This window comes from Triticum urartu, chromosome 5, assembly GCF_003073215.2.
Source record: "Triticum urartu cultivar G1812 chromosome 5, Tu2.1, whole genome shotgun sequence".
In the NCBI taxonomy this organism is placed as follows: domain Eukaryota; kingdom Viridiplantae; phylum Streptophyta; class Magnoliopsida; order Poales; family Poaceae; genus Triticum; species Triticum urartu.
Genome location: NC_053026.1, coordinates 577,546,923 through 577,619,011, shown reverse-complemented (window position 1 = coordinate 577,619,011; position 72,089 = coordinate 577,546,923). Strand labels below are relative to the sequence as shown.

The following is a 72,089-nucleotide window of genomic DNA, read 5'->3' as shown; positions in this document are numbered from 1 at the left end:
AACCATTATTCTCTGATTTAAATGAATAACCGTCTCGCATCAAACAAGATCCAGATATAATGTTCATGCTCAACGCTGGCACCAAATAACAATTATTTAGGTCTAATACTAATCCTGAAGGTAGATGTAGAGGTATCGTGCCGACCGCGATCACATCGACTTTGGAACCATTTCCCACGCGCATCGTCACCTCGTCCTTAGCCAATCTTCGCTTAATCCGTAGCCCCTGTTTCGAGTTGCAAATATTAGCAACAGAACGAGTATCAAATACCCAGGTGCTACTGCGAGCATTAGTAAGGTACACATCAATAACATGTATATCACATATACCTTTGTTCACCTTGCCATCCTTCTTATCCGCCGAATACTTGGGGCAGTTCCGTTCCAGTGTCCAGTCTGCTTGCAGTAGAAGCACTCAGTCTCAGGCTTAGGTCCAGACTTGGGTTTCTTCTCCTGAGCAGCAACTTGCTTGCTGTTCTTCTTGAAGTTCCCCTTCTTGTTCCCTTTGCCCTTTTTCTTGAAACTGGTGGTCTTATTGACCATCAACACTTAATGCTCCTTCTTGATTTCTACCTCCGCTGCCTTTAGCATTGCGAAGAGCTCGGGAATTGACTTATCCATCCCTTGCATATTATAGTTCATCACAAAGCTCTTATAGCTTTGTGGCAGTGATTGAAGAACTCTGTCAATGACACTATCAACCGGAAGATTAACTCCCAGCTAAGTCAAGTGATTATGGTACCCAGACATTCTGAGTATATGTTCACTGACAGAACTATTCTCCTCCATCTTGCAGCTGTAGAACTTATTGGAGACTTCATATCTCTCAATACGGGCATTTTCTTGAAATATTAAATTCAACTCCTGGAACATCTCATATGCTCCATGACGTTCAAAACGTCGTTGAAGTCCTAGTTCTAAGCCGTAAAGCATGGCACACTGAACTATCGAGTAGTCATCAACACGTGTCTGCCAGGCATTCACAATGTCTGCAGTTGCTGGTGCAGGTGGTACACCTAGCTGTGCTTCCAGGACGTAATTCTTCTGAGCAGCAATGAGGATAATCCTCAAGTTACGGACCCATTCTGTGTAATTGCTACCATCATCTTTCAACTTTGCTTTCTCAAGGAACGCATTAAAATTCAACGGAACAACAGCACGGGCCATCTATCTACAATCAACATAGACAAGCAAGATACTATCAGGTACTAAGTTCATGATAAATTTAAGTTCAATTAATCATATTATTTAAGAACTCCCACTTAGATAGACATCCCTCTAATCCTCTAAGTGATCACGTGATCCATATCAACTAAACCATGTCCGATCATCATGTGAGATGGAGTAGTTTCAATGGTGAACATCACTATGTTTATCATATCTACTATATGATTCACGCTCGACCTTTCGGTCTCCATGTTCCGAGGCCATATCTGTTATATGCTAGGCTCATCAAGTTTAACCTGAGTATTCCGCGTGTGCAACTGTTTTGCACCCGTTGTATTTGAACGTAGAGCCTATCACACCCAATCATCACGTGGTGTCTCAGCACAAAGAACTTTCGCAATGGTGCATACTCAGGGAGAACACTTATACTTTGATAATTTAGTGCGGGATCATCTTATAATGCTACCGCCAATCAAAGCAAGATAAGATGCATAAAAGATAAACATCACATGCAATCAATATAAGTGATATGATATGGCCATCATCATCTTGTGCTTGTGATCTCCATCTTCGAAGCACCGTCATGATCACCATCGTCACCGGCATGACACCTTTGATCTCCATCGTAGCATCGTTGTCGTCTCGCCAATCTTATTCTTCCACGACTATCGCTGCCGCTTAGTGACAAAGTAAAGCATTACAGGGCGATTGCATTGCATACAATAAAGCGACAACCATATGGCTCCTGCCAGTTGCCGATAACTTGGTTACAAAACATGATCATCTCATACAATAAAATTTATCATCATGTATTGACCATATCACATCACAACATGCCATGCAAAAACAAGTTAGACGTCCTCTACTTTTTTGTTGCAAATTTTACGTGGCTGCTATGGGCTTAGCAAGAACCGTTCTCACCTACGCATCAAAACCACAACGATAGTTTGTCAAGTTGGTGTTGTTTTAACTTTCTCAAGGACCGGGCGTAGCCACACTCGGTTCAACTAAAGTTGGAGAAACTGACACCCGCCAGCCACCTGTGTGCAAAGCACGTCGGTAGAACCAGTCTCGCGTAAGCGTACGTGTAATGTCGGTCCAGGTCGCTTCATCCAACAATACCGCCGAACCAAAGTATGACATGTTGGTAAGCAGTATGACTTATATCGCCCACAACTCACTTGTGTTCTACTCGTGCATATGACATCTACGCATAAAACCTGGCTCGGATGCCACTGTTGGGGAATGTAGTAATTTCAAAATTTTCCTACGCACACGCAAGATCATGGTGATGCATAGCAACGAGAGGGGAGAGTGTTGTCCACGTACCCTTGTAGACCGAAAGCGGAAGCCTTAGCACAACGCGGTTGATGTAGTCGTACATCTTCACGATCCAACCGATCAAGTACCGAACGTACGTCACCTCCGAGTTCAGCACACGTTCAGCCCGATGACGTCCCTCGAACTCCGATCCAGCCGAGTGTTGAGGGAGAGTTTCGTCAGCACGACGGCATGGTGACGATGATGATGTTCTACCGACGCAGGGCTTCGCCTAAGCACCGCTACAGTATTATCGAGGTGGACTATGATGGAGGGGGGCACCGCACACAGCTAAAAGATCAAACGATCAATTGTTGTGTCTATGGGGTGCCCCCTACCCCTGTATATAAAGGAGCAAGGGGGGTGCGGCCGGCCTAGAGAGGGGTGTGCCAGGAGGAGTCCTACTCCCCCCCCCTTTTCCTTGTTGGACTAGGAGAGAGAGGGGAAAGAGGTGGAGGAGAAGAAGGAAGGGGGGCGCCGCCCCCTTCTCCTTGTCCTATTCGGACTAGGGGGAGGGGCGCGGCCCATGCCCTGACCGCCTCTCCTCTCTTTCCACCAAGGCCCACTGAAAGTGCAACTATCCCTGGGTGGTTTTGGTAATTCCTAACAACATATAGCTCATTGAGCTAACATTATTCCAAGATTAATATTTCAGGAAAAGCTCAATGAATGGCATGGCATGGATGAGGAAAGTGGATCCCTCAAAATTCTAAGGACAAAAAGTTTGGCTCAAGCTTGAAGCTCAAGACTCTACATTTTATATTTTAGTGATCCAAGATCACATTGAGTCCATAGGAAAAGCCAATACTATCAAGGAGGGATGAGGTGTTGCTTAATGGCTTGCTTGCTCAAAATGCTTAGTGATATGCTCCAAAATCCTCAACTACCTTCCCACATCCACATATGACCTAAACCAAAAGTCAAACTCGGCCCCACCGGTTCTTTCTATCCGGCGCCACCGAGTTTCAAATGTCATAGCCACTGCCACAAACCCTAGGCAAATCGGTCTCACCGATAGGGATCTCGGTCTCACCGAGATGGGATTGTAATCTCTCTGTTTCCCTTCGTAACATTTCAGTCTTACCGAGATGAGCGATCGGTCCCGCCGAGATTGCAATGTAAACTCTCTGTTTCCCTTTTGTAACACTTCGGTCTCACCGAGATGAGCGAATCGATCCCACCGAGTTTACCTGACCAACTCTCTGGTCAGCTTATTACCAAAATCGGTCCCACCGAGTTTGTGTAATCGGTCACACCGAGATTACGTTATGCCCTAACCCTAACCATATCGGTCCTACCGAGTTGCATCTCAGTCCCACCGAAAATCCTAATGGTCACTAAGTTTGCTGAATCGGTCCGACTGAGTTTAACCATTCGGTCCCACCGAGTTTGGCAAATTGTGTGTAACGGTTAGATTTTGTGTGGAGGCTATATATATCCCTCCACCCACTCTTCATTTGTGGAGAGAGCCATCAGAACATACCTACACTTCCAATACATATTTTCTGAGAGAGAACCACCTACACTTGTGTTGAGGTCAAGATATTCCATTCCAACCATATGAATCTTGATATCTAGCCTTCCCAAGTTGCTTTCCACTCAAATCTTCTTTCCACCAAATCCAAATCCTGTGAGAGAGAGTTGAGTGTTGGGGAGACTATCATTTGAAGCACAAGAGCAAGGAGTTCATCATCAACACACCATTTGTTACTTCTTGGAGAGTGGTGTCTCCTAGATTGGCTAGGTGTCACTTGGGAGCCTCCGACAAGATTGTGGAGTTGAACCAAGGAGTTTGTAAGGGCAAGGAGATCGCCTACTTCATGAAGATCTACCGCTAGTGAGGCAAGTCCTTCGTGGGAGACGGCCTTGATGGAATAGACAAGGTTGCTTCTTCATGGACCCTTCGTGGGTGGAGCCCTCCGTGGACACGCGCAACCGTTACCCTCCGTGGGTTGAAGTCTCCATCAACGTGGATGTACGATAGCACCACCTATAGGAACCACGACAAAAACATCCGTGTCTCCAATTGCGTTTGAATCCTCCAAACCCTTCCCTTTACATTCTTGCAAGTTGCATGCTTTACTTTCCGCTGCTCATATAGTCTTTTGCATGCTTGCTTGAATTGTGTGGAGATTGCTTGACTTGTGCTAAGATAGCTAAAATCTACCAAGAACTAAAATTGGGAAAAGGCTAGATTTTTATTTGGTCAAGTAGTCTAATCACCCCCCCCTCTAGACATACTTTCGATCCTACAAGTGGTATCAGAGCTTTGGTCTCCATTTGCTTTGATTTCCATAGCTTTTGGCGGTCATAGCCTTGGTTTCACAACCTAGGAGAGTATGGCGTCTAGCGAGGGAAATTATCACCGTAGAGGTCCTTACTTTGATGGCACTAATTTTGCTAGTTGGAAGCATAAGATGAAAATGCATATTCTTGGACATAACCCCGCCGTTTGGGCTATTGTGTTTATTGGCTTGCAAGGTGAATTCTTTGATGGGAAAGAACCGAACCGTGAAGCCACCGCGGAAGAGTTGAAAATGCTGCAATACAACGCTCAAGCTTGTGATATCCTCTTCAACGGATTGTGCCCCGAAGAATTCAACAAAATCAGCCGTCTTGAGAATGCAAAGGAAATTTGGGATACTTTGATTGATATGCACGAAGGTACCGACTTCGTCAAGGAATCCAAATTGGATGTGCTTCAAAGTCAACTTGACAAGTTCAAAATGAAGGATGGTGAAGGTGTTGCTGAAATGTACTCTAGGCTTGCTCTTATCACAAATGAGATTGCTGGCTTAGGGAGTGAAGAGATGACCGATAGATTCATCATCAAGAAGATCCTAAGAGCCTTGGATAGAAAATATGATAGCGTGTGCACATTGATCCAAATGATGCCAAATTACAAAGATCTCAAGCCAACGGAAGTCATCGGAAGAATTGTTGCTCATGAGATGTCACTCAAGGATAAAGAGGAACTTCACAACAAATCAAGTGGTGCTTACAAAGCCTCATGTGAAGCCCCCACATCATCGAGTGAGAAACAAACCTTCAATGAAGAATTGAACTTAATGGTGAAGAACTTCAACAAGTTCTACAAGAGTAGAAGCAAAGAGAGAAGCTCCAAGTCAAGGTCCTACAATGACAAAAGATCTTCTAGTCGAGAGCGAAACTGCTACAATTGTGGGAGGCCCGGACACTATTCCAATGAGTGTACGGCCCCCTACAAGAGAAGAGAAGATTCTCCCAAGAGAAGAAGTAGAAGAGAAGAATCACTATCTAGAGAAAGAAGGAGTAGAGATGATCATTATGAACGAAGACCCTCACGGAGAAGCAAGGATTCGGAAAGAAAGGACAAGTCGTCAAGGAGCTACACAAAATGAAGACATCAAGCTCATGTTGGTGAATGGGTATCCGGCTCCGACTCCGACAACCACTCCGAGAGAAGCTATCACTCCGACTCCGAATATACTCAAGATGAAGGTGTTGCCGGTCTAGCACTTGTGACAACCAACTCCTACGACATATTTGACTCACCAAATGAAGGAGTTGGAACATGCTTCATGGCTAAAGGCCCAAAGGTATCACACCCCGAGTATGTTGATTTCAATAGTGATGAAGATGACTTGTTAGGTGATGATGATTTACTTGTTGACAACTCTAGTGATGAATACTGTGATGAAACGTCAATTAATCATGCTAATCAAGATAAAACGAATGACAATGATAAGGAGAATATTGAGTCTCTAACTAAAGAACTAAACACTCTTAAGTTAGCTCATGAAACTATCTTAGGAGATCATCGAGAACTTTTAAGGACTCATGAGAAATTACGCTTTGAAAAGCTCAACCTTGAGCAAGAGCATGAGTTCTTAAAAGCAATCAATGATGATCTTCGTAAGAAAAGTTGTTCTTACATTGCCAAGCGTTTACTCTTATCCACTTACATGCCTCAAGTCAAGTCTAGTAACAAGAACAATAAAGATTCTTCCTCTAGTAGTAACAATAATCATGCTAAATCCAATATTGTTGCTTCTAGTAGTTCTCTTGATTCCACTAATGATTCTCTTAGCCAAGTTACACTTGAGCAAGAAAATAGCTTATTGAAGGGAATTATAGAGAAAGGTGTTTACAAGAGCCTTGCCGGAAGTAAGAAATTCGAGGAAACTGTGCGCAAGCAAGGAAGGCACCGGAAGAATCAAGGTGTTGGTTTTGAAAGAAAGTTCAATGCCAATGGAGTTGAGTGGAAAGAAGATCAATACCCCAAGACGAAGTTTGTTCCTGAACAAGAGAAGTATGATCCTACTTCTTTCAAAGGGACACAAGCTCAAGATGATCTTCCACCACAAGACCACAAGAAAAAAGGCAAGGACAAGCTTCAAGAGGAAATTGATGCATTTGAAGAAGCTCCTAAGGCCTTGGTCAAGTGGGTTCCCAAGACTACTTCAAGTTCCACTTCATCAAGTACAACTACAACACCGAGGATTCCCATCAAGATGGTGTGGATCCCGAAGAAGAAGAACTAGAGAGTTCTTGAGGTGACTCCGCCAACATACTTCACTCTTATCATCTTGGCAAGAACAAGTGCAATCAACTTCCACATCTTGCACTAGTTCAAGGAGTCACAAACCCTCTTGTTGGTAAGACAAGGGACAAGGTAACCTAAAAGCTTTCATAGACATCATCTTGTGTGTGCATCACTTTATGTCTATGGATATCCTTGTTTGTTCCTTGTGGGACTAACCCGTGTAGGTATTGAAAGTGCAACTCACTCCAATGGATAGCTTCAAATGATCTACATCAACATTGAGCATCCACATCTTCAACATCTACATGAAGTCATCATCGACAAAACCCAAGGTTAGTTCATCCCTCTTAGGGGGGATCTCACATCTAGGGGGAGCTTTACTCTAAGAATTGAGCTAAAGCAACTCTAATGGTGTGAACACAACAATGCTTTATGTAAAAGTGGTAACCCCACTTGTTCTTAAACGATGAGTATGACCTATGATCAAATGTTCTCATTTGACTCCTAAGTCAATATACTCATATATAGATGACCTAGTCATCGCAAATTGTTTGATAGATGCTAGAATTGGTTGTGCATGCCTTGCCACATATTTCAATTGCCATTTTATTGTGTGAGCATGTTGATTGCATATTTTACTCATTCGAGGACATCCACTTGTTGTTTTGATTGATTGGTTTTCTTTTCTTTTGCCAAGTGGATGGACAAGAATGCCTAAGAACCCTCTCTAGCTATCTATGCTTTTCTCGTCTCAAACTCTATTCATGCTACATCACAAAATTTGATCAAGTCAGATTCGAACCACTCTGTGTGAGGATCACTCGGAATCCCCGATTCATCATAGACTTAAACTTCCAAAACTTCTTTGTGCGTTTCGGTCTGACCGATTCATCCATTTCGGTCATACTGAGATCACTAAGTCGATCTAGGTTTTCAATCTCGGTGCAACCAATTTGAACCTTTCGGTCACACCGAGTTTCAGTAACTGATTGCAGTTATGAATCTCGGTGCCACCAAGTTGTTCCACTCGGTCACACCGATAGGGTCGGGCTATATATACCCACGGGTCAAATTTTGGAAAACTTTCCGAACCTCCTCGACCCGCGCTTATGAAGGAAATATGCCCTAGAGGCAATAATAACTTTATTATTTATTTCCTTATATCATGATAAAAGTTCATTATTCATGCTAGGATTGTATTAACCGGAAACATAATACATGTGTGAATACATAGACAAACAGAGTGTCACTAGTATGCCTCTACTTGACTAGCTCGTTAATCAAAGATGGTTATGTTTCCTAACCATGGACAAAGAGTTGTCATTTGATTAACGGGATCACATCATTAGTTGAATGATTTGATTGACATGACCCATTCCATTAGCTTAGCACCCGATCATTTAGTATATTGCTATTGCTTTCTTCATGACTTATACATGTTCCTATGACTATGAGATTATGCAACTCCCGTTTGCCAGAGGAACACTTTGTGTGCTACCAAACGTCACAACGTAACTGGGTGATTATAAAGGAGCTCTACAGGTGTCTCCAAAGGTACATGTTGGGTTGGCATATTTCGAGATTAGGATTTGTCAATCCGATCATCGGAGAGGTATCTCTGGGCCCTCTCGATAATGCACATCACTTAAGCCTTGCAAGCATTGCAACTAATGAGTTAGTTGCGGGATGATGTATTACAGAACGAGTAAAGAGACTTGTCGGTGACGAGATTGAACTAGGTATTGGATACCGACGATCGAATCTCGGGAAAGTAACATACCGATGACAAAGGGAACAACGTATGTTGTTATGCGGTCTGACTGATAAAGATCTTCGTAGAATATGTGGGAGCCAATATGAGCATCCAGGTTCCGCTATTGGTTATTGACCGGAGACGTGTCTTGGTCATGTCTACATTGTTCTCGAACCCGTAGGGTCCACACGCTTAAGGTTTCGATGACAGTTATATTATGAGTTTATGAGTTTTGATGTACCGAAGGAGTTCAGAGTCCCGGATGAGATCAGGGACATGACGAGGAGTCTCGAAATGGTCGAGACGTAAAGATCGATATATTGGACGACTATATTCGGACTTCGGAAAGGTTCCGAGTGATTCGGGTATTTTTCGGAGTACCGGAGAGTTACGGGAATACGGGGGGAGAAGAATTGGGCCTTATTGGGCCATACGGGAAAGAGAGAGGGGCTGCCTAGGGCAGGCCACGCCCCCCCCCCCCAAGGCCTAGTCCGAATTGGACTAGGGGGAGGGGCCGCGCCCCCTCCTTCCTTCCCTTCTCCCTTCCCCTTCCTTGTCTCCTACTCCTACTACATGGAAGGACTCCTAGTTGGACTAGGAAAGGGGGAATCCTACTCCCGGTGGGAGTAGGACTCCCCTAGGGCGCGCCATGGAGAGGGCCGGCCCTCCCCTCCTCCACTCCTTTATATACGGGGGCAGAGGGCACCCCATAGACACACAAGTTGATCTTCGTGATCGTTCCTTAGCCGTGTGCGGTGCCCCCCTCCATGATATTACACCTCGGTCATATTGTAGCGGTGCTTAGGTGAAGCCCTGCGACAGTAGAACATCAAGATCGTCACCACGCCATCGTGCTGACGGAACTCCTCCCCGAAACTTTGCTGGATCGGAGCCCGGGGAGCGTCATCGAGCTGAACGTGTGCAGAACTCGGAAGTGCCGTCCGTTCGGTGCTTGGATCAGTCGGATCGGGAAGACGTACGACTACTTCCTCTACATTGTGTCAACGCTTGCACTTCGATCTACGAGGGTACGTAGACAACACTCTCCCATCTCGTTGCTATGCATCACCATGATCTTGCGTGTGCATAGGAAAAATTTTGAAATTACTACGTTCCCCAACAGTGGTATCAGAGCCAGGTTTTTATGGCTTGATGTTATATGCATGAGTAGAACACAAGTGAGTTGTGGGCGATATAAGTCATACTGCTTACCAGCATGTCATACTTTGGTTCGGCGGTATTGTTGGATGAAGCGGCCCGGACCGACATTACGCGTACGCTTACGCGAGACTGGTTCTACCGTCGTGCTTTGCACACACGTGGCTGGCGGGTGTCAGTTTCTCCAAATTTAGTTGAACCGAGTGTGGCTACGCCCGGTCCTTGCGAAGGTTAAAACAGCACCAACTTGACAAACTATCGTTGTGGTTTTGATGCGTAGGTAAGATTGGTTCTTGCTTAAGCCCGTAGCAGCCACGTAAAACTTGCAACAACAAAGTAGAGGACGTCTAACTTGTTTTTGCAGGGCATGTTGTGATGTGATATGGTCAAAACGTGATGAGATATAAGTTGTTGTGTGAGATGATCATGTTTTGTTGAAGTTATCGGCAACTGGCAAAAGCCTTATGGTTGTCTCTTTATTGCATAAGATGCAAGCGCCAAATAATTGCTTTACTTTATCGCTATGCGATAGCAATAGTTTCAAGAGCAATAGTTGGCGAGACGACCATGTGACGACATATTGATATAGATCAAGATGATGGAGATCATGGTGTCATGCCGGTGAAGATGGAAATCATGACGATGCTTTGGAGATGGAGATCAAAGGCACAAGATGATGATGGCCATATCATGTCACATATTTTGATTGCATGTGATGTTTATCTTTTATGCATCTTATCTTGCTTTAATTGACGGTAGCATTATAAGATGATTCCTCACTAAATTTCAAGATAAAAGTGTTCTCCCTAAGTATGCACCGTTGCCAAAGTTTGTCGTGCCCAGACACCACGTGATGATCGGGTGTGATAAGCTCTACGTCCATCTACAACGGGTGCAAGCCAGTTTTGCACACGCAGAATACTCAGGTTAAACTTGACGAGCCTAGCATATGCAGATATGGCCTCGAAACACTGAGACCGAAAGGTCGAGCGTGAATCATATAGTAGATATGATCAACATAGTGATGTTCACCATTGAAAGCTACTCCATTTCACGTGATGATCGGTTATGGTTTAGTTGATTTGGATCACGTGATCACTTAGAGGATTAGAGGGATGTCTATCTAAGTGGGAGTTCTTAAGTAATATGATTAATTGAACTTAAATTTATCATGAACTTAGTCCTGGTAGTATTTTGCAAATTATGTTGTAGATCAATAGCTCGCGTTGTTGCTTCCCTATGTTTATTTTGATATGTTCCTAGAGAAAATTGTGTTGAAATATGTTAGTAGCAATGATGCGGATTGGATCCGTGATCTAAGGTTTATCCTCATTGCTGCACAGAGGAATTATGTCCTTGATGCACCGCTAGGTGACAGACCTATTGCAGGAGCAGATGCTGACGTTATGAACGTTTGGCTAGCTAAATATGATGACTACTTGATAGTTTAGTGCACCATGCTTAACGGCTTAGAATCGGGACTTCAAAGACGTTTTGAACGTCATGGACCATATGAGATGTTCCAGGAGTTGAAGTTAATATTTCAAGCAAATACCCGAGTTGAGAGATATGAAGTCTCCAACAAGTTCTATAGCTAAAAGATGGAGGAGAATCGCTCAACTAGTGAGCATGTGCTCAGATTGTCTGGGTACTACAATCGCTTGAATCAAGTGGGAGTTAATCTTCCAGATAAGATAGTGATTGACAGAATTCTCTAGTCACCATCACCAAGTTAGTAGAACTTTGTGATGAACTATAGTATGCAAGGGATGACGAAAACGAATCCCGAGCTTTTCATGATGATGAAATCGATGAAGGTAGAAATCAAGAAAGAACATCAAGTGTTGATGGTTGACAAGATCACTAGTTTCAAGAAAAGGGCAAAGGGAAAAAGGGGAACTTCAAGAAAAACAGCAAGCAAGTTGCTGCTCATGTGAAGAAGTCCAAGTCTGGTCCTAAGCCTGAGACTAAAGTGCTTCTACTGCAAAGGGACTGGTCACTGGAAGCGGAACTACCCCAAGTGATTGGCGGATAAGAAGGATGGCAAAGTGAACAAAAGTATATTTGATATACATGTTATTGATGTGTACTTTACTAGTGCTTATAGCAACCCCTCAGTATTTGATACTGGATCAGTTGCTAAGAGTAGTAACTCGAAACAGGAGTTGCAGAATAAACAGAGACTAGTTAAGGGTGAAGCGACGATGTGTGTTGGAAGTAGTTCCAAGATTGATATGATCATCATCGCACACTCCCCTATACTTTCGGGATTAGTGTTGAACCTAAATAGGTGTTATTTGGTTTTTGCGTTGAGCATGAATATGATTTGATCATGTTTATTGCAATACGGTTATTCATTAAAGTCAGAGAATAATTGTTGTTCTGTTTACATGAATAAAACCTTCGATGGTCATACACCCAATGAAACAAGTTCGTTAAATCTCGATCGTAGTGATACACATATTCATAATATTGAAACCAAAAGCTGCAAAGTTAATAATGATAGTGCAACTTATTTGTGGCACTGCCGTTTAAGTCATATTGGTGTAAAGCGCATGAAGAAACTCCATGCTGATGGGCTTTTGGAATCACTTGATTATGAATCACTTGATGCTTGCGAACCATGCCTTATGGGAAAGATGACTAAAACTCCGTTCTCAGGAACAATGAAGCAAGCAACAGATTTGTTGGAAATCATACATACTGATGTATGTGGTCCGATGAATATTAAGGCTTGCAGCAGGTATCATTATTTTCTGACCTTCACAGATGATTTGAGAAAATATGGGGATATCTACTTGATGAAACATAAGTCTGAAAAATTTGAACAGTTCAAAGAATTTCAGAGTGAAGTGGAAAATCATCGTGACAAGAAAATAAAAGTTTCTACAATATGATCGCAGAGGTAAAATATTTGAGTTACGAGTTTGGCCTTCAATTAAAACAATGTGAAATAGTCTCACTACTCACGCCACCTGGAACACCATAGTGTAATGGTGTGTCCGAACATCATAACCGTACTTTATTAGATATAGTGCGATCTATGATGTCTCTTACCGATCTACCACTATCGTTTTGGGGTTATGCATTAGAGATAGCTGCATTCACGTTAAATAGGGCACCATCTAAATCCATTGAGACGACACCGTGTGAACTATGGTTTGACAAGAAACCTAAGTTGTCGTTTCTTAAAAGTTTGAGGTTGCAATGCTTATGTGAAAAAGTTTCAACCTGATAAGCTCAAACCCAAATCGGAGAAGTGCGTCTTCATAGGATACCCAAAGGAAACTGTTGGGTACACCTTCTATCATAGATCCGAAGGCAAGACATTCGTTGCTAAGAATGGATCCTTTCCAGAGAAGGAGTTTCTCTCGAAATAAGTGAGTGGGAGGAAAGTAGAAAACTTGATAAGGTAATTGTACCTTCTCCCTTATTGGAAAGTAGTTCATCACAAAAATCTGTTCTTGTGACTACTACACCAATTAGTGAGGAAGCTAATGATGATGATCATGTAACTTCAGATCAAGTTACTACCGAATCTCATAGGTAAACCAGAGTGAGATCCGCACCAGAGTGGTATGGTAATCCTGTTCTGGAAGTCATGTTACTAGACCATGACGAACTTGCGAACTATGAGGAAGCGATGATGAGCCCAGATTCCGCGAAATGGTTTGAGGCCATGAAATCTGAGATATGATCCATGTATGAGAACAAAGTTTGGACTTTGGTTGACTTGCCCGATGATCAGCAAGCAATTGAGAATAAATGGATCTTCAAGAGGAAGACGGACGCTGATAGTAGTGTTACTATCTACAAAGCTAGAATTGTCGCAAAAGGTTTTCGACAAGTTCAAGGTGTTGACTACGATGAGAGTTTCTCACTCGTATCTATGCTAGAGTCTGTCCGAATCATGTTAGTAATTGCCGCATTTTATGAAATCTGGCAAATGGATAAACAAAACTGCATTCCTTAATGGATTTATTAAAGAAGAGTTGTATATGATGCAACCAGAAGGTTTTGTCAATCCGAAAGGTGCTAACAAAATGTGCAAGCTCTAGCGATCCATCTGTGGACTGGTGCAAGCATCTCGGAGTTGGAATATACGCTTTGATGAGTTGATCAAAGCATATAGTTTTATACAGACTTGCGGTGAAGCCTGTATTTAAAAGAAAGTGAGTGGGAGCAGTACAGCATTTCTGATAAGTATATGTGAATGACATATTGTTGATCGGAAATAATATAGAATTATTCTGTAAAGCATAAAGGAGTGTTTGAAAGGAGTTTTTCAAAGAAAGACTTCGGTGAAGCTGCTTACATATTGAGCTTCAAGATCTATAGAGATAGATCAAGACGCTTGATAAGTTTTTTCAATGAGTACATACCTTGACAAGATTTTGAAGTAGTTCAAAATGGAGCAGTCAAAGAAAGAGTTCTTGCCTGTATTACAAGGTGTGAAGTTGAGTAAGACTCAAAGCCCGACCACGGCAGAAGATAGAAAGAGAATGAAAGTCATTCCCTATGCCTTGGCCATAGGTTCTATAAAGTATGTCATGTTGTGTACCAGATCTATTGTATACCCTGCACTGATTTGGCAAGGGAGTACAATAGTGATCTAGGAGTAGATCACTGGACAGCGGTCAGAATTATCCTTAGTGAAATAAGGATATGTTTCTCGATTATGGACGTGACAAAAAGGTTCGTCGTAAAGGGTTACGTCGATGCAAGTTTTTGACACTGATCCAGATGATTCTAAGTCTCAATCTGGATACATATTGAAAGTGGGAGCAATTAGCTAGAGTAGCTCCGTGCAGAGCATTGTAGACATAGAATTTTGCAAAATACATACGGATCTGAATATGGCAGGCCCGTTGACTAAATTTCTCTCACAAGCAAAACATGATCACTCTTTGGGTGTTAATCACATAGCGATGTGAACTAGATTATTGAATCTAGTAAACCCTTTGGGTGTTAGTCACATGGAGATGTGAACCAATCACATAAAGATGTGAACTATTGGTGTTAATCACATAGCGATGTGAACTAGATTATTGACTCTAGTGCAAGTGGGAGACTGAAGGAAATATGCCCTAGAGGCAATAATAAAGTTATTATTTATTTCATTATATCATGATAAAAGTTTATTATTCATGCTAGAATTGTATTAACCGGAAACATAATACATGTGTGAATACATAGACAAACAGAGTGTCACTAGTATGCCTCTACTTGACTAGCTCGTTAATCAAAGATGGTTATGTTTCCTAACCATGGACAAAGAGTTGTCATTTGATTAACGGGATCACATCATTAGTTGAATGATCTGATTGACATGACCCATTCCATTAGCTTAGCACCCGATCGTTTAGTATGTTGCTATTGCTTTCTTCATGACTTATACATGTTCCTACGACTATGAGATTATGCAACTCCCGTTTGCCGGAGGAACACTTTGTGTGCTTCCAAACGCCACAACATAACTGGGTGATTATAAAGGATCTCTACAGGTGTCTCCAAAGGTACATGTTGGGTTGGCGTATTTCGAGATTAGGATTTGTCACTCCGATCGTCGGAGAGGTATCTCTGGGCCCTCTCAGTAATGCACATCACTTAAGCCTTGCAAGCATTGCAACTAATGAGTTAGTTGCGGGATGATGTATTACGGAACGAGTAAAGAGACTTGCTGGTGACGAGATTGAACTAGGTATTGGATACCGACGATCGAATCTCTGGCAAGTAACATACCGATGACAAAGGGAACAACGTATGTTGTTATGCGGTCTGACCGATAAAGATCTTCGTAGAATATGTAGGAGCCAATATGAGCATCCAGGTTCCGCTATTGGTTATTGACCGGAGACGTGTCTCGGTCATGTCTACATTGTTCTCGAACCCGTAGGGTCCGCACGCTTAAGGTTTCGATGACAGTTATATTATGAGTTTATGAGTTTTGATGTACCGAAGGAGTTCAGAGTCCCGGATGAGATCGGGGACATGACGAGGAGTCTCGAAATGGTTGAGACGTAAAGATCGATATATTGGACGACTATATTCGGACTTCGGAAAGGTTCCGAGTGATTCGGGTATTTTTCGGAGTACCGGAGAGTTACGGGAATACGGGGGGAGAAGTATTGGGCCTTATTGGGCCATACGGGAAAGAGAGAGGGGCTGCCTAGGGCAGGCCGCCCCCCCCCCCCCCAAGGCCTAGTCCGAATTGGACTAGGGGGAGGGGTTGCGCCCCCTCCTTCCTTCCCTTCTCCCTTCCCCTTCCTTGTCTCCTACTCCTACTACATGGAAGGACTCCTAGTTGGACTAGGAAAGGGGGAATCCTACTCCCGGTGGGAGTAGGACTCCCCTAGGGCGCGCCATAGAGAGGGCCGGCCCTCCCCTCCTCCACTCCTTTATATACGGGGGCAGAGGGCACCCCATAGACACACAAGTTGATCTTCGTGATCGTTCCCTAGCCGTGTGCGGTGCCCCCCTCCATGATATTACACCTCGGTCATATTGTAGCGGTGCTTAGGTGAAGCCCTGCGACAGTAGAACATCAAGATCGTCACCACGCCGTCGTGCTGACGGAACTCCTCCCCGAAGCTTTGCTGGAACGGAGCCCAGGGAGCGTCATCGAGCTGAACGTGTGCAGAACTCGGAGGTGCCGTCCGTTCGGTGCTTGGATCGGTCGGATCAGGAAGACGTACGACTACTTCCTCTACATTGTGTCAATGCTTCCGCTTCGGTCTACGAGGGTACGTAGACAACACTCTCCCATCTCGTTGCTATGCATCACCATGATCTTGCGTGTGCGTAGGAAAAATTTTGAAATTACTACGTTCCCCAACAGCTTAGACCGCTCTGCCTCCAGGGTCTCCGGATCGTCTTCCTCGTCGCCAGCCGCCTCCTGCCGCTGGTCTCCGCCGCCGTCAACGGGAATCATCCCCGCCGTTGCCGCCGTAGCGAGTTCATCGCCGAACTAGGGTATGAACTCGATCACTGTGCTATCCCTATCTGATTCCTAGCACATTGTGTTCGCCATGTATCTTGCCACGATTGAGATCATTCTTATCCAGTCAAAACACTCCATAGTTTAGACGTGAATTGAAAATTTAGGGTTAGGTTTCCGCCGAATCCATCTCGGACCCACCGAGTTGTGGAACTCGGTACCACCGATTCGGCTCAGGCCATTGAACATGTAATTTTCGGTCTGACCGAGAATTGCAAATCGGTGTGACCGAGTTCAGGAATTTGTGAAACCCTAGCAGTCTCGATGCCACCGAATTGTGACTCAGTCTGACCGAGTTCACTAGTTTAGGTTCCAACAGCTGCTTCGGTATCACCGAGTTTACAAATCGGTTGATCCGAAATGCTTTCTGTGGAAAACTAAAACTAAGTTTTTGACTCATTCTTTTGCAAAAACCTCTGCATTTTGTGATGCTCATCCACTTTATCTCATCTATATCTATTCACAGGGTCTGCTGTCAGTGTTTGCAATATGTCTGATCAGAGTGACAGCCAAAACAGGTCAGAGGAGCAGGTTCACCTGAGTGAGGGCACTAGTCCCTCTAGCAGTTCAGATGATGGTAGCAGGAGCACCCCAAGCAACTTACCCAAAGCTGCCACCAGAACAAGGAAGAAGAAAACTTCAGAGTCTGAGGATGAAGATTATGTGGCAGTAGATGATGAGGCCATTTCAAAGAAGAAAGTGCTCAAGAAGGAGTACAGCTCAGCTGCAGTTAAGCCAGGGATGAAGATCAAAAGGCCAGCAGGAAGACAACCCATGTCAAAAGCCAGAGCCACCACTCAAGCATCTTTGGAATCCAAACCCAAAGAGCCTGCTGCAGAAGGAAAGAAAAGGAAGGAAAGGGTCAAGAAGACCATGGGCAGAGTGATTGGAAAGGCTTCCATGATGGAAGAAGAAGAAGAATAGGTTGCTGCACCAGCACCCAAGGCACAAAAGCTGATGGGTGATGCTATAAAGTCAGGGGCTGCAACATCAAAGCCCAAAGAAGCACCCAAAGCAGCCTCCAAGCCCAAGAGTGCACCTAAGAGGAATACCAGGAGTATACTAGCTGCTGAGAAGAACAAGGCCCCAGTGCCTGAAGTTGCTGCTGATGAAGATGATGAAGGACAAGTCCTGAGGAAGCTCAAACCCAAGATTCCAGACTACAATGATGCTCATCCTGTGGCTGAGAACATGAAGATCAGGAGAGACTCAGGGTTGAGGCTATGGAGAGAGTCAGATCCATATGCCACCAGGAGAAGGACTGCTGTTGATTACAGGTTCCACACAAAGGAACAGCAGGATTTCTATGAGACAATCTTGTTACACAAGAAGCCTATAATGTGTGATATGAGGTGGGTCGACTGGGCCTACATGAAGGAGAATGAAGAACACTATCCTGGAGTGTATGACAGCTTCAGTGCGTGTGGAGTTGCAGACTTTGTTGGGCAGATGCTCACAAACTGGAACGATGAGCTCATTATGCAATTTTACTCCACAGCACATTTCTATCTAGATGGCAGAATAGTTTGGATGTCTGAAGGAACGAGATACCAATCAACTATTGAGGAATGGGCCAATCTGATCAATGCCCCAAAGGAAAGTGAAGATGACTTGGATGTTTATGCCAAGAAAAAGATGGATCACAATTCTATGTCACAGATGCACAAGGAGATCCCAGACAAAGCTCTTGAGACTTTCAAGTTTGGGTCAGTCCATTTTCTTCTGTCAGGACTGCCAACGATCAACTGGATCCTAAGGCACACTCTTTTGCCCAAGTCAGGTGACCACAACATGATCAGAGGGCATGCAATTAATTTGCTACACATATTTGATGTGCCATAGAAATTCAAGGTCATGAGTCTCATGGTTGAGACTATCAAGAGGACAGCAACAGACCAAAAGAGAAGTTGTGGATATGCCCCACAAATTCAGGAGTTGATTAACTCAAAGATGGGCACAGGAAAATATCTGTTGGATAAGGAACACTTTGTTCTCTATCCTGACTTTGAGGACAACCAAGTGGTTATGGATGAAGATGAACCATCCTCAGTACAAGCACAAGCCAAGAAGGAGAAGGTAAAAGCTGAAAAGGCTGCAAGGATGCCAACTACTGAAGAAGCATCTCAGTATCTCCTGAAAAGCAAGCAAGATCAGCTTGGCTACCTGATTGCATCCACTCTGAGGATTGAGAAGGGACTGGCCACCCTGACTCAAAACCAGGAGAGCTTGGAAAGAATCGTGGAGCAAAAATTCTATGACTTGGATGTGAAGGTAACTGAAATTCAGTCTGTTGTGGAGCAACTTCAAGATGATATGCAGGAGAGGAAGGGCAAGACAACCACTGATGCATTTGCCAGAGTGCCTAGAGCTCAGAGGTCTGCTGCAGTGCCTGTTCCAGACACCAGAGCCACGTCATCTGCACCAGCTACAGCTTCAGTGCCACCAGCTCCAGCACCTACTCCATCAGCTCCAGCTACTTCGACTGAAGCCTTCGTTCTTGGAGTTATCCGGACACCACCACCTGAAGACCAAGCTTGAGAGACGTTTTAGTGCTATACATTTTCTATGAACTTTTTGGTAACTTGTTGCCAAAGGGGGAGAAACATGTATAGATCATAGGCTTCGAGAGAGAGCGTTGCTTTTTATTCTCTCTTGCTTTGGTGGTTGAACTTTGTTTGTCTTTTGATTGCTTGAGATACTATGCTATTATCTGTGAGACATTGATGATCATGTGGTTGATCATAAGCTACACTTATGCTTGTTAGATGATATTATCTTACTTATCCTTATATGATCATTCACTTTGCTTGGTGATGAGTGCATGTATTCAATCTTTATTATTTTGAGCGCTCCACCAAGATGTATGTGACATGGAAGAGTAACCCATGATTCTAACTCATTGTGCATTTGCAGTCCAAAGCAAATCTTAAGATATGCACAAATTTAGGGGGAGCTCTTGCTTTTCACATACTTCTCAAAGCGACAATATCTTTCACTCTTATTATCATTTGTCGAAGCTTTGATCTCTATGTTGTCATCAATTACCAAAAAGGGGAAGATTAAAAGTGCAACTATCCCTGGGTGGTTTTGGTAATTCCTAACAACATATAGCTCATTGAGCTAACATTATTCCAAGATTAATATTTCAGGAAAAGCTCAATGAATGGCATGGCATGGATGAGGAAAGTGGATCCCTCAAAATTCTAAGGACAAAAAGTTTGGCTCAAGCTTGAAGCTTAAGACTCTACATTTTATATTTTAGTGATCCAAGATCACACTGAGTCTATAGAAAAATCCAATACTATCAAGGAGGGATGAGGTGTTGCTTAATGGCTTGCTTGCTCAAAATGCTTAGTGATATGCTCCAAAATCCTCAACTACCTTCCCACATCCACATATGACCTAAACCAAAAGTCAAACTCGGCCCCACCGATTCTTTCTATCCGGCGCCACCGAGTTTCAAATGTCATAGCCACTGCCACAAACCCTAGGCAAATCGGTCTCACCGATAGGGATCTCGGTCTCACCGAGATGGGATTGTAATCTCTCTGTTTCCCTTCGTAACGTTTCAGTCTTACCGAGATGAGCGATCGGTCCCGCCGAGATTGCAATGTAAACTCTCTCTTTCCCTTTTGTAACACTTCGGTCTCATCGAGATGAGCGAATCGGTCCCACCGAGTTTACATGACCAACTCTCTGGTTAGCTTATTATCAAAATCGGTCCCATCGAGTTTGTGTAATCAGTCACACCGAGATTACGTTATGCCCTAACCCTAACCATATCGGTCCTAACGAGTTGCATCTCAGTCCCACCGAAAGTCCTAACGGTCACTAAGTTTGTTGAATCGGTCCGACCGAGTTTAACCATTCGGTCGCACCGAGTTTGGCAAATTATGTGTAACAGTTAGATTTTGTGTGGAGGCTATATATATCCTTCCACCCACTCTTCATTTGTGGATAGAGCCATCAGAACATACCTACACTTCCAATACACATTTTCTGATAGAGAACCACCTACACTTGTGTTGAGGTCAAGATATTCCATTCCAACCATATGAATCTTGATCTCTAGCCTTCCCCAAGTTGCTTTCCACTCAAATCTTCTTTACACCAAATCCAAATCCTGTGAGAGAGAGTTGAGTGTTGGGGAGACTATCATTTGAAACACAAGAGCAAGGAGTTCATCATCAACACACCATTTGTTACTTCTTGGAGAGTGGTGTCTCCTAGATTGGCTAGGTGTCACTTGGGAGTCTCCGACAAGATTGTGGAGTTGAACCAAGGAGTTTGTAAGGGCAAGGAGATCGCCTACTTCGTGAAGATCTACCGCTAGTGAGGCAAGTCCTTCGTGGGCGACGGCCGTGATGGAATAGACAAGGTTGCTTCTTCATGGACCCTTCGTGGGTGGAGCCCTCCGTGGACTCGCGCAACCATTACCCTACGTGGGTTGAAGTCTCCATCAACGTGGATGTACGATAGCACCACCTATCGGAACCACGACAAAAACATCCGTGTCTCCAATTGCGTTTGAATCCTCCAAACCCTTCCCTTTACATTCTTGCAAGTTGCATGCTTTACTTTCCGCTGCTCATATACTCTTTTGCATGCTTGCTTGAATTGTGTGGAGATTGCTTGACTTGTGCTAAGATAGCTAAAATCTGCCAAGAACTAAAATTGGGAAAAGGCTAGATTTTTATTTGGTCAAGTAGTCTAATCACCCCCCCCCCCTCTAGACATACTTTCGATCCTACACCCACTAAGGCCCATTAAGTCCCCGGGGGGTTCCGGTAACCTCCCGGTACTCCGGTAAAATTCCAATTTCACCCGGAACACTTCCGATATCCAAACATAGGCTTCCAATATATCAATCTTCATGTCTCGACCATTTCGAGACTCCTCGTTATGTCCGTGATCACATCCGGGACTCCGAACAACCTTCGGTACATCAAAACATATAAACTCATAATATAACTGTCGTCGAAACGTTAAGCGTGCGAACCCTACGGGTTCGAGAACTATGTAGACATGACCGAGACATGTCTCCAGTCAATAACCAATAGCGGAACCTGGATGTTCATATTGGCTCCCACATATTCTACGAAGATCTTTATCGGTCAGACCGCATAATAACATACGTTGTTCCCTTTGTCATCGGTATGTTACTTGCCCGAGATTCGATCGTCGGTATCTCAATACGTAGTTCAATCTCGTTACCGGCAAGTCTCTTTACTCGTTCTGTAATACATCATCCCGCAACTAACTCATTAGTTGCAATGCTTGCAAGGCTTAGGTGATGTGCATTATCGAGAGGGCCCAGAGATACCTCTCCGACAATCGGAGTGACAAATCCTAATCTCGAAATACGCCAACCGAACAAGTACCTTCGGAGACACCTGTAGAGCACCTTTATAATCACCCAGTTACGTTGTGACGTTTGGTAGCACACAAAGTGTTCCTCCGGTAAACGGGAGTTGCATAATATCATAGTCATAGGAACATGTATAAGTCATGAAGAAAGCAATAGCAACATACTAAACGATCGGGTGCTAAGCTAACAGAATGGGTCAAGTCAATCACATCATTATCCTAATGGTGTGATCCCGTTAATCAAATGACAACCCATGTCAATGGTTAGGAAACTTAACCATCTTTGATCAACGAGTTAGTAAAGTAGAGGCATACTAGTGACACTATGTTTGTCTATGTATTCACACATGTATTATGTTTCCTGTTAGTACAATTCTAGCATGAATAATAAACATTTATCATGATATAAGGAAATAAATAATAACTTTATTATTGCCTCTAGGGTATATTTCCTTCAAAACCAACGCTCCCAGTTGGGGAGTCTGGTGCGCAAGCACGCATGGCGCGGCTTCCGCATAAGCAGCTCGCGACGTCGGCAAACCTCCTCCACGTGCGCCCGCGCGGACCGCAGCGCCTCCGGGATGGGGATGCGTTGCGGGTCTAGATGCCAGCCGTGCAGCAAGTTCACGTCCGTCTACTGCAGGGGTTGGTGGTACTCCCAGTGCCACTGTGCCTGGTGGACTGGGATGTACAACCGTTGTTGCTCCGCGGTGGCTTGCCGCGTCTAGCCGCCGTCATTGAACCTCCCCTTCCTCCCTCCCTTCCCGATGAAGATGCCCATGGCTTTGCTAGAGTTTCGGGCTGGCTGGCTGGCTAAGGTTTTGTGGTCACCGGCGAGGGAGTAAAGGTGGACAGATGTGGACGAGAAGTGGATGAGCCGACCCCACCGCACGCGTCCATTAGAAAGGACGGGCACGCGATCCTTCCACACACTACCAGGCAGGCCCGAGGTAGGTGGCTGTGTTTAATACGACCGCATGTGGTGATTGGCCGGCTGACTTGTGGGGCCGTGACGAACACTGAGGAAACGCGCGGCGCATCCACTTCGTGTCTGAAATGTATTGGCGTGGACACGAAGCGGACGCAATTTGGATTTGGGTTGGCGCGTTGGACCGGCGTTTTTGTCTGCAGCAACCCAAACAAACGTGAACGTGCCAAATGGATCGTCCGGTTGGAGTTGCTCTTAGTGATCATTCTGTTGACCCCTTCAAAGTTTTTCTTTTCCTTTTTCTTTTTATACTCCACCAAAACATAGCTTGGGACTCCGGGGTCTTATTTGCCTTTGCTAGTTGTCGGTGTGTCTTTGTGTGCACGCGTTGATTTTGGCTCTATGTATCCTAATAACTATGCAAAGGTTAAAAATGTGCTCGTTGTATTTGAATCCTCCCTACGTTTCATTTAAAGCTAGTAGTAAAGTTGCCTATTTGTCAAGATACGGTAAACAAGAACAAAAGCAAACAAACCTGGGCTGGCAGTGTGTCATCTTCAGATCAGTTACGACCTTTCCCGTTCTTTTGATCTGTCGTATAGTACGCAGTACTACCGATTGGCTGATGCTCCTATGACAGCAGAAAAGTCCATGAGAAGCTAGCGTACCGCCTCCGTCTGTTCCGCCGGGCGTCTGTCTGGACCGGGGGAGTGTACACGCGCGACCACCGAACACCAATCTCGCGCCCCTTGACCTCTAGGTAGCGATCGAAATCGCGCTGTACAATTTCGATCCTTGTCTTCCCTGCGCGCACTTGGTGAGTAGTACTAGTGCAGCAGGAGGATAAGGGTGGGTTGTGGAGAGCGATGGGGTCTCTGGGGAAGGACGCGGCGGCTGCGGCGGGGGAGCGGGTGGTGCTGGCGGTGAACGGCGCGCGGCACGAGGCGGCCGGAGTGGACCCGTCGACGACGCTGCTGGAGTTCCTCCGCACGCGCACGCCCGTCAGGGGGCCCAAGCTCGGCTGCGGCGAAGGTGAGGGCAGCACCGCTCGATTCATTTCATATCGCCTTGTTTAATTCTTCTTTCGCTCGTTCGCACAAGCGGATGGATCGAGCCCATCTGTCCATGTGAGTTGCTCCAGATTTCGATCAAACCGGTACCAGTTCTTTATTTGTGTACATGTGCACGTACGACATCACACCACAATGCACACCGATTCTTCATGTTCCTCGTCTCTGGTTCTTCTATAATCTTCTTCTTTTTTGCTTGGGTTAGCTAGCTAGCGCTATCGTTCATAAATCGTGACGGGCACATACAGATTCCAGCCTCCATCGCAATTGTTGGATCGATGGCTCGTTCATCAAACGCGGACCGCAAATATAGTTTTACTGTTTGTTTTCTCCTGGGAAAATCAATCCTCTTGCATGCCGCGATCTCCTTGGATTCTGATTCTGCTTGATCCCATGCACACGCCACGTTGTTAATTTAGCTATAAGTCAACTCCACCACGGAATCTAGCTCTCCATAAGAGGGTAGGCAGGTAGTTTACCAAAGGGACCCTCTGGAGATCGTAATCCGGATTTCTCGAAATAGAATAATTGAATGATAAGGAGGTGCACATGGTCAATCTCCATCTTGAAGCCAAGTCTCTTTTGTCTTCTTATATTTTACATGATACATGAAGATAATCCGACTTTCCAACCTGCTCTCAGCACCCCGACAGCACAGACGACCGCTGCTTTTTTACTTTCATTCAGGCAAGTGCACGCGTATAACTTCATGTAGGAGCATATAATTCAACTTTGCAGTTTAGTGGCAGTATTCTTTTCGCTGTAAGTTTACTTCGAATTTCTTTTTTCAAGAACGATTTTTACTTTTACTTTACCTACTATCAAACGACCAGTCGACAACCGACGACTTTGTAGTACAACAGTTAGCGGAAATAACCTTGCCCGACACGCCATTGTCACTACACTCGGCCTAGCGATGTGACCGAGATATACTAGAATATGTTTTCTTGACTTTTATCTAAAAAATAGTGCTACCTTGGAACCAAAATATAAAACGTTTTTATAGACTAAACTAGTCTACTAAAATGTCTTATTTTGCTACGAGGAGTAATAGTAGCTAAGAAAACAGTAAACTAGAGGATTACTACGTAGTTCTTTACGGTCGCTCAGCTCAGGCATGATGGTGACAAAAGGCTGCCTTGCTGTTTCCTGTTTGGTGGCCAGCTCCCATCCATGTTCAACTGCCGATATTAGAAACTTTGGCGCGTGTTCCACTTTGCCACATACAGTAGCGAAATTCTGTAATCAGTACCACCAGATTTTTGCCCATATCAACTTGGCACATGCTTTATATTGATATTTATATAGATTCGCATGACTTTACACTTTACAGAACTAGCCCGGCAAAGGAGGTAATTAGTGGGAGTGTGGGACCATGTGCTTCGCAATAGCCGTTGCCTTTTAGCGTGAACTATGTGAGACTTTTTATCTTCGTTTTTGGCCGATTCTAGCTGAAATTAACATATATATCCCCGCAAAAAAAGTGAAATTAACTAACAGCAAAAAAAAAATCTAACGTGTGTATTTTTTTTTGAGCATCAGTACAGACACAAGCGCTCATATACACGCGCACTGAAAGCGCATCGCCGGAAATCCTAAAATAAATTCAGGAATAATGCGAGCACCAGGATTTGAACCCTGGTGGATTGGGGATACCACTGTCCACCTAACCATCTCAACCACATGTTGGTTTGCAAATCTAACGTGTGTTAACGTTGCTGCGTGCATGCATGCAGGTGGATGCGGCGCATGCGTGGTGCTCATCTCCAAGTACGACCCGGCCACCGACGAGGTGACCGAGTTCTCGGCGAGCTCCTGCCTGACGCTCGTCGGCAGCCTTAACCACTGCTCGGTCACCACCAGCGAGGGCATTGGCAACACCCGCGATGGCTACCACCCCGTCCAGCAGCGCCTCGCTGGCTTCCATGCCTCCCAGTGCGGCTTCTGCACCCCCGGCATGTGCATGTCCATCTTCTCCTCGCTCGTCAAAGCCGACAAGCCCGGCACCACCACCGCCGGTGATCACGCCCCGCCGCCGGGGTTCTCCAAGCTTACCTGCTCTAAGGCCGAGCACGCCGTTTCCGGCAATCTGTGCCGCTGCACCGGCTACCGGCCTATCCTCGACGCCTGCAAGAGCTTCGCCGCCGACGTCGACCTCGAGGACCTCGGCCTCAACTCGTTCTGGAAGAAAGGCACCGACAGCGCCGACATCAGCAAGCTGCCGGAATACTCCAGCGGCTCTGTCTGCACCTTCCCTGAGTTCCTCAAGTCCGAGATCAAGGGCCAAATGAACGAAAACTCAGTCCCAGCGGCGATCGCCGGCGAAGACGGCTGGTACCATCCCAGGAGCATCCAGGAGCTCCATAGCCTCTTCGATTCCAGCTGGTTCGACGAAAATTCAGTCAAGATCGTGGCGTCAAACACCGGCGCCGGAGTGTACAAGGATCAAGACCTGTACGATAAGTACATCGACATCAAAGGCATCGCAGAGCTTTCTGTCATCGACAGGAACAGCAAGGGGTTGGAGATCGGGGCAGCCGTGTCCATCTCCAAAGCCATCGAGGTCTTCTCCGATGGCACTCCGGTATTCAGAAAGATCGCCAGTCACCTGAGCAAGGTGGCCTCGCCGTTCGTCCGAAACACAGCGACCGTCGGCGGGAACGTGATCATGGCACAACGACTGCAGTTCCCGTCGGACATAGCCACCGTTCTTCTCGCCGCCGGCTCCACCGTCACCATCCAGACGGCTTCCAAGATGCTGTGCCTGACGCTCGATGAGTTCTTGGAGCAGCCTCCCTGTGATGCCAAGACCATACTGCTCAGCATATTTGTCCCGGATTGGGGTTCAGACAATGTCATCTTCGAGACCTCTCGTGTAGCTCCCAGACCATTTGGCAATGCCGTCTCCTATGTCAATTCTGCATTCCTGGCAAGGACTTCAGGCGATGGAGCATCAGGGAAGCTCATAATTGAGGATATCTGCCTTGCATTCGGCGCATACGGTGTCGATCATACCACCCAGGCTCGGAAGGTTGAAGAGTTCTTGAAGGGGAAATCCGTGAGTGCGCCTGTGATACTTGAAGCTGTTCGATTGCTGAAGGATATTATCATGCCGTCAGAAGGCACCACACATCCTGAATACAGAGTCAGCTTGGCTGTCAGTTTCTTGTTCAGTTTCCTTTCTTCACTTGGAAACAACCTGACTGAACCAGCAAAGGCTATTGCTCCCAATGGGTCATGTGCAAATGGAAGCATGAATGGTCAGGTTGCGAGCGAAGACTTGCAGATTCGCTCAAGGCAAGAACTGGTTTTCAATGACGAATACAAACCTGTCGGCAAGCCGATCACGAAATCCGGGGCCGAGCTGCAAGCTTCTGGTATACTCCTACATTCTTATTCAATGTTTTATTTAGATTACAAGTGTTTACTTCAATTAGTATGTACTCTTCAATTACAAGTGATAGTACTACTTGACAATGCTGGTCTACCTTATAACTTATGCCCTGGCACTGCACTTCTTAGATTTCTGTAGCTTGAACTTCTCAGCATTGTTTATAGTAAAGTTGTACTAAAGTTGCATCACTTAATTTGGATTGGAGGAAGTAATATTTTCTTCTACATACTTCAAGATCATTTGGGATTTTTTTTTATTCATCTTTAGCACAATGGTTCTATCAGTGCCGAACCATATGATATGCTGCATCCCTGAATATATTTCTTCAAAAATAAAAATTTGTTGGCACATCTAACTTCTATCGAGAAACATGGACTTGACAATATTCTTGCTTGTTTTCCAGGGGAGGCTGTGTATGTTGATGACATCCCTGCTCCCCAGGATTGCCTCTATGGAGCTTTTATCTACAGCACACACCCTCATGCCCATATCAAAGGTGTCAACTTCAGGCCATCTTTGGCTTCAGAAAAGGTCATCGGGGTTATCACCGCAAAGGATATTCCAGCCGGTGGCAAAAATGTTGGAGCTGGCATCAATATGCTAGGAACCGAAGCTCTTTTCGGCGATCCGGTTTCTGAATTTGCTGGTCAAAATATTGGCATTGTGGTACCTACTTCTGGCCACCTGAACTCAATTTCAGGACATAAACCAGTACTAGTTTATTCTTATACTGAATTTTAAGAGATCGCTGAACTTACCGTATCCTTTGCCATCACTCAGATCGCTGAAACACAGAAGTACGCCTATATGGCGGCGAAGCAAGCGGTCATCGAGTATAGCACCGAGAATCTTCAGCCGCCGATTCTGACAATAGAAGATGCCATCCGGCATAACAGCTACTTCCAAACTTCCCCATATTTTGCTCCTCGGCCAGTTGGGGACTTCGAGCAAGGGATGTCTCAAGCTGATCACAAGATCCTATCAGGAGAGGTACACATTTGATATCTAGGATGCTGCATTGTTAGTTTCAGATGACAAAGATAACTGAATAGCGTCTTTTGTTAACTTCCGACAGGTGAAACTTGAATCACAGTACTACTTCTACATGGAGACTCAGACCGCATTGGCCATCCCCGACGAGGATAACTGCATCATCGTCTACTCCTCTACGCAGCTACCCGAGATCATTCAGAATGTCGTCGCGGACTGCCTCGGCATTCCCTACCACAATGTTCGCGTCATCACAAGGAGAGTCGGAGGCGGCTTTGGTGGAAAGGGAATGAAATCAACCCATGTAAGTTCATTCAGACTACACACCAACAATATGTTCTGTTTTTCAGTTGGTACAATCTTCTGATCATGTTACAATTGCTTGGGTTTTCAGGTAGCATGTGCGTGTGCAGTTGCAGCGTTCAAGCTGCGGCGTCCTGTTCGGATGTACCTCGACCGGAAGACGGACATGATCATGGCCGGAGGGCGGCACCCGATGAAGGCGAAGTACTCCGTCGGGTTCAAGTCGGACGGCACGCTCACGGCTCTGCACGTCGATCTTGGGATCAACGCCGGGATATCGCCGGACTTGAGCCCGATGATCCCGGCTGCCACCATCGCTTCTCTGAAGAAGTACAACTGGGGCGCCCTCGCCTTCGACATCAAGTTGTGCAAGACGAACGTATCGTCCAAGTCGGCCGTGCGGGCGCCCGGCGACGTGCAGGGCTCCTTCATCGCCGAGGCCATCATCGAGCACGTCGCGTCCGCGCTCGGGGCCGACACCAACGCCGTCCGGAGAAAGAACCTCCACAGCGTCGAGAGCCTCACGAAGTTCTACGGCGACGCCGCGGGGGACGCCCCGACATACAGCCTCATCGACATCTTCGACAAGCTGGCCTCGTCGCCGGAGTACCAGAGCAGGGCGAAGGCAGTTGAGCGGTTCAATGGCGGGAGCAGGTGGAAGAAGCGCGGCATTTCGTGCGTGCCGATCACCTACGAGGTGGCCCTCCGGCCGACGCCGGGCAACGTGTCCATCCTGAACGACGGCTCGATCGCTGTGGAGGTCGGCGGCGTGGAGCTCGGGCAAGGGCTGTATACCAAGGTGAAGCAGATGACGGCGTTCGGGCTGCGGGAGCTCTGTCCCGACGCCGACGGGCTGCTCGACAAGGTGCGCGTCATTCAGGCCGACACGCTGAGCTTGATCCAGGGCAGCTTCACCGGTGGGAGCACCACGTCCGAGAGCAGCTGCGAGGCGGTCCGTCAGTCGTGCGCCGTGCTCGTGGAGCGGCTCCAGCCCATCAAAGAGGGCCTCGAGGCAAAGTCAGGCGCTGCGGCGCCATGGAGCGCCTTGATTGCCCAGGCGAAGATGGCGAGCGTGAACCTGTCGGCCCACGCCTACTGGAAGCCCGACCCAGCCTTCGTAAAATACATCAACTACGGAGCCGCCGTCAGCGAGGTGGAAATCGACGTGCTGACCGGAGCGACGACGATCATGAGGAGCGATCTGGTGTACGACTGCGGGCAGAGCCTGAACCCGGCGGTCGACCTCGGCCAGGTAAGCTCACCGCCGACCCGCGCAGCCACCTGATCGCTAGCTGCTTCTGCAGATCGTTGTAATCTGACTCCATTTTTGTTCATGGATCAGGTGGAGGGCGCATTCGTGCAAGGGGTGGGGTTCTTCACGAACGAGGACTACGCGACGAACGCCGATGGGCTGGTGGTGCACGATGGCACCTGGACATATAAGATCCCGACGGTGGATACCATCCCCAAGCAGTTCAACGTGGAGCTCATAAGCAGCGCGCGCGAAAACAAGCGGGTGCTCTCCTCCAAGGCGTCCGGCGAGCCGCCGCTGCTCCTGGCAGCGTCGGTGCACTGTGCCATGCGGGAGGCCATCAGGGCGGCCAGAACGGACTTCTCGGTCAACTCACCGCTGACGTTCCAGATGGACGTGCCGGCCACCATGGCCGACGTCAAGGAGCTCTGCGGCCTTGACGTCGTGGAGAGGCACCTCCAGAGCCTCTCCTCAGCCGCCGAGGTCCCGACTCCCGTGGCATGACGCTGAGTACGTTGTGTGTAAAAAGTTGGCATGTAATTTGGCGTGTGTTATGCAAAACAGTTTTGCTAAGTTTCAGTCGATTAAGATTTCGTTATGTCTCAGATCATATATTCCTTTGATCTTGCATAAAGATCCGTATATTTTTTTCTTTTCAGTTTTATCTTTTTTTCTTCTTAATTCTATGTCACTTCTTAATTCTATGTCACTTGACTGAGACTTGGTTAAGTCTCAGTCGACTCAGATCTAACCACATACTATGGAAAATGTTAGACCTATAGACCCATCCTACGGACGTACATCCGGCTGTGCTATTATGCTAATATCCCCTCCCTCCTGGTTAAAATTTGAACAATAATGACCCGGGCATCTCCAACACGGACTCCTAAAATGAACACTGTATCCGTCCACCAAAAGTGATATGAAAGCTGGTCATATTGTGTACCTCAAACATTCGTATACATTGCATATCAAATTTGAACAAACCGGATGATTTTCATTTAAATCGGACCAAATTCATTACATTTTTGACATATATCTTTCAACTAAACAAAAACAAGCGACATTTTTTTAATTGTCTAAATCTTCATCAGCTGTGGAGGCATCTGTGTTTCACGCCCAGTCTTCCCCATATCCGACAAGCTCAACAACTATGAGCCCCAGGAAGTGCAGCGGCGGGAGAGGAAGAATAGAATGTGGAATACGGCCCACATGCGACACCAGACATGGTACTCTTCATCACCGGAGTCTGTCGCGTGGCCGTCGCCGAAAGTGTCCCATGTTCGCGTTCGGCTGCTCTTCTGCCATGGCGGTGTTGAAGTGCGTCTGCGCGGGCAGGGACGTCAGCTCGTCATCGAAGCATCGTCCGACTACTCTTCTTTAAGATGAAGTAGTACTCATAGGCCCGGAAACCATTAAAGAGGCGATCAAATACACTTTGGCTCATCCGGAATCGACGTCAGAAAAAGGAATCAAATAACACGATAGGGACAAAATAGTCGTCCATCAGCATCATATGCCCCATGCCCTTTGTCAATTCATCACTCGATGCCCCTTGATTGATCCCTTAAAATTGAGAACATGCTCCTATGCACGTTGGGCGTCTTCAATAACCACATGTATCATCACCATTTCATCCTCATCTAAGGAGGCCGGATCCATGAACGCACATCGAAGTACTACATAGCCAAATTTATCGTGTTTGCTTCAAAGTAAACAACAATAAAATCAATAGCTACTCGTATGACATTTGACTGACACTTGCCAAACGTGGTGTCTGTTATGGACCACAATGTCCAGGGCCGGAGGGTACCCGTGTCGCGGCAGGACCAAGGTTGGAAGGGACGCGTAGGCAAGTCGAAGCTTGTCCCCCTTTCGAGGGGGGTTGGGCATCAATGAGCCACTCTGGAAGAGCTCGGATTCTAACCTTGTGTCAGACCCACGAGCCAAGGGACAGTCTCCCAGATGGAGCGATGGAGGTCTGGCAAGGCCTGTGCAGCGGAGTGGGTGGTACAACGATGGTGTCGGTCTCAGACTATGCAGATACAGAGCAAGGGCGGAGGGACAAAAATAGGACTTTGTGGTGTTTTTTGTTGGGTCCAGGGCATCGGATGTCTACATGGCGAAGGGGCGTCGGATACCGACCCCCCCCCCCCCAGTTTGCTTGCGGTTTACAGGAATACAGCAAACCTACACAGACATTTGATGCACGGTGTTGAATGACACGAAATGTCCGGACCACTCTGTTTGAAAGTTTAACGGCGTTTTGATGGACGGGCGTACGGGCGTTGGAATGCCTGACTGCCGGATGGCTCGTGTTGAATACCATGGCCATGACAGGGGGAAACTACGCTGAATCATGCATATGCACCCATTTTTCAAAAAATTAAAAAAAATGAGACCAACCCAAGGGCTAACTTTCATTGACTTTATTTATAAAAGAAACTCGATGAACACCCGCATCAAAGCCGAGGCTCGAACTCAGGTGGGCTGGCAGCTACCCCAGCTGCCCAGCCAACTGGTCAAAGCCCCTTTCTCATGGGCATGCTCTCATTTCTACGAGAAACAGAACGATTTTATTTATTTATACTCTGATTTCACGGAGCCATGGAGACACTGAAATTTATTGGTTTGTTGTGTGCGCCAAATTCACCTCTGAGCACATTTGCGGCCCTCTGGATAGCCATGGCGACCCTCCACAGCTCCTGCCGCACCGCCGCCTGCCGTTGTCTCGTGCTCTGGTTCCCCCGCCGAGAGATGGCGTCCACGATACCGGGGAAGAACTCGAGCTCGCTCTCGTAGTCCTCCGGTGGCGAGTACATCTACGAATGAACACATAAAACTGTTGTTGGAAAGGCGTGCTCATTGTCGCTAAAAATATGATCAAGTTTTTCATGGCACCATTGTTGCATCAGTTGGCGCAGGGTTTGCTCACCAGATGCTTGTACCATGTTCTTCCTTGGAGTCCTTCCGCATGCAGGAAGCTTCTTTCGGCTAGTAGAAGGCGGTCGTTCAGCAGCCGCCTCCTTATAAGACCGTGTCCATCGTGTATATCCAGCAGCTTTAATTCCTGGATTTGACACCAAAACTCAACAGCGTGAACCACAAAATTTCACACCCAAACCATTTCATTGACCATGGCCTGATAGTATTAAAAAGGAAATATTATGCTGGACTACTCTGGCAAAGCATCAACAGTAACTCAGTGGTCATTGACCATAACTGAGACAAACACGCGAATTTGCTTAAGGGCATCTTCAGCCGCGCCCCCAACAGGCCCTCCCCAGATAATTTTGCCGCACCGGCGCCAAAAAAACAGCCCAGTCGCGTCCCCAAAAGCCCGTTTTTCGCCGGCTCGGGCCAAAACTGGTGCCGGCGGACCCAGGCCGAACCCGGCGCCCTGGGGGGCGCTTGGGGAGCCGACACAAGCGAAAAAGGGGCGTGGGCCCGCCCTGGCGGCGACCCGAGGGCCTTTTTCCGCCGCTTCTTGACGTTTTTCCCTCGCATCTCTTCCGCTCGCTCGCCTTCCTCCCGCCATTCCCTCCCTTTCTCCTGCCAAACCCCCTCCAGCTCGCCTTCCAGTCGCCGCCATGCCGCCGAAGAAGTACGCCATGCCGCGCGCGGCGGCAACCACGACTGGCACCGTGGCCCAGCCGAAACAGAGGAAGCCGAGGACGCCGCCATCGAAGCCACCGGGCATGTCGAACGCCGAGTGGAGGGTGGAAGTTCAGCGACGCGACGCAGTCACCACCGACCGGCGGAACAGGGCCATTGCCAAGAAGGCCCGCGACAACGCGACGCGTGCGGCGGCGTCTTCCTCATCGGTCGACCACGCGGGGATGATGAATCCACCCGTCGTCAGCCACGCCCAGTACGCGCCCTGGGGACAGCAAGGGGTCGGATCTCCATGGGGATCGTCGTCGCCTGGCTACGCCGACGGCGACGCGCACGGGGGGTTCAACCCAAACGTGACCTTCCCCCATGACCACCCCGCGACGCGCACACCCTCGCCCGCCTTCGTCGGCGTGCAGTACCCTCCATACAACTACTCGCCGCCCGCCGCCTACGCGTCCACACCGACGCCCCATCTCCGCCTTGGACCGCTGCCCTTCTCGCCCCTCGGCGACACGGACGACACAGGAGCCGACATGGACGACATCATCGCGACAGGATCGACCGCGGCCGCCGCGTCTCCCGGGTTCGCCACCCAGGACGAGGTAGTGGATCTCAGCGGCGACATGGAGGCCGAGCTCGGCTACGTCTACGGCGAGGACGCGCACGAAGCGCAGGAACCCAAGGACGAGGACGAGGAGGAGGAGCCGGCTCCTGTTCCGACGAAGGGGCGCCAGAAGAAGAAGAAGCGGGCGGCTAGGTCAGGCGAACCGCGCATCAAGTGGACGTCCAAGGAGGAGGAATGCCTCGCCGAAGCATGGAAAGTCGTCTGCCTCGACCCGACCACCGGCGCGAACCAGAGCTTGGAGACGTACTGGGACCGCATCAAAGCCGAGTTCGACGAGCGGAAGCTCGTCGACCCGTACTTCAAAGGCGTCTAAATGCAGCGCGGCTCTAAGGCGATGGCGAACCATTGGGGGCGTATCCAGTTGGCGTGCAACAAATAGCATAGAATCGTCGAGGAGGTCGCGGCTCGCCCAGAGAGCAGCGCCAGCGTTGAGGATCAGGTACGCACGCCGTTCGCCCGCATCTCTTCGTCGTCAACACCCGCCGCCCGCCAACTGTTTGTTCCTCCGCGTAGCTGCTGCGTATGTTCACCATGTATCGGCGCAGCGTCTGACTTCAAGCACCTCCACGTCTACAAGCGCATTGACACGTGCGAGAAGTGGGCGGAAGTCCAGCGTACCCTCGACAAGGCCAAGGAGACATACAGGCCGGACGCGACGACTCCGGGCGCGTCAGAGGGGCGGCCGGACGGCAACAAATTGGCAAAGAAGGGAAAAAACGCCGACGCGGCAACCACGCGAGTGCAGGAGTCCATCGAGCATTGCCTCGCCGACGCCCAGGCCCGGGCCGTCCTACGTGAAGAGAAGACCGAGGCACGATGGTCGTCGCTGATGAAGAACAGCGCCATCAAGCTCGACCTGCTCCGGACGAACGTCGCCGCAAAGAAGAGGAACACCGACATGGCTTTTCTGATGGGCGGGGCGAACATGCTCCAGAGCAACAACGAGCAGCTCAGGGCGTAATACATGGCGGAGCGCGGCCTCATCCTGAACCAGATGCAGACGGCAACGCCGACGACGCCGACGACGCAAGCTCCCACGCCCACGACCACACGGATGCCAAGCCCGAACGACGCCTCTACATCGCCGCCCAGCAGTGCCGAAGCCGCGCCGACACAGCCCAGCACCGAAGCAGCTCCGACACCGCCGAGCCCACGCACGCCGACTCCGCCAACGCCTGGAGCCGACCCCGCCGAGTGAATCATTGCGCACGCGAACTTGCGGCGTGCGGCGCTCTGTTTTTTGTAACGCCAGACTACGTCCGACCGCCGGATTTGTGGCATCTTTTGAGAACGGGAACGACCAAGTTTAAATTTTCCGCATCCTGGGGCCGGCGCTTGGGGGCATGACTGGGAGCTAGGTCGCCTCCAAGGGCCGAGCTAGCGCCGGCACGCCCGCAGGCCGCTCTATTTAGGCGCCCTGGGGGGCCGAACGGCTGGAGATGCCCTAAGCATTTGAGGACAGAAATGCATATTCTTGGAGCCCTACAATGTCCAAACGAAAATAGGAAACACAAGTACACGAACATATAATTACAACGGAGCAATACAAAGGGAAAATACAATAATGTATAGCCTGAACACACCTTTGCCTCCTTCTGAACTTCTGTGGCTGCACTAGAAAGATCATTGATGAATCCATGTATGACACTGACTGATTGGCTATTGTTCATCCTGTCAGCAAGCACATTTGTATGCTCCTGTGATGTTACGAATTCCAAGTTTACATTAAAACAAATGCGCTACATCAGGACACTGTTGCCATAGTAGTAATACACGAATGGCTTTTTGTGTGTTTGACAGATCAGATTTGCCAAATTGGGCATAGCCCTATTTATAATTTGTAGATATGATGTGTTAGACGAGAGCTAATCCCTGATCTGGAGGTCAATCCTCCCAAGGAAGAAGCACTAATGTGTGGAGCTCCTTATGAAGACAGAGAAAGTAATGCCCAACAATAATGAATATGCTTACCATAATTCTGAAAAATAATTACTGTACCTGCAACTGTGAGGCATATGTGTGGTAATCAAAAGGCAACACAAGATCATTTGCCAAGCGAAGCGCTAGTAGTCCCCAAATTTCGGTAACTGATGAAGTGGAAAAGTCAAATAAGTGGGTCTGATGACTACTTTAATACTCCCTCCGTTCGGAAATACTTGTCTTAGAAATGGTTGTATCTAGAACTAAAACAAGTCTAGATACAACCATTTCTAGGATAAGTATTTCCGAACGGAGGGAGTACATGCTTGCACAAATCATTTTTCAAGCACCAGTCAAAATCTACCACAACCATATGTGCAGTTCTGTAGGCCACAGTCCATGTGCACTCTTACTCTTGACCAACAAAATTGTAATTGTAAGGCACTCATATCATTTTGATAGATCATGCTGCTACTTACTAGCCAAATGACGAAGAAACAATGGATCACCATGATTTTCCATCCAGATATAAGAGTCAAGTGCGGTATGATAGCCAGGAAATTCTGTATCAGCATTACCCTGGTTAGTGATGATGATTTACATAATATATTAACAGAATCAATAAGACACGTGGTATGAAAAGATAGAGCGAGGAAGTAAATTGTATCTGCTTATTAAGGACGACCAGGAAAAATATGGAAACAAAAGAAATTATTCGCATACGTAACTTTAGAAAATTGGATTTTATAACAGAAACAAAATACATAAAAAAAATTGAGTAAACAGTAACTATACTAAAATTGGCATTTATTCGAAAGGAATCCATATTGGGCTATCTGCAACTCAAAATTATACAAGATCTGACTTCTGAACGAGATGAAAATATGGTACTTTCTATTTGGAAAAAGGACAGTTTCTCCCCCTCAAACTACATATATGCTGAAGTATAAGAGTAAGACAGTGGAAGATCACAAGGTATGATTTCGTATCAAATATCAACAAGAATCTTGGAGCAACCATTGAATTAAATGTACTCAAATACCTTTTCCATAGTACAAGTCCACACAAGGAATTCCAGCATGATGGAGAAATGGGGCGAAATCAGAATCAGTTCTGGCAAGTCTCTCTATCTGCATATTGAGATCATCTTCAGAAATAAATCCAAACACCTAGAATACAAGCAAGGTACTAACTGGAATCATCTCGATACAATTATTCTGTATGGGTATGGTCCGTGATTACATTGGCAAAGAGGCGCTCTTGAGGTAAAATGAGGAGGAAACCTTTCTGAATTACGCAAGCATGATCGGTAAGACCAAAATGGTTTATTAATTGATCATATGTACCACAGTCAACGGAGATTAGACCAGTTTCAAAAGATAAATCAGCCAAAATTCCAACTAGCAGCCATTTGTTCATATCTAAACCTGGTTTCTGCGTACTAATTGCAAATACTTAGAGGCTAATCTTGGCTCCAAGCTATAGACTATGTAGTACACTGCTGTCGAGATAATCTGTGGACTACAAACTATGAACGTACTATTTTCTTGGTTTGGTCTTTGAATTGCTACCGTGTTTCAGTTAAACAATGTATTAGATAACTATATTGCGTTTTTTTATACCACCTATTTTAGTAAAGAACAAAGAATTGCTCAAATTAGAAATACACATAATTTAAAATGGGAAGTGGCTGCATTCATGTTCCTTTGGTCTGGCTGTCATCGTGACTGCCGATTTGAATAAAAAGTCGACCTCGACAATGTATATTGTAGTAGCCAAATTTAGGGAGAGGCGCGTGTTCACCCACTATGATCTATAAAGACCTCATACGCATTGGGGACAACTGCTCCCAATGGTAGCACACTATGTCTGTCCCTACTCCCTACTAGCATCATAATGCACAATAGTCAACCAGATCAGTAAGAAACTTATGAGACCAAAAATGAGAGTGATGTCAACATGGTCACAGTTAACTTGCATGCAGAGGACAAACCGTGACCTCTATGTGGCGCTGTTGTAAAACTCTCATTTGACTTTTAACCATTTTAGAGCAACTAGAGACAAGAGACAACATCGAATTGTAGTCCAACCACAATACTATGTGCAGGGGAAAAATTAAACAATCATAATTCTTACATTGATGCCGCCATTCATTGTACTCCATGTATCATGAACTGTCTTTCCTTCAACATCTGGATCCTTTACCTGGAAATAACAGGTTTGAAATAGAATAAATCTCATCTACTCATTCCAATTCTTCCATACCACAGTGACGCTGATGTCGTAATGATATTTGCTACATAGCGATGGTTAAGCTAACTAGTTTCAACCATACGCAGGAGACATGCAGGTACTAACAAAGGTTTTATAACAGAACCATGTGTAAGAAATGGCTACTGCTAGCTAAAAGTGAACTTGTGCCAGAGAAGAATGCAAGAGTAAAATAATTTCCTTTTACCTGTCTTGTAACATCGATCAAGAGCTTGTCCAACTGGGGAGTAGAACCAGCGAAAAGCCCCATGCCTTGCACAGCACAATCAACATTCAAGTAAGCTACAGCTTTGGATTGCAGATCTCCAAGGTTCTCTTCGACCCATTCAGTTGACCCAATCTGGAAAAAAGAACCTTCAAAATATAGAAAAAGCAAGTGTAGCAAAAAGTAAATGAGTCTTGGGAATTGTAATAAATTAACAAAGTAAATCAAGTAAAATAATCTTTTACTCAGAATTTTGAACAGTAGATAGCACATAAAAACTTCATGTGGTCATGATTTTGCTATTAATAAAATCAAGAAAATGATTTGCAAATGATCCAATATCAGAAATCTTTAAAACTTAACATCTGCCTTGTTCTTTTTCTCTATAACCAACATCTGATTTGTTCTCATCTTTTGAATTGTGAGTATTGCAAATCATGCGCTATCAACGGCCACACAATCACACTATTATTTATTTATTTTGCAACCAAAAAAAAACACTTGCTGATTATGTAGGTCAAAAATTAGTCAACCTCAACTGCTTGCCACCTTATTCTGATAATTTGAATTGTCACTACCACAAACATGCCAGCACGGACCGCCACATGATTACATGATTATTCTTGCAACATAGACACACATATATTGACACTTAAGGTCGATGCAGCTACCACCTTAGGGCATTTTCAATGCATAGACGCTTATTTGGGCGCTTGCATCATTTAAGAAAAAGATTAATCAAGAAGCATCGGTGGAGGAGTCTCCCTTTCCAACGCAGGAGCGCCAGGTTGAGCGCTTAGATAATATTTTTAGCACACGTTCTAGGACCTGACTCTCGTCAAAACAGATGCATGCAGGAAAAAAAGGCTCAAGCGCCCGATGACAGGAGCGGCATCGACGCCAAGCGAATTCCTGGGATCGACCAGGAATCGAGCCAATCGGCCGGGAAACAGAACCTGGCGCCTGGGCTAAGCGCCCGCGTTGTAGATGCCCTTATGAACTTTGCTACAAATGACCAGCATGCCTTAACTCTAAAGTGCATGTACAGTTTCAAATTTGGGGAGGGCCGGGGGGAGGGGGGCATATGTCCCCACACATTAGTATACACATATCCTATGGTTACGTAGATCATGTTATTCATACCGAGCATCTTCTCATCTTCTGTTGATACAGACTTACCATTCCAAACTCTTCAGCATCCCAGCTACAAAGAATGATAGTCCTCCGTGGTGTCCAACCTGACTGCAGCATTATTCCAAGACGGCGAGCAACATTAAGAAGCGCAGCTGTCCCACTATTAGGATCAACTGCTCCATACGTCCATGCATCTCGGTGGTTCCCAAGGATCACGTAACGATCAGGTTCTTCGCGCCCTTTTATGACAGCAAAAATATCCTTTATCGTAGCCATCTTCCTGTCCTCCTTAAAAACAGAGATGAGAAGACCGTTTTTTCAGAACTTAAAGCCACCATGAGCTTGAATATTGTCGATGAGGTACACAAGTAGTATTTGAAAGGAGATGCAACAACACAAAACTCTAAAGAAAAGAAAATACTTATGAATGTATGGCAATTATATGGCCTTTTGTTTGTCCAGCACTACCTGGCCCACCCAAAAATGACAAAATGGCATTACATCATCAATAGAACAAAGTCACCCAAAGGTGCATTTAGCACTTGCAAAATTTACAGCACCCAAATGTTCTGTTATTTCGTACTCAAATTACTTCGCTATATCACCAAAAAATTCTGCCTTCACAAATTATCATCCATATTTTGAGAGTGCAATTGGATTAAGAAGGTTATGAAACATGAGAAAGGGGAGCAAGAATTGCCATACTATCCCTACATATATACAATGGAAACAGTCAGTGACTTACAAATGGAGGAGAGCAAAGATGCGATAAATGTGGGCAGACAAGGAAACGATTATCTGCCTTTCATGAATAAAGTGAGGAAGTATACAGCAAAAGAAGGAGGCATCCAAAGCTCCCTTCACCGTGTATCCGTATCCGCAACAATAATCTTCAGAAAGCCAACCAACATGTGCAAGCAGCAAAAACTACCTGGGGGCGCACTAAACACCAAACAGAGCCGCTATTTGACACAGTCTTTGCTTTACCATGGAAAAAGATCAAAAAGATGCAAGGACCGCTGGAACCATATCCCAAATAGTGAGGTCGACAACGACATGAGTCACTGTAATTCCCTGCTTAACTTTGGTAGTTGCAGTAGTACAATACAGATGCAGGCCAGAGACCACACTCTACCGGATTAACCAAGCGTCAACCTAAATTTGGCTACTACATGGGTCAAATTAGCAGCCTGTCTATGGAAACCCCAAAATTCAGGTGGAATTTCCAGCTTTCGCGTCCTTCTTGTCCGCCTCTGCCTGTACATGGCGACAGCAAAATACTACCAAACCAATGCATATGTACACCTGAATACCTGGTAGGTGAAGTTGACCAGCGTGGGGCCTGGTCCGATGCCGCCGGCATGGCCCTCGAGCCCTAGCTCCGCGCGCCACTCCGGCGGCAAGGCCGGCCCGCCCAGGCTCCGTACGATGACAGAGGCCGTGTCGGCCGACACCGGCATGGACGGGATCGTCGGGAACCGCCGCCGGACCGCCTCGTGGTCGAACCCTAGCCGCTCTGCCCCGTCCGTCGCCGCCCAGCCGGGCGTCAGCGGGTCGCCGGGCCCCCCGAGGAGGGCCGTGCCCCTCTCGACCCCGCCGTCCGCGCGGCCGGCTATGAGCACTGCGACGGCGCCCCTCCCCGCGGCGCGCGCCACCACCCCGCCGCGGTATCCGCCCCCGCGGACCGCCACGGCGACGCGGCCACGGAGGGACACCCCGAGCCGGTCGAGCGCGACCAGGTCCTCCTCGCGGCCCAGGTTGACGAACACTGCCTCCGCCACGGCCGCACCGGAGGGAGCGTACGCATGGTAGGGCCGCACGACGCGGCGGCCCGGGTCTGCCGGCTCGTCCGTCGACAGGTGCGCAAGGAGGGACCAGTCGGCGGCCAGCAGCGCGAGGGAGGCGTGCGCCCGGTACGAGAGCAGCGGCGCGTACTCTCGTGTCAGCGTCCGGAGCCCCGCGGCGCGGAACCGCGAGAGCACGTGCGCGGACACGCCCGCCGCCCCGGCCGTCCCCGCGAGGTGCGGCCCCGACGTGAGCGCGCGCAGGTCGGCGGCGATGCTGGCGTTGGCCCCCGGGGAGAGGGAAAGGAACAGCTTGGCGGGGTCAGTGCCGGATTGGCCGGGGCGGGTCCCCGGCGGGCGGCCGTGGAGCACGAGCAGCGAGACGAGGAGCAGCAGGCCGAAGGGCAGGAGGAGGCGCGCGAGGCGGAGCGGCCGCGGCGGGGAAGTCGGCGAGGAGGGGTGCGGCATTTCGCGGCGGCCGAGCGTGTGGGGGCTCGGAACACCAGCGGGCCTCGGGAGCGCGCCCACCACCCGTGCGCGGCTTTTACGGCCATGGAAAGGCGGCCGTTACCAACTTTAGTGCTGCTCGCCATCGTAGTATACTGTACACTACTACTACAGTATACTGGTGGTCCTATACGTAGCACGTTGTGGATGGGAAGATGCATGCTCTCGCCATTGCCGTTTCTTCCGATAAGTACGTGCGTAACGTACGAGTACTAGGCTTTACGACGAGCGGGGTCCCGGGGAGCTTCCACTCGGAGCAAGTGCCGGCGGCGGGGCCGGCTGCGTTGCGCAGATTGGGCGGCTGGGGGCGGTGCGCGGCGCACCACGGCCCACTAGCGCTGTGTGTCGGGGCGGGGGCGTGCCGGGCCCCCGGCGACGCTGTCGCCGCGCCGCCCGCGAGCGAGCTCCCTTTGCGACGTGCCGACCGCCGAGAGGGAAACGGGCACAAACAGAGGACAGCGACCGGCGCACCTGTGGGCTGTGGCAGGCAGGTCGGCGCGTTCTGGGCTTTCGGGTGCTCTCTCGCTCTCGCCTCTCGGTGCCTGCCCTGTAGACCGATAGGGGTACGTGGAAGAAGAATGGGACGTGCTGGTTTGTCGTCTCGTGGTGAACAAAGGTGTGTCTGTGTGTGCGAGCTCGTCGTTATCCATGGGCATGTGCTTTATGTCACTTCGGATGAGACTCTGGCTAGCAGAGTCTGTGAAGTGAATAGTTGTGGTTTACTGTTCTGTTCAATCCGCAGTCCGGTGTCCCATGTCGTTCACCCCTCAAGATGGCACCGGGGCTCCGAACCCCGCGTCCCCGCGGGTCTTTATCCTATTAAGAAACGGGGATAAGCGTCTTCTCATCTCGTGGGACTGTTGTTGTGCACATTATACAACCCGACACGTTTCATGGGTTTGCACCTGTTTCGGTAGTCTCCGAACCCGAAACCCGACAAACCCGGCAAAATATATTTTTTTACTGAAATATGCTCCTGTTTGTTGCTGAAATATGCTTATCTTCGTTGTTGAAATGGGCTATGGTTGTGCTGAAATAGGCTTCTTTTAGCTGATGTTATTCCTGAGTATTGTGCTGAAATTTGCAGTTGTTTTGCTGCTGAAATATACTATGTTGCTGCTGAAATGATATCATTGTTGCTACTATTTATCTTATGTTTGTTGCCTCCGAAATATACTATGTATGTTGTTTAAATCTGCTAAAATACACTCTATATAGCTATTGAACCATCTACTATTACTTTTTGTTGAAATTTGCTCTAGTTATGCTGCTGAAATGTGCTTGTTTTGCTATTCAAATGTTACTCTTTATCGCCACTATGTTTGTTTAAATATTTTTATTTTCTCATGGGTTCTCCGTGGGTTCCCCGAAACCCGATGGGTTTAGTGGACGGGCAGAAAACTAGCCCCGCACACGGTGATGGGATGGGGACGGGTTTGCAATTTTCTCGTGGGGATGGGTTTGGGAAGGCAAAACCCGATGGGTTTCGTCCCCGTTGCCATCTGGATTCACCCCTCTTATCTTTGCTTGTGTTAGAGCATGGACCAGACACGCTTTTATATTTGCCACTGTGTATCCGCCTATCTTATATTCGGCGTCTTATATTCATACTGCACATGCAACATTAATCTACTCTATGTGATCAAACGACGGACAACAAAAATCGGCTGCAAGCGAGCACAAGATCGACTGCAAACGAACCTAACAAACTTTGCCACATCCAAAAAATCATCTTAGTCCATCATAGTACAAGTTCTTAAACTTTTATAACTAAAAACAATATAAACATTCCGTTCCGCCATGCGTGGCAAAGTTTGGTATGAATGGTTGTACGAACATTTTAAGGTAAATAATACATGATGGGGTTTTAAAAAACGATATAAACATAGAGGAGGGGGAGGGCGAATCACCACTCCCTCGTCGGGCCTTTGAACTTCCGGTCGTCGGCGCAACTATAGGCGTCCGCGGTAGGTGGAGGGTCTTGGTTGTCCGAGGAGGAGATGCAGTTGTCGCCGTCGTTGGAGTCGGAGAGGACGATGAGCCCCTTCATCCGACGGCGTGCCCTGTCCTGCTCCCACTTCAATTTGGCGACCCGAGCCGCCTCCACCACTGCCTCCTTCGCCTCGTGCTCCGATGGCTCAATATCAAGTCGGAGCGTCTTGGTGTTCTTCTTCGGAGGCGGCGAGCGTCTGTCTCCGCCATCATGGGGGACCGGCGGTAGACCCATGTGAGGAGGCGCGCCTCCTCATCGAGATGCGCTTCCATCCGGCGGCGAATGAAATTGGTGATGATGATGGCAACGAATCCCCCTCTCCGGAGCCCCGAGCGGATTCCAAATCAGCCCTCCCGATGAAAAACATGAGGTGACGGCGGCTCCGTATCGTAAAATGTGATGAAACTTCTTCTTTTATTTTTTTCTCGGGGAAATGAAATTTATAGGCTTGCGATTAGAGTCAGCGGAGCCACGTGGGGCCCACAAGGTAACAGGGCGTGCCCGGGGGGCACGTCCTGTTGCCTTGTGGGCAACTGGTGGCCCCCCTCCGGTGGATCTTCACTCCAATGTTTTTTTATGTTTCATAAAAAATCTCCATAAGATTTCGTCCAATTCCGAGAATATTTTTTCTACACAAAAACAACACCATGATAGTTCTACTGAAAACATCGTCAGTTTGGATAGTTCCATTCAAATTTAGAGTCTAAAATAAGAGCAGAAGTGTTTGTAAAAGTAGATACGACGGAGATGTATCAGCCGCCCCATATCGGCACTATATTTGGGCTCGATATGAGGGATATCAGTAAGCTCGGGCGTTTGCCCGTGGTTTGAGAGGTCCGGTTGGATTGATTTTTTTTATCGGTCAGTGAACAGATAGATTGTCCAGGCGTTTGAGACGGGTATGAGAGGTCCAGCTATAGATGCTCTTACTATGTACTCCTACATGGCATTGCACTACGTTATAACTGGGTATTGGTGTTTTTTGTGTTTTTCATGTATCTTTTATTTTTTGAGAAACTGTTTTTCATGTATCTTGCCTTGGTACGATGTGTTGTCTTTTGGGCGGTTAAGGTTTTCGATGCGGTTTCCACGTAAACTAAACAATGGTTTTCGACTCAGTTTCCCACATAAATTGGTTCAATTTCCTTTTGAATGGAGATCAATATACAAGTGGGGATTCCCCCTCCTCACCGACGTATTAAAAAAATGTCCACAATCTGTATGATAGAATCGCCACTATGTGTCGTGTTGTATGGATCCTGCACATGAGGTGGATAATGTGTGCCCTTTTGCTCGGTGTAGCTACACTAAGGTTTAATTTAGGACGCCAATATTCATCACACATCTCATGGGTTTGAGGGAATCACTGAGGATCCATTGGCCCCCGTCAGAAAATCACCGGGGATCCGTGCAACACCCGATGTTGGGTCCGGTGGAGATCCTCCCTACCGCCACCGGCTCGGCGTCGACACAGACGGGACGCCGAGATCCGTGCGTAGGCCGCCTCAAGACCCTCGTTGGCGACTACTGCTGCTCTCCACCTCCATGCCCCGCCTCCTCGCCAATGCCTTGTCGGCGACGCCTCCGCTCCTTCCCCTTCCTAGCCCCACATCCTCGAGCGCCGCCACTATCTTGAGCTAACGCCGTGCCGCCGAGGTCCACAGGCAGGCCGCCACACACACCCCTCGTCGGTGATTCTGGTCGGCTGGATTTGAGGACGGTGGTTGCTGACTTCCTGTAAGTGGGGGAGGAGAGGAGGCATCGAGATGTGGGACCAAATAACTGGTTCGGTCGCGAGACCATTCAGCCCTAACACTAGCAAAAGTGACCTGGCACTGTCTCACTGCTTTAAAAATCGTGACTCGCGATGGACGGTGATAGATGCGTTCGGCCCAAGTTGCTAAGTGCTACACGTGTGACACTTATCAATTGGGTATTTTTTTAGCGGGGATGCTTCCATCCTAGTATTTGTGTTCATGGCATCACGTTTTTGCAGTTTGATGTAGTATTTTACTATGTACAATAGGTGGGGTGGATGATGAGGCAAAGTTGTCGACAACGGGTACAAGAAAGAAATCTCGTGCGAGAGTTTGGGTAATAAAGTAGAGTTACCGTCGACGTGACTATTGCACCGTGAACGGCGACAATGAAGGAGGCATTGCCGGAGTTAGTTTTGACGTTGGATAGGAAGAGTATGCTCTTTGGGACATGATGTTTCTTAGCTCCAGCTCAAATGAGCTCAGGCCGACAATAAGATCTGAAAATTCTGAAAACAAATTAAAAAAAAACTTTATGGTAAGCATTGGAAATGTTTCGAGTGCTTGCAAAGTCTCATCATGGAATGACATTTGTAGAAGTCGTGAAAAAAAAATTGATGCTCCAAAAATGCAATTTTCAAAAGCATTTTTCAGTGCTGATATTTTTGTCACTGACGTCCATGATTTGTCATTCTATGATGAGACTTTGCAAGCACTAAACGTTTATCAAAGTTTTCCAAAAAGAATTCAGAATTTTTCTTGAATCATTTTCAAACTTTTCAGATTTTACTATTGAGCTTGTGAGCAGAAGAGAACTTACAGTTAGATACAAGGCTTGATCCAGAGACAATCCAAAAAGCGAGCTCGAATTGAGAGGCTTGTTATTGTGGTCTGAGAAATAAGTCAATTAAGAAATAAACACATATTGTTGGATCTATGGAGAACAACTCACCAAAACACTAAGAAAAATGTTTGATCTAGAATAGTGACGGATCAGGAACCACCAGCTGCATTTCACCAAATTTAATGTTTTTATGTCGAATTATGTTGCCGTGAGGATAGTAAATTTGTTTAACTAGTAAGCTGGCACGTGCACCGCACGTCCGAGAAAAATATCACTTAGGATGTATTCTTAGGTAAATTGCACACCATGGTGGTCACATTGCCTCATAAAATAATAATATATTGTTTCATCCATTCAGTATCTATAGGTAGTAAACGATGAACATTAAATCTACTAATTAATCCTCCAAAACCCCATTGTTGAACACATTGAATCATTGGGCTTAAATATACTAATTAATCCTCCAAACCCCCACTGTTACACATATCAAGTCAGTCGACAACTTAATTCCAGTTTGATACTTCTTAGAACAACATGATTATACTATAGAACACAGTTTCAGTATGCAACATAAATTGGTCCCAAAAAAAGACCTGTTTAAAAAAGATAATAGAATACAATCTACACTCTTCGGTATCGCATACCAGGTTGTTCCCTCTTTCCTCATGATGGCATGTAGATTTCTTCCACGGACTCTAGGTGAACTCTCCATTTCTTGTGATTCAGATTGAAGGGGAATCTATCAAACATTTACATAGAAGCTGAAATCAGTATGTACTTCCATTTAATTCTAAAAGAACCGGTTATTATAAGTTGTAATTGTGTGGTGGCATCTAGGGTGAGCATACAAAATAAAATCATATGCATTTTTGACACAGACAATTCAACTATGCCGAACAATAAAGTGAGTACAAATCTATTGAATGGATGGTAATGTATTCAAATGAGATTACTCACACTTATAGCAGATCAAGTTAGCTGCCCATGCATTGCAATGTATCCTGCATATGCACCTCGTCACATCCCCAATCTAAGTTTGTCACTGCTGACAAATGTCCATCCAGCTCAATATCCCCCCTTGCTTGCCACCCCCCCCCCCACCCCTAAGAACTCCAAACACATAACTGTGTACTCTTTGTTATATTGCACAACATGCTCTTCTTGGCAATACGTTCTTGTAGTTTTCAATTGTGTCACTATAAACTTCTATCTCCCTTTCTCAAAAGGTTACACACACAGATGGGTTATGCTCCCTCTGTCCCATATTAGTTGTCACCGAAACAGATGTATCTCTTGACGAAGGTAGTATTTCACAATGTGCTAGTCTTCGCAAGGCGTGCCTGGATACAACAAAAAGAGTTACCTCTACCAGGAATTGGACAGCTATTAGGAGGTAGCAATAAACAAACCTTGAACTAAAGAAATTCAACTCATTTTGCCCACAACAAGGAATGGATCAAGAAGATTAGTAGATAGAAGTATCACAAACATGTACAGTACTATCCTGCGAAAAGGATCAAGAAGATTAGAACCAACAGAAAAATAAGAATAGTAATACAAAGAGCACCCAGGGGACTCACGTGTGCCCTATGGCATGTCCGTTCACTCGCATAATAGATCCCACTAGCTAAAGTAATTGTAGTTCCTGCCTCAAACGTTGCTATATGGCTGAGAATATAAGAGGGGGTTGACAAGATGCATGCATATTGTAGGGTTTCTTCTCACCAGACATGGAGGCGGGGCTGCTGGGGACACGTTAGTGCAGCTAGCTACTCCCTCTGTACCGAAATAGTTGTCGCTGGAGTAGCTGAAGTTCAGCTACTCCAGCGACAACTATTTCGGTACAGAGAGAGTAGATTCCACTGTAATGAAGATGGAGAAGACGAAGAGGGGGAGTATAGCTTGAAGGTGTTGTATCCGTCCTGACGACATCGACGATGCGCGCATGCCGCATGGCCGACCTGGCGAGCCTCCTGCCCTCGAGGAAAGATTCCGTGTGCCATGGAAGGAGCCGTACACGTACTGACGTACGTCTATAGTGATTACGGCGGCGGTCTGAGTTCGTCTGACCATCCAGGTTTCTCTGCATGCACGTTGGCCGAGACCTACTCTTCTTTTCGCCGGACAGACGACGGCGCCTCGGGCGCGAGCGGCATCACCGAGTGGCACGATCGGAACTAATCCTGCACGATGGGAGACGGCTGCGGCGTCATAGGGGCCGGAGGAGAAGGCATCACACGCATGACCGAGAAGCTTGAAGACTTCCTCAACGGCGGCGGAAAGGTTCTTGCCCAATTGAATGAAGAGATCATTTTTTACCGCGTCGGCCGTGGAATACCATGTCGAGAAGGCGTGCCAGTAGCGCAAACGGTCCGGGCTCCTGCCCATGGCAGCGCGGACGTCGGCGGCAAACATGTTCGCTGCGCCGGTGAGCGACGTGAAGAGCCGCTGGGCCACGCCTTTGTTCGTATTAAGGCGTCGTATTTGCAGGACGAATATCCAAGATGGTTTTGCTTTAATTTTCTTTGTTTTCTACCTTGATTAGCGGGAGCACAATACATACCTGGTGCATGCGACCCTGTTCTCCCGCGCGGTAAGTTTCCACTGATTGCTCCTCCGCATGCATGATGGTTATTTTCTTTCTCTTTTTCAAACGTCTTATTTATTCTCGCGGTGTTTGTTTCCTAGTTTATAGGATACATGAACGGGATGTGGGGCGGGGAACTTTCTCGGCAGAGTTTTCGTCGCCTAGACAAATGGTTAAACGCACTTTTGACGTGGGTTAATATAATTTTAATGGTTAGATTAAATTAAGTGTTGCTGATCGTGAGGCTGTAATTGATTCGTGTTGTTGTGTGTACGTAAGGCTGTATGCACTTAGCGATGAATATATTTGCTTGTTTAATAGTAGTATAGATATAGATTCTTTGTTTTCTACCTTGATTAGTGGGAGCACAATAATTACCTGGTGCATGCGACCCTGTTCTCCCGCGTTGTAAGTTTCCACCGATTGCTCCTCCGCATGCATGGTAGTTATTTTCTTTCTCTTTTTCAAACGTCTTATTTATTCTCACGGTGTTTGTTTCCTAGTTTATAGGATACATGAGCGGGATGTGGGGCGGGGAACTTTTTTGGCAGAGTTTTCGTCCACCTAGACAAATGGTTAAACACACTTTTGACGTGGGTTAATATAATTTTAACGGTTAGATTAAATTAAGTGTCGCTGATCGTGAGGCTGTAATTGATTCGTATTGTTGTGTGTACGTAAGGCTGTGTGCACTTAGCGATGAATATGTTTGCTTGTTTAATAATAGTATAGATATAGATACACGAACGGATGCGGGGCGGGGAACTTTCTCGGCAGAGTTTTCGTCTGCCTAGATAAATGGCTAAACACACTTTTGACGTGGGTTAATATAATTTTAACGGTTAGATTAAATTAAGTGTCGCTGATCGTGAGGCTATAATTGATTCGTGTTGTTGTGTGTACATAAGGCCGTGTGCACTTAGCAATGAATATGTTTGCTTGTTTATTGATAGTATAGATAAGCATGACAAATCCTGGCAACAAAAAAAAACATATTTGCCATGTTTGTTAAAGAAAACTGCTCGCGGCAACATAATTTGTCATCTTGGACGTATGATTATTCATGCTAAAAAAATTTGACATTTGATTTGTAACTAAATCCTTAATAAATTGGCAATACATTCAAATCAAATGCAGAGAAAAAAAATATGTCTAAGCTTATGGCATCTTTGTATTTTGAGGTGTATGACATACGAGTGTCCAAAACAAAATGTGACTCCACTCGAACTCCACAAGGCAGCGTACACCTCTTTGATTCACAGGATTTTGAAAATGTAGGAATATGAAAAGTATAGGATTGCAGTGGCATGTCAATTTGAATCCTATAGAATTAACAAAGAGTGTTTGATGCCACATAAAAAACAAAGAAAATGTAAAAAGAGGTTGGAGTGGATGTTAGATTTTCTATGAAATGTAGTACAAAAGATTTCATAGGATAAATTTTTATAAGATCCAATTCTATGAATTAAAGGGCCGTTATAAAAAAAATTTCTAAGGATTTCAATCCTCCAAAAATTCTAAAGATATCCTTTGAATCAAAGGAGCCCTCAACAGCTTTGCTCGATCTCCAATTTAGTCGGAGGCGCCGCCGTTGCCGTAGACAAACCGTTTGACGAGCCGGACCACCTCGCTGCCGGCGTCGCCGTACGGCTCGACCGCGAAGAACCCGTGGTGCTGCCCCTCGAACTCCACGAGCTCCACCGGCTTCCCCATGGCCTTGAGCCTCGCGGCATAGTCCGCGGCGCGGTCGCGCAGCAGGTCGCGCGCGGCGGCCACAACGAGCATCGGAGGCAGCGCGACGCCGTCAAGGGCCGGGCTGTCCGGGCCGAACGGGTTGGCCAGCGGGTGGTCCCTCGTGGACCCAGGCGGCAGCACCAGGCGCCACGCCTGGTCGACCGCCGGCAGCGACAGGAACGGGCCCGGCGGGAACTCCGCCTCCGACGCCGTCCTCTCCTCCCCGCCGAACATCGGGCAGAGCATCGCGCACCCGGCGACGCGAACGGGGTCGAGGGGGCCTAGCCGGCCCGACGCGAGGCGGACGGCCGTGTGGTGGACGACGCCCCCGCCGGCCGAGTCCCCGGCGACGAACACCCGGCCGAAGTTCGCCGTCTCCGAGAGCCATGGGTCGGCGTTGTCCCCAACAGCCGCTGCCTGGGCGCGCACCCAGGACACGACGTTCGCCGCGTCGTCGAGACCCGCGGGGAAGCGGTGCTCGGGGGCGAGGCGGTAGTCTGCAGAGAGCACCAAAGCCGGGAGCTCGCCGGTGAGGCGGACGCAGCACGCATGGAAGTTGGGCATGTCGAAGCTACCGATGCTGTACCCGCCGCCGTGGAAGTAGACGATCACCGGGAGCTTGTTCCCGGAGGAGGAGGCCGCCGCCGGCCTGTAGATGCGGAGCTTGAGGCCGTGGCTGGCGTCGTACAGAACGTCCTTCCAGTCGACGACGGGCTGGCCGGGCGGCGGCGACGGGACGGGGAGCGGGTAGGCGTCAGTGAAGCGGATCACCGTGCCGTCGCTGAGGAGCTGCAGGAACGGGGGCACGTCCTCCACGACGTGCGGCGGCGAGGAGGACGCCATGGGAGAGGTGCGGTCGTGTGGTGGCGACGAGGAAGTTGACTGGAGGGGGTCACGTTTTGGCCAGTAGTGATGGTACTGCTCGCGGCTAGTGTGTGCGGTAGGCAGCTTGGAATGGGAGACATCTTTGCTGCGTCGCCATTTTTATATACCAACGGAGTGAGCTAATTGAGCACGACATATTTTTCTAGAAACTTGACGAGCACGGCGAAGTTGACTGGAGCCGGTCTCTGTTGGCTTCCTGCTGATTTCGTCTCTGTTTCCGCTGCCGAAATTACTCACGTGCCTTTTAGAAAACGGCGATTTCGTGTCTAAGAACTGATGTTTTGATTCAACCGAGTGAGGTGAAAAGAGCATGAGTAAGCACATGCTGTTCTTTTCCTGAAAAAGGGAGAGCGCATACTTTCAATTGTTAAAGTTATAATAAAGGCTGATTTGGTTCGTCACAATTATTTTGTGCGAAAAAATATTAATCTTCTGCTAATCATCATGCGGCTGAGAATTCTGTCGATTTTGGCTTTGCCCCGCACATGAGGAGGGCCGGTCATGGACTCCACAATGAGTGTGAGCCGCGAGTGAGCGAGGGCCAGTGCTCGCCGTGGCGTCGATGGTGGGAGTGTCTCCGAGGGTTGACTGTTTGGGTCGGGAGTGAAGGGTTATCGTCGAGCTCGAGAAACCGAGGGCGGGGGTGTTAGAAGGATGGCTGGAGCAGCGACAACATGGTAGTGAACAGCGGTTAAGGGAAGGGCGGGGAGAGGTGGCAAGCGCGAGCGTCATAGGTCGTGGGAGGCGGGAGCTGGCGATTAGGCTGACGTTGTCGGTGAAGCAGGGAGGAAGAAAAAGAATGATATAATGTCGGCAGGTTCCAAAATTCGATTGACGCCAAAGAAAATCAGGCACCTAACCAATAGCGGTACTAAAATTATTACATGTGTAGTAGTAGTGTTGCAGAAAAGCGATTCAAAGCAAGCTTTGAATTGGTTCAAGTTCCAACTTAAAAAATATCTCTTCATGTGAACAAACCTCTTGTTTTGATTCAAAGGCTTGGTCCGGCTGACTTGTTAAAACTTAACCGGGAAGGGGGTAAAAATAGGCAAATAAAGAACAAAGTGATAACCATCCTTCGTCGAAAATAATTTATGGGATATCGAGGGTTTTGTTTGAGGTAGTCCTCGCACTGTGAGAAATCTGGCATATCTTCCGCAATCTAGAGTTTGATATCTCGGCTCGGAACCGCTTTGGCGTTGAGCATCCCCCCTCCTTTGCGAATGCTGCAAGGATGAGTTTGTCATCGTTGGATGAAGACGTCGATGAACCCATGAGCATATCCAAAACGAATCCACATCCACTCATTGTGTTGTGGGAGACAAGACAGGTGGATTCAGGAGTGCTGAGAGATAGGTGGGAGGGGTGGTATGTATAGGCATGTAATATGGCCGTTGAAAACTTGCCGTTGGAAGATAGCCGTCGAAAAACTAGCCACTAAAAATATAGTTGTTTGAAAAGTAGTTGTTAGCATTATAACCTTTGCAACTACAAACCATTTGAATCATACTTGTTGAATTGATAGTTACAAGATGTGTTGAAATAAAGGAGAGAAAAAGGAAATCGTTTTTGACCATTGCTTATATGGATATATGCAAAACAAAATATACACATGCTGCTGGAGACGCTCTTAGAGGTGGGTGAAGAACAAGACATATGTGGACAATTGGAATATTAGGATGGGTGTGTGTAATATAACCATCAGACATGTGTTTTTCATTTTGCTCCAGGTCATCTTTTGACCAATGGCAAATTTACACGTGTATCTGTTGCTTTGAGTTGAGTTCATTCCTCCGTTTGTAAGAAAATTCATCTGATTTCACTTGGCCTTCATGTCGGATCCCACTTGGTCTCAATGTTCAGCTCCACACCACCCATTACCCTGCCGGGCTTTCCAACCCTCAGCCCACCCTATAGGGCCCAAATGGTAAACCCAATGAGTTCTTGTTAGTGTGGTTCGACATGCATATCTCGCACACTGTCTTGGTACATGCAAACTAGTATGAATGATATCTCAAGAATGACAAGTATATGAAAACAAGAACTACTCAAAATGAATGGAGACTAACAACTGATAGTTGTGCACTGAAACAAAAACTAGTATGAATGATATCTTGGTACATGCAAACTAGTATGAATGATATCTCAAGAATGACAAGTATACTAAAACAAGAAACTACTCAAATGAATGGAGACTAACAACTGATAGTTGTGCACTGATCTTTAGAATAACTCAAAATCATTCTTAGGGGTACTAAGGACTAAAAACTAAAAACCGAGAATTGTCCTTCATTTATTTCCTTATGGTTTTTGGGCTAGACTTACATTGCGTCATTGATCATCCTATGCAGGCATGTCATGTGTTTAGAAAAATTGATGTTCTTCATCTTCTCCAAGGAAGCACGTTGGAACTTGCAAAACACTTATGAAGAAAATTTGTGATGTATTTTTAGGACATTTGTCTTTTCATTTGTTATGTGCGTGCAAGCATTGTGAACAAATGTGCCAGAAAGAGGATGCAGAGGAAAAAAGGATGCTTTTGAGCATGCCAACTTACCTTGAGACGTAGAGACGCCAAAAATATCACTCTCTTTATGTACATCCTCCAAACAGAAAACCTCGCCACCACTAACGTGTACGCCCATGCCGACTGGAGAGGTACATACATACATGTTACTCTAATGGCGTTCTTGTATGTTGCACATAAGTATTTACCAGTATTTTTGGTATATGCATTCCACATCGTAGTTTGGCAAATCTGACTTGCATCCTTGAGCCTCTTCATGGTGTCGGGGATCCTGTTCTACACATTCTTCAAGCACAGACAATGTATGTGACCCCGTGGGGTGTGCATTTTGGAGCAACAGTCCTCAAGTGTCTGAATTCTAAGGATCAGAGTCCATGACTTACCTTATCCTATGTTTTTGTTGACGCAACAATAGGATTGGCGACTTAACAGGAAACACAACTTCAACATTTAATAATACAAAAAATGAACTGTAGAAGCTTCATCATTTATGAAAAACATTAATGTTTTCACATGGAAACAACAACACAATATATCAAAATAATATGATCCATGTTATGAACAATGCAAATCGGTAGGAGGGTAAAATTAAAATGGACATGTGGGACTGTTAATTCTGGAAGGTAAGAAAATCTAGAAAGCAACACCCAACATAGTGCTTCATTGGATGCGCAGCTACAAAATTTTATGAACCTATCTAATGAATTGCATGATTAGATTCGTCCATGTAGGAGCCTAATAAGGGTTAACAACCATTGGGCCACTCAGATGTCTTGTATTTTTCTAGAATACATGTATGATAGAACGATGCAAAGCTACATTTCAAGAAAATTACTTCAGCAAGGAAAAATGTGAATAGGTTTTTGTCCTTGCAAATCTCAAGCACCTAACAAGAAACATATTGTAAGCTTGCCTACTCAACCAATGCATCAATTTTTTGGCAAGCCAATCAACCAAGTAGCCCAAGTAGATAGCATTTCTCTATGGACCATCGAAGTTAACAATACATAAGACACTTTCATGTTTAGAGTTCATACCAACAACACAGATTCCCTATTCCATCATTTTAAGCTTCACACAGGGAACATATTGGAGGCCCACTAACAGAAATAATTATTCTCTAAACTCTAGAAACAAAATATTCGATCAGCTAGTCCTCATGACGGATGCAGCCAAACATAAATAATAACACACATAGTTTAGTAAATTTATCTTGGTAGCTTCATCAAATAAGCGTCACAAAGATTAATTGTCATCTACTTAAATTTCTTCTTTGCAAAATTGAAACTGGAACTACAAGAACAACACTATAGGGCTGGCTATTGTACCTGCTGTAAAGCTTTGGTTTCAGAATGTAGCAAAGATATGCCAGGGATATATAACATAACTAGAGAGTGGCCACGTTCCTATACGTCTAGTAAAGATATACTAGGGATATAATATCACCATTTTCCTTTATAAATAGGCCACTCTAATATATTGGCAAATAAAGCTATAGTTCATAGCTCCCCTATACCTGAGCCCCTGCCAACAACCTTAAGACTGTATCTTACTATACCAACTACCGTACGGTACCCTATACTAGACCGTATATGTTACTATCTCCTTTTTATGGTTGCTTGGGGATACCCTTGCTTAAGGAAACAATTATAACTCAGTGGAAATCCGACTAAATCTGTGATGTGGGACTAAAGTTCCCATATATAACTTACCCGTAGCAACCGGCAAGCGTCTGCTCCCGCTCCACCAAGAGTCCTGCTTTCGCCCGCTCTCCCGGCACTCGCCTCCTGCATGGGAAATGCCGACAACACATTGATGCCCCTGCTCCTCCTCCTCCTTCTTCTCCCATGATGGTCGTCGGCGGTCGCTGTTGGGGACCGTAGCATGCAATTTCAAAAAAAAAAATCCTACGATCACACAACATCTATCTAGGAGATGCATATCAACGAGAGGGGGAGAGTGTGTACACGTACCCTCGTAGACCGAAAGCGGAAGCGTTGTGTTAACGCGGTTGATGTAGTCGAATGTCTTCACGATCCAATCGATCCAAGTACCGAATGTACGGCACCTTCGTGTTCAGCACACATTCAACTCGATGGCGTCCCTCGAGCTCTTGATCCAGTAGAGGGACATGGGAGAGTTTCGTCAGCATGACGGCGTGGCAACGGTGTTGGTGATGTGATCTGCGCAGGGCTTCGCCTAAGCACTACGATGCTATGACTGGAGGAGTAAACTGTGGAGGGGGGCACCGCAGACGGCTAAGAAACAACTGTTGTGTCTTTGGGGTGCCCCCTGGCCACGTATATAAAGGAGGGGGCGAGAGAGGCCGGCGGCCAGGAGGGGCGCTCCATGGGCGGAGTCCTACTTGGACTCCTAGTAGTCCAAGTAGGATTCGGCCCCCCTTTTTCCTTTCTTCCACCGGAGGGAATAGGATGGAGAAGGAGAGGGAAAGGGAAGGGGGCGCCGCCCCCTCCTCCTTGTCCTATTCGGACTCCCAAGGAGGGGGGCGCGTGGCCATCCCCTGCGGGCTTCCCTCTATCTCCCTTAGGCCCATGTTGGCCTAATACTTCCTCGAGGGGTTCCGGTAACCCCTCGGTACTCCGAAAAAATACCCGAATCACTCAGAACCATTCCGATGTCCGAATAATACCTTCCAATACATAAATCTTTACCTCTCGACCATTTCGAGACTCCTCGTTGTGTCCGTGATCTCATCTGGGACTCCGAACAAACTTCGGTCACCAAAACACATAACTCATAATACAAATCATCATCGAATGTTAAGCGTGCGGACCCTACAGGTTTGAGAACTATGTAGACATGACCGAGACACATCTCCGGTCAATAACCAATAGCGGAACCTGGATGCTCATATTGGCTCCTACATATTCTACGAAGATCTTTATCGGTCAAACCGCATAACAGCAGACGTCATTCCCTTTGTCATCGGTATGTTACTTGCCTGAGATTCGATCATCGGTATCATCATACCTAGTTCAATCTCGTTACCGGCAAGTCTCTTTACTTGTTCCGTAATGCATCGTCCCGCAACTAACTCATTATTCACATTGCCTGCAAGGCTTATAGTGATGTGCATTACCGAGAGGGCCCAGAGATACCTCTCCGATACACAGAGTGACAAATCCTAATCTTGATCTATGCCAACTCAACAAACACCTTCATAGACACCTGTAGAGCATCTTTATAATCAACCAGTTACGTTGTGACGTTTGATAGCACACAAAGTGTTCCTCCGGTATTCGGGAGTTGCATAATCTCATAGTCAGAGGAATATGTATAAGTCATGAAGAAAGCAATAGCAATAAAACTAAACGATCATAATGCTAAGCTAACAGATGGGTCTTGTCCATCACATCATTCTCTAATGATGTGATCCTGTTCATCAAATGACAACACATGTCTATGGTTAGGAAACTTAACCATCTTTGATTAACGAGCTAGTCAAGTAGAGGCATACTAGGGACACTCAGTTTTGTCTATGTATTCACACATGTACTAAGTTTCCGGTTAATACAATTCTAGCATGAATAATAAACATTTATCATGATATAAAGAAATATAAATAACAACTTTATTATTGCCTCTAGGGCATATTTCCTTCAGTCTCCCACTTGCACTAGAGTCAATAATCTGGATTACATAGTAATGATTCTAACACCCATGGAGTCTTGGTGCTGATCATGTTTTGCTCGTGGAAGAGGCTTAGTCAACGGTTCTGCAACATTCAGATCCGTATGTATCTTGCAAATCTCTGTGTCTCCTTCCTTGACTTGATCGCAGATGGAATTGAAGCATCTCTTGATGTGTTTGGTTCTCTTGTGAAATCTGGATTCCTTCGGCAAGGCTATTGCTCTAGTATTGTCACAAAAGATTTTCATTGGACCCGATGCACTAGGTATTACACCTAGGTCAGATATGAACTCCTTCATCCAGACTCCTTCATTTGCTACTTCCGAAGCAGCTATTGATACGTCTCCAAGGTATCTATAATTTTTTATTGTTCCATGTTGTTATATTATCAATCTGGGATGTTTTATAATCATTTTATATCATTTTTTGGTACTAACCTATTGACATAGTGCCAAGTGCCAGTTGCTGTTTTTCCATGTTTTTTACATCATAGAAAATCAATACCAAACGGAGTCCAAATGCCATGAAACTTTACGAAGATTTTTTATGGACCATAAGACACCTAATGGGCCCTGGTTGTGCCTTGGGGTGCTCCGAAGAGAGCACAACCCACCAGGGCGTGCCAGGAGGCCCAGGTGCGCCCTGGTGGGTTGTGCCCACCTCGGGTGCCCTTCGGACCACCTCTTTGCTCTATAAATACCCCAATATTCCCAAAACCCTAGGGGAGTCGACGAAATATTGATCCAGCCGCCGCAGAGTCCAGAACCACCAGATCCAATCTAGACACCATCTCGGATGGGGTTCACCACCTCCATTGGCGCCTCTCCGATAATGTGTGAGTAGTTCTTTGTAGACCTTCGGGTCCGTCGTTAGTAGCTAGATGGCTTCCTCTCTCTCTCTCTTGATTCTCAATACAATAGTCTCTTGGAGATCCATATGATGTAACTCTTTTTGCGGTGTGTTTCTTGGGATCGGATGAACTTCGAGTTTATGATCAGATCTATCTTTTTTTATATCCATGAAAGTATTTGAGTTTCTTTGATCTCTTTTATGCATGATCTCTTATAGCCTTGTATTTCTTCTCCGATATTTGGGTTTTGTTTGGCCAACTTGATCTATTTATCTTGCAATGGGAAGAGGTGCTTCGTAGTGGGTTCGATCTTACGGTGCTTGATCCCAGTGAAAAAAGGGGAACCGACACGTACGTATCGTTGCTACTAAGGATAAAACAATGGGGTCTATCTCTACATAGATAGATCTTGTCTACATCATTTCATCATTATTATTGCATTACTTCATTTCTCCATGAACTTTAATACACTAGATGCATGCTGGATAGCGGTCGACGTGTGGAGTAATAGTAGTAGATGTAGGCAGGAGTCGGTCTACTATACGTGATGCCTATGTAATGATCATTTTATGGATATCGTCATGATTATTTGAAGTTCTATCAATTGCCCAATAGTAATTCATTTACCCACCATTTGCTATTTTTCTCAAGAGAAGCCACTAGTGAAACCTACGGCCCCCGGGCCTCTTTATCATATATTTGCCTTTGCGATCTACTTTTATTTGCATTTATTTTTAGAATCCAAAAACACAAAAATACTTTGCTGCACTTTATTCTATTTGCGATCTATTTATTCAACCTATTACAACTTTATCCCATCCGCGCACCAATTTCTGGCGCCGTTACCCGAAAGGGATTGACAACCCTTTAACACGTCGGGGTGCGAGTGGTTGTTATTTGTGTGCAGGGGCTGTTTACGTTGTGTTGCTTGGTTCTCCTACTGGTTCGATAACCTTGGTTTCTTCACTGAGGGAAATACCTACCGTCGCTGTGCTGCATCATCACTTCCTCTTTGTGGAAATAACGACGTAGTCCTAGCCGGCATCAAAAGGAATTTCTGGCGCCGTTGCCGGGGAGGATCTTCAACATATACCAGGTTCCTAATCACAAATCTCATCTCCTTGCAATTTACATTATTTGTCATTTGCCTCTTATTTTCCTCTCCCCCACTTCACAAAAATTTGTTGTTTTATTCACCCTCTTTTTCGTTCGCTATTTTTCTTCTGATCTCTTAAACTTTCTTCTCTGTCGCCATGACCGACCATAGAGAAACTAAGGGTTTCCTCCCGAGTTTCAATGCTTTGGATAACCCCTCCGTCCTCTCTAAGCTCATAAATAATGATGCTATGGAAAGACTTATCGAGGTTGCTAAGGAAAACTCTAACAATTTTATGAAGATGATCCCGGGATTTTTCGTTATGTGCTTGATGAATCTTTGAAAGATGCTTGGGATAGACTGTTGAGAACTCTAGCTAGCTATGTGCCTCAATATCATATAGAGATATACTTGAAATGTTTTTATGTTGGTCTACCTTCTTCCTTCAAGCAAGTTTTGGATTCTATATTTGAAAATGGTTTTCTTGAAGGGGATGCCGTTGATACTTATGAAAAGATGAAAGCCATATTTGGGCACCCCAAGGGATAAAATGTTGAATCAACTACCCTTATGTGCTTTTATCAAAATGAAACAATTAAAGAGATGAAGGCCGGTTTAGATACAAAATTAACGTGCTTAATCTTTCTTCTGCTACCAATGGCCATGTGCTTTCACAAAATAGAAAATTAAATGCCATTGATAGGAAATTTTCCCTTTGCTTTCAAAAGGACAAGGATGACAAAACTTAGATCCTTGCTTTATGCCTAGCTAAGGGCGTAAAACTATAGCGCTTGTTGGGAGGCAACCCAATGAATAAAATTTATGTTTGCTTTTTTGCTTCCTGTTTTTGAGTGTTAGCACAATTATGCTACTGTTATGATTGTGTTTTTTATGTTTTAATTAGTGTTCCTTCCAAGTAAAGCCTTTAGGGTCTTCTTGGGTGATAGTTGTTTGATCTTGCTAAAAAAACAGAAACTTTTGTGCTCGCGGAAATAATTTTCATTTTTAACCAGAGATCGATAAAATACCCATTCCTTTTGCAGTAGATCAATATACAAATTTTTCAGGTCGTCCTAATTTTTCAGAATTTTTGGAGTTGCAGAAGTATTCGAAATAGTCAGATTGCTACATACTGTTCTGTTTTGACAGATTCTGTTTTCTTTGCGTTGTGTGCTTGTTTTGAAGGCTCTATGGTTTTATTTGATGAGTTTTTGCCACAGAAAACTTGGAATACAGTAGATATAATGCAAAAACAAAATATGAATTGGTTTTATACAATACTTATAGTAGTGATTTATTTTTCTTATACTAACGGATCTCACGAAGGTTTTGTTGAGTTTTGTGTGATTGAAGTTTTCAAGTTTTGGGTTATCTTACGATGGATGAAGGAATAAGGAGTAAGAAAAGCCTAAGCTTGGGGATGCCCCGGCATCCCCCGCTATTATCCAAAAGAGAGAAAGCAACTAAGCTTGGGGATGCCCCCAAGTGGCATCCCCTCTTTCTTCTAACAACCATCGGTATTTTACTCGAAGCTATATTTTTATTCGTCACATACTATGTGTTTTGCTTGGAGCGTCTTGTATGATATGAGTCTTTGCTTGTTTTATTTTGTGTTTTAAGTATTGTTTCCTTGCTATACACACCTATTTGAGAGAGCCAAAATTATGTCATGACTTGTTATAATTGCTCTCTATGCTTCACTTAAATTTTTTTATGAGCTACAGATTTGCGCTAGTGCTTCACTTATGTCTTTTTGAGCACGGTTTGCTTTAGTATTTTTGAAGAAATGCTCTCTTGATTCACCTAGATTTATTTGAGAGTCAATAAAATTTTCAAGAAATTCTCTCTTACTTCACTTAAATTATTTTGAGAGAAAGAAAAATTATGCTCATGATCTTTACTTATATTTGTTTGAGCTTATCAAAAGCAACATATGAAAATTAGTGCCAAAGTGATAGATATCCAAGAAGGATATAATAAAAACTTTCATGAAGATCATTGGACAAAATAAACTTGATTCTTAGTAATAGTTTTGAGATACGATGATGTGATATGTGAGTTATGTTAATGAGTAATTATGCTTTAGTAAGAATATTCGTGTTAAGGTTTGTGATTCCCTATGCAAGCACGAAAGTCAATTATTATGTAATGAAATTATATCCTACTTGTGGTGTATTATTCGGTGTTAATTATGCTTAATGCTCGCTTATGAGATTATCCGTTTCTTGGTTGGTCGCTTCAAAATCTTTTGCTAGCCTCCATTTTGCACTAAGTATGATCTCTACTTGTGCATCCAAAAACCTTTAAACCAGTTTTGCCACATGAGTCCACTATATCTACCTATATGCAGTATTCTTTTGTCGTTCTAAGAAAATTTGTATGCGCCATCTCTAATTTTCAAAATAAACTTCTCTTTTGTGTGTTCGCTCCGCTCGCGGAGCGGTGAGGGGTGGCTAATATTTTCCATGCTAGATGTGTTATTCTCACGACGAGTGTTTATTCACTTGTCATTGCACGAGAATAAGGCAAAGGTATTAGGGATGCCCAGTCCCGAAATGAAAAAATGAATTTACTTTATGTTGTCAAATAATAAAGGTTTTTTTATTTTTGTGCCCCTAGTTCCTTAGCTCTACTCATTCATCCCCACTCTGTTAAATTTTGCTCACTTTTCCCCACTCCCTTGCCCGAAACCCTCAGAACAGGTTACAACGGACGTTGCCGTCGGGTCAATGCCTTTGACCGTTAACTCTGACGAGTGGGATTGCATAGGGCTGAGTACACCTTTGACCATTACCCGTATAGTTATTTCGTATGCTGATGCTACCTCTTGAGAATGCGTTGGTTTTCCCTTGAAGAGGAAAGGGTGATGCAGCAAAGTAACATAAGTATTTCCCTCAGTTTTTGAGAACCAAGGTATCAATCCAGTAGGAGGTAACATGCAAGTCCCTAGTACCTGCACAAACAAACAAGAACCTCACAACCAACGCGATAAAGGGGTTGTCAATCCCTTCACGATCACTTATGGAAGTGAGATATGATAGAGATAATAAGATAAATATTTTTGGTATTTTTATTGTATAAATTGGAAAATAAAGATTGAAAAATAAACAATGATAGAAATAGCAAGTAGATAGGAAAATAATATGATGGAAAATAGACCCGGGGGCCATAGGTTTCAGTAGTGGCTTCTCTCAAGATAGCAAATTCTACGGTGGGTGAACAAATTATTGTCGAGCAATTGATAGAAACACGCATAGTTATGAGAATATCTAGGCATGATCATGTATATAGGCATCACATCCGCGACAAGTAGACCGAAATGATTTTGCATCTACTACTATTAGTCCACACATCGACCGCTATCCAGCATGCATCTAGAGTATTAAGTTCATAAGAACAGAGTAATGCATTAGGCAAGATGACATGATGTAGAGGGATAAACTCAAGCAATATGATATAAACCCCATCTTCTTATCCTCGATGGCAACAATACAATACGTGCCTTGCTGCCCCTGCTATCACTAGGAAAGGACACCGCAAGATTGGACCCAAAGCTAAGCACTTCTCCCATTGAAATAAAGATCAATCTAGTAGGCCAAACCAAACTAATAATTTGAAGAGACTTGCAAAGATATTAAATCACACATAAAATAATTCAGAGAAGAATCAAATATTGTTCATAGATAATCTTGATCATAAACCCACAATTCATCGGATCTTGACAAACACACCGCAAAAAGAATTACATCGAATAGATCTCCAAGAGAATCGAGGAGAACTTTGTATTGAGATCCAAAGAGAGAGAAGAATCCATCTAGCTAATAACTATGGACCCGAAGGTCTGTGGTAAACTACTCACACATCATCGGAGAGGCTATGGTGTTGATGTAGAAGCCCTTCATGATCAATTCCCCTCCGCCGAAGAAGGCCCCAAGATGGGATCTCACGGGTACAGAAGGTTGCGGCGGTGGAAATAGGGTTTCGTGGTGCTCCTGGATATTTTCAAGGTATATGGGTATATATAGGAGGAAGAAGTAGGTCGGTGGAGCTGCGAGGGGCTCACGAGGGTGGGGGGCGCGCCCTCCTTCCTCGTGGCCTCCTCGCTTCTTTCTTGACGTCCACTCCAAGTCTCCTGGATCATGTTTGTTACAAAAATAACTCTCCCGAAGGTTTCATTCCGTTTGGATTCCGTTTGATATTCCTTTTCTGCAAAACACTGAAATACGCAAAAAAACAACAATTTGCACTGGGCCTTTGGTTAATAGGTTAGTCCCATTAAACATCCAAAACAAATAATGTAATAACATGTAACAATAAAAAATTATTGATACGTTGGAGACGTATCAAGCATCCCCAAGCTTAATTCCTGCTCGTCCTCGAGTAGGTAAATGATAAAAACAGAATTTTTGATGTGGAATGCTAACTAGCATAATTCAATGTAATTTCCTTTAGTGTGGCATGAATGTTCAGATCCGAAAGATTCAAGACAAAAGTTTAATATTGACATAAAAATAATAATACTTCAAGCATACTAACAAAGCAATCATGTCTTCTCAAAATAACATTGCCAAAGAAAGTTATCCCTACAAAATCATATAGTCTGGCTATGCTCTATCTTCATCACACAAAGTATTTAATCATGCACAACCCCGATGACAATCCAAGCAATTGTTTCATACTTTTGACGTTCTCAAACCTTTTCAATCTTCACGCAATACATGAGCGTGAGCCATGGATATAGCACTATATGTGGAATAGAATGGTGGTTGTGGAGAAGACAAAAGGAGAAGATAGTCTCACATCAACTAGGCGTATCAACGGGCTATAGAGATGCCCATCAATAGATATCAATGTGAGTGAGTAGGGATTTCCATGCAACAGATGCAGTAGAGCTATAAGTGTATGAAAGCTCAACAAAAGAAACTAAGTGGGTGTGCATCCAACTCGCTTGCTCAAGACCTAGGGTATTTCGAGGAAGCCCATCATTGGAATATACAAGCCAAGTTCTATAATGAAAGATTCCCACTAGTATATGAAAGTGACAACATAGGAGACTCTCTATCATGAAGATCATGGTGCTACTTTGAAGCACAAGTGTGGTAAAAGGATAGTAACATTGTCTCTTCTCTCTTTTTCTCTCTTTTTTTATTTGGGCCCTTTTCTCTCTTTTTATGGCCTCTTTTTTTCTCATCCGGAGTCTCATCCCGACTTGTGGGGGAATCACAGTCTCCATCATCCTTTCCTCACTTGGGACAATGCTCTAATAATGATGATCATCACACTTTTATTTACTTACAACTCAAAAATTACAACTCGATACTAGAACAAAATATGACTCTATGTGAATGCCTCCGGTGGTGTACCGGGATGTGCAATGAATCAAGAGTGACATGTATGAAAGAATTATAAAGGTGGCTTTGCCACAAATACGATGTCAACTACATGATCATGCAAAGCAATATGACAATGATGTAACGTGTCATAACAAACGAAACGGTGGTAAGTTGCATGTCAATATATCTCGGAATGTCTATGGAAATGCCATAATAGGTAGGTATGGTGTCTGTTTTGAGGAATGTATATGGTGGTGTATGGTACCGGCGAAAGTTGCGCGGTACTAGAGAGGCTAGCAATGGTGGAAGGGTGAGAGTGCGTATAATCCATGGACTCATCATTAGTCATAAAGAACTCACATACTTATTGCAAAAATCTATTAGTTATAGAAACAAAGTACTACGCGCATGCTCCTAGGGGGATAGATTGGTAGTAAAAGACCATCACTCGTCCCTGACCGCCACTCATAAGGAAGACAATCAACAAATAAATCATGCTCCGACTTCATCACATAACGGTTCACCATACGTGCATGCTACGGGAATCACAAACTTTAGAACAAGTATTTCTCAAATTCACAACTACTCAACTAGCATGACTCTAATATCACCATCTTCACATCTCAAAACAATCATCAAGTATCAAACTTCTCATAGTATTCAATGCACTTTTTATGAAAGTTTTTATTATACCCATCTTGGATGCCTATCATATTAGGACTAATTTTATAGCCAAAGCAAATTACCATGCTGTTCTAAAAGACTCTCAAAATAATATAAGTGAAACATGAGAGATCAGTAATTTATATAAAATAAAACCACCACTGTGCTCTTAAAAAGGTATAAGTGAAGCACTAGAGCAAAATTATCTAGCTCAAAAGATATAAGTGAAGCACATAGAGTATTCTATTAAATTCCGATTTATGTGTGTCTCTCCAAAAGGTGTGTAAATCAAGGATGATTGTGGTAAACTAAAAAGCAAAGACTCAAATCATACAAGACGCTCCAAGCAAAACACATATCATGTGGTGAATAAAAATATAGCCTCAAGTAAAGTTACCGATGGACGAAGACGAAAGAGGGGATGCCTTTCGAGGCATACCCAAGCTTAGGCTTTTGGTTGTCCTCGAATTTTACCTTGGGGTGCCACGGAATCCCCAATCTTAGGCTCTTGCCACTCCTTATTCCAAAATCCATCAAATCTTTACCCAAAACTTGAAAACTTCTCAACACAAAACTCAACAGAAAATCTCATGAGCTCCGTTAGTATAAGAAAACAAACCACACTTCAAGGTACTGTAATGAACCCATTATTTATTTATATTGGTGTTAAACCTACTGTATTCCAACTTCTCTATGGTTCATACCCCCCGATACTAGCCATAGATTCATCAAAATAAGCAAACAACACACGAAAAACAGAATCTGTCAAAAACTGAACAGTCTGTAGTAATCTGTAGGTTTAGAATAATTATGTAACCCCAAAAATTATGAAATAAATTGGTGGACGTGAGGAATTTGTCTATTAATAATCTTCAAAAATAATCAACCTAATCACACTCTCGAGTAAATAATTTCAGCAAATCTCGTGAGCGCTAAAGTTTCTGTTTTTTACAGCAAGATCGCAAAGACTTCCCCCAAGTCTTCCCAAAGGTTCTACTTGGCACAAACACTAATTAAAAACATAAGACCACATCTAAACAGAAGCTATATGATTTATTTATTACTAAACAGGTACAAAAAACAAGAAACAAAAATAAAATTGGGTTGCCTCCAAACAAGCGCTATCGTTTAACGCCCCTAGCTAGGCATAGAAACAAGAATAGATCTAGGTATTGTCATCTTTGGTATGCAATCCATAAGTGGCTCTCATAATAGATTCATAAGTTAATTTAATTTTCTTCCTAGGAAAGTGTTCCATGCCTTTCCATAACGGAAATTGGAATCTAATATTTCCTTCTTTCATATCAATAATTGCACCAATCGTTCTAAGGAAAGGTCTACCAAGAATAATAGGACATATAGGATTGCAATCTATATCGAGAACAATGAAATCTAAGGGCACATAATTCCTATTTGCAACAATAAGAACATCATTAATCCTTCCCATAGGTTTCTTAATAGTGGAATCCGCAAGATGCAAATTTAAAGAACAATCATCAAATTCACGGAAACCTAACACATCACACAAAGTTTTTGGAATCGTGGAAACACTAGCACCCAAATCACATAAAGCATAGCATTCATGATCTCTAATTTTAATTTTAATAGTAGGTTCCCACTCATCATAAAGTTTTCTAGGGATATAAACTTCTAATTTGAGCTTTTCTTCACAGGATTGCATTAAGGCATCAATGATATGTTTGGTAGAAGGTTTATTTTGATCATAAGCATGAGGAGAATTTAGCATGGATTGCAACAAGGAAATACAATCTATCAAAGAGCAATTATCATAATTAAATTCCTTGAAATCCAAAATAGTGGGTTCATTGCTATGTAAAGTCTTGACCTCTTCAATCCCACTTTTACCAATTTTTGCATCAAGATCTAAAAACTCCGAATCATTGGGACGCTTTTTAACTAAAGTTGACTCATCTCCAGTCCCATCATTATCAAGATTCATATTTCAAAACAAAGATTTAATAGGAGACACAACAATTACTTTTAGATATTCATCCTTATTATCGTGAAAACTAGAAGAACACACTTTTATAAAGCAATCCTTTTTAGCACGCATCCTAGCGGTTCTTTCTTTGCACTTGTCAATGGAAATTCTCATAGATTTGAGAGACTCATTGATATCATGCTTAGGTGGTATGGATCTAAGTTTCAAAGAATCAACATCATGAGAAGTTCTATCCACATTCCTAGCCAACTCATCAATCTTAGGCATTTTTTCTTCAAGCAAAGCATTGAAATTCTTTTGCGAAATCACAAATTCTTTAACATTAGTCTCAAAATCAGAGGGCATCTTATTAGAATTTCCATAAGATTTGTTGTAGGAATTACCATAATTATTAGAGGAATTACTAGGAAACGGCCTAGGATTAAAGTTTCCTCTATACGCGTTGTTACCAAAATTGTTCCTACCAACAAAATTCACATACATAGATTCATTATTAGTCTCAGTCAAAGTTCAATCCATGTGTAGGGCAATTACATATCATTAATTTAATCCTCTCCCAAGCTTGTGAAACATGCTCATGATAAAGTTGCTTAAAATTCATAATATCGTTTCTAGGAGAGATGATCTTAGCGGGAGGAAAATACTTAGAGATAAAAGCATCTTTGCACTTATTCCATGAATCAATACTATTTTTAGGCAAAGACGAAAACCAAGTTTTAGCACGATCTCTAAGCGAAAATGGAAATAGCTTCAATTTAACAATATCATTATCCACATCTTTCTTCTTTTGCATATCACACAAATCAACAAAGCTGTTTAGATGGGTAGCGGCATCTTCACTAGGAAGGCCAGAAAAAGGATCTTTCATAACAAGGTTCAGCAAAGCAGTATTAATTTCACAAGATTTAGCATCGGTAAGAGGAGCAATCAGAGTGCTAATAAAATCATTATTGTTGGTATTGGAGAAGTCACACAATTTAGTATTGTCTTGAGCCATCGTGATAAACAATCCAACACACAAGCACACAAGAAGCAAGCAAAAAGAGGCGAACGGAAAAGAGGCGAATAAAACGGCAAGGGTGAAGTGGGGGAGAGGAAAACGAGAGGCAAATGGCAAATAATGTAATTCGAGGGATGAGAGTTTGTGATGGGTACTTGTTATGTCTTTACTTGTGTGTAGATCTCCCCGGCAACGGCGCCAGAAATGGCTTGTTGACGGGAGATCAAATCTTGACTTGACTTGGTGCAACCTCCACGGCAACGGCGCCAGAAATGGCTTGTTGATGGGAGATCAAATCTTGACTTGACTTGGTGCAACCTCCCCGGCAACGGCGTCAGAAATCCTTCTTGCTACCTCTTGAGCATGCGTTGGTTTTCCCTTGAAGAGGAAAGGGTGATGCAGCAAAGTAGCGTAAGTATTTCCCTTAGCTTTTGAGAACCAAGGTATCAATCCAGTAGGAGGTAACACACAAATCCCTAGTACCTGCACAAACAAACAAGAACCTCGCAACCAACGCGATAAAGGGGTTGTCAATCCCTTCATGGTCAAATCTGATAGAGATAGTAAGATAAATATTTTTGGTATTTTTATTGTATAGATTGGAAAATAAAGATTGAAAAATAAACAATGACAAAAATAGCATGTACATGGGAAAAATAATATGATAGAAAATAGACCCGGGGGCCATAGGTTTCACTAGTGGCTTCTCTCAAGATAGCAAATTCTACGGTGGGTGAACAAATTACTGTCGAGCAATTGATAGAAAAGCGCATAGTTATGAGAATATCTAGGCATGATCATGTATATAGGCATCATGTCCGCGACAAGTAGACCGAAATGATTCTGCATCTACTCCTATTACTCCACACATCGACCGCTATCCAGCATGCATCTAGAGTATTAAGTTCATAAGAACAGAGTAACGCATTAGGCAAGATGACATGATGTAGAGGGATAAACTCAAGCAATATGATATAAACCCCGTCTTTTTATCCTCGATGGCAACAATACAATACGTGCCTTGCTGCCCCTGCTTTCACTAGGAAAGGACACCGCAAGATTGAACCCAAAGCTAAGCACTTCTCGCATTGCAAGAAATATCAATCTAGTAGGCTAAACCAAACTAATAATTCGAAGAGACTTGCAAATATATTAAATCATGCATAAAAGAATTCAGAGAAGAATCAAATATTGTTCATAGATAATCTTGATCATAAACCCACAATTCATCGGATCTCGACAAACACACCGCAAAAAGAATTACATCGAATAGATCTCCAAGAGAATCAAGGAGAACTTTGTATTGAGATCCAAAGAGAGAGAAGAAGCCATCTAGCTAATAACTATGGACCCGAAGGTCTGTGGTAAACTACTCGCACATCATCGGAGCGGCTATGGTGTTGATGTAGAAGCCCTCCGTGATCAATTCCCCCTCCGACGGAGCGCCGGAAAAGGCCCCAAGATGGGATCTCACATGTACAGAAGGTTGTGGCAGTGGAAATAGGGTTTTGTGGTGCTCCTGGATGTTTTCAGGGTATATGGGTATATAGGAGGAAGAAGTAGGTCGGTGGAGCTACGAGGGGCCCACGAGGGTTGGGGCGCGCCCACCCCCTAGGGCACGCCCTCCTGCCTCGTGGCCTCCTCGCTTCTTTCTTGATGTCCACTCCAAGTCTCCTGGATCACGTTTGTTCCAAAAATAACTCTCCCGAAGGTTTCATTCCGTTTGATATTCCTTTTCTGCGAAACATTGAAATAGGCAAAAGAACAACAATTTTCACTGGGCCTTTGGTTAATAGGTTAGTCCCAAAAATAATATGAAAAGGTATATTAAAGCCCATTAAACATCCAAAACAGATAATATAATAGCATGGAACAATCAAAAATTATAGATACGTTGGAGACGTATTAGCTGACCGTACAGGTATTCGTATACGCGCGCTCATGCAACTGACCGTGGTTGTGGGGTAGCACGTGTCCAAGGGACATTCCTGAAACGTCCCATCGTATAAAGAGGGGCAACCACCTCTGTTGCCCCCCTACCATTTTCCCCCAAATCCCCTCCCAGCCGCATCGTCTTCCTCTCCCCCATCGGTGTCGTCTCGCTCTCCTCCACTGCCTCGACCGCACCGTCTTGCTCTCCCCACCACATCCTCTTCCTCACCTTCATCGCCTTCACCCGGAGATGGCCAAAGCCCGTGGTGACACCGGCGCTGCGGCCGGAGATGTGGTCAAGCTACAGGGCGCTGTGACCGCGGATGTCGGCAGTGTCCATGGCGGTGCGGGGAAACTCGCAATCGCCGCTGATGCGTAGATGGAGGTGGCAGGCTCCGCCTCAGCGTTGCAGAAGGTGACGACGTCAAGTGGCGTGCTACCTCTTTTAGCAATGCGTTGGTTTTCCCCGAAGAGGAAGGGATGATGCAGCAAAGTAGTGTAAGTATTTCCCTCAGTTTTTGAGAACCAAGATATCAATCCAGTAGGAGGCTACGCGCAAGTCCCTCGTACCTGCACAAAACAAATAAATCCTCGCAACCAACGCAAATAGGGGTTGTCAATCCCTATGAGGCCACTTACAAGAGTGAGATCTGATAGATATGATAATGATAATATTTTTGGTATTTTTATGATAAAGATGCAAAGTAAAATAAAGGCAAAGTAAATAACAAAGTAGTAGGAGAACAATATGATGCCCGGGGGCCATAGGTTTCACTAGTGGCTTCTCTCGAGAGCATAAGTATTCTACGGTGGGTGAACAAATTACTGTTGAGCAATTGACAGAATTGAGCATAATTATGAGAATATCTAGGCATGATCATGTATATAGGCATCACGTCCGAGACAAGTAGACCGACTCCTGCCTGCATCTACTACTATTACTCCACTCATCGACCGCTATCCAACATGCATCTAGAGTATTAAGTTAA

At 45.3% G+C, this 72,089-nt stretch overlaps 3 protein-coding genes across 5 annotated transcripts; 1 reads left to right on the top strand and 2 right to left on the bottom strand.

Moving 5' to 3' along the window:
• Positions 1 to 23,858: 23,858 nt before the first annotated feature.
• On the top strand, positions 23,859 to 30,876 carry LOC125510893 (indole-3-acetaldehyde oxidase-like). The gene is made up of 7 exons (XM_048676180.1): positions 23,859 to 24,247; positions 26,022 to 27,662; positions 28,083 to 28,345; positions 28,460 to 28,669; positions 28,755 to 28,973; positions 29,064 to 30,224; positions 30,315 to 30,876. Exons 1-7 carry the CDS (start codon positions 24,082 to 24,084, stop codon positions 30,726 to 30,728), a joined length of 4,074 nt encoding a protein of 1,357 aa, XP_048532137.1. The 5' UTR covers positions 23,859 to 24,081; the 3' UTR covers positions 30,729 to 30,876.
• A 340-nt stretch (positions 30,877 to 31,216) lies between these two features.
• Positions 31,217 to 42,367, bottom strand: LOC125510894 (probable glutamate carboxypeptidase PLA3). Of its 3 annotated transcripts, none has more exons than XM_048676181.1 (11): positions 41,308 to 42,367; positions 40,040 to 40,282; positions 38,843 to 38,995; positions 38,521 to 38,589; positions 37,427 to 37,514; positions 36,864 to 36,947; positions 36,463 to 36,551; positions 36,048 to 36,161; positions 33,160 to 33,294; positions 32,878 to 33,046; positions 31,217 to 31,550 (listed from the first exon to the last, which is right to left on the bottom strand). In XM_048676181.1, the coding sequence occupies exons 1-11, from the start codon at positions 42,244 to 42,246 to the stop codon at positions 31,369 to 31,371; spliced, it is 2,265 nt and encodes a 754-aa protein (XP_048532138.1). In that variant the 5' UTR covers positions 42,247 to 42,367; the 3' UTR covers positions 31,217 to 31,368. The 3 variants fall into 3 exon arrangements, with proteins under 3 accessions (XP_048532138.1, XP_048532140.1, XP_048532139.1); XM_048676183.1 differs by lacking the exon at positions 31,217 to 31,550 and adding an exon at positions 32,621 to 32,780 and having other exon boundaries at positions 41,308 to 42,359; XM_048676182.1 differs by lacking the exon at positions 31,217 to 31,550 and having other exon boundaries at positions 32,621 to 33,046; positions 41,308 to 42,357.
• An 8,470-nt stretch (positions 42,368 to 50,837) lies between these two features.
• Positions 50,838 to 52,154, bottom strand: LOC125506091 (probable carboxylesterase 15). The gene has a single exon (XM_048670965.1). It carries the CDS (start codon positions 52,041 to 52,043, stop codon positions 51,039 to 51,041), a length of 1,005 nt encoding a protein of 334 aa, XP_048526922.1. The 5' UTR covers positions 52,044 to 52,154; the 3' UTR covers positions 50,838 to 51,038.
• Between the last annotated feature and the right edge of the window lie 19,935 nt (positions 52,155 to 72,089).

Excerpts from the sequence above, each read along its gene's own strand:
- LOC125510893 (XM_048676180.1), top strand. The coding sequence starts at position 24,082 with ATGGGGTCTCTGGGGAAGGACGCGGCGGCTGCGGCGGGGGAGCGGGTG. Across the intron at positions 28,974-29,063 it reads AGGGAATGAAATCAACCCAT|GTAGCATGTGCGTGTGCAGT; the intron begins GTAAGTTCATTC and ends TTGGGTTTTCAG. Across the intron at positions 30,225-30,314 it reads CGGCGGTCGACCTCGGCCAG|GTGGAGGGCGCATTCGTGCA; the intron begins GTAAGCTCACCG and ends TTCATGGATCAG.
- LOC125510894 (XM_048676181.1), bottom strand. The coding sequence starts at position 42,246 with ATGCCGCACCCCTCCTCGCCGACTTCCCCGCCGCGGCCGCTCCGCCTC. Across the intron at positions 36,552-36,863 it reads GTTTCTTCGTCATTTGGCTA|TTACCGAAATTTGGGGACTA; the intron begins GTAAGTAGCAGC and ends CCACTTCATCAG. Across the intron at positions 33,047-33,159 it reads GAACATGGTACAAGCATCTG|ATGTACTCGCCACCGGAGGA; the intron begins GTGAGCAAACCC and ends GTTCATTCGTAG.
- LOC125506091 (XM_048670965.1), bottom strand. The coding sequence starts at position 52,043 with ATGGCGTCCTCCTCGCCGCCGCACGTCGTGGAGGACGTGCCCCCGTTC.